We start from the raw sequence: 61,744 nt of genomic DNA, 5'->3' as shown, positions 1-61,744 counted from the left end.
CCCTCCTCCCCCTCCCCCTCCTCCTCTCAATTTGGGTCAGAGTCCTCTTCATTGCTGTCACATCCCTGGCTATTCATGTTCCTGGACAAGTTAGGGACCAGCTAAATTTCAGATCAGGAATGCAGTTTCTTCTCCCCACCCCTCCCAATTTTGCCAATTTTTCAAATGCATTAATCATTTTATCTTCTGCAGTCCTTGAGTATCTGTCAGGGAGATGACATTCTGTCACTCTATGCTATATGATTTCCAACTGGAGCCTCAACCCCTTGGCTTCTGAGCCCACACGGGCCAGATCAGGGGGTTAGGCTGGCACACAGCAGTGGAGGCATCAGGCTGACCCCGATATGGGCAAGTGCTGCCTGCCCACGATGCTCTGTTGAGTGGGGACACAAAGCATAGTGGCTGATGATTCCTATGCCATCCTTCTCTCCACTAGACTGAGGAACATTGGGGAGCAGGGAACATGTCCTGACCTGGCATTTGTTCTCTCATAGTTTCTTTTCTAATAATCTTCCTTACAGAGTCCTCAATAAGCATTTATTGCATGGAATAATTGATTCATATGCCCTATACGATCCTAAAATCTTTTCTGAGTCTCATCATGTAGAATTATACAGCTGGAAGGAACTTCAGAGACTTTAAAAATTCCCCATGATTTGGAAAATGACAAAATCGAGACCCAGAGCAGTTAAACATCTTCCCCCAGATCACACAGCTAGTGGGTCGCCAAGGCTGACATTGGGAGCTTGGCCTCCAGGCTCTTGGTTTGGCGCTCTTCATGAAGACTGAGCATTGTAGTTACCTGAGACTGCGTTCTGTGGAGTGCCAGCTGCCACAGAAACAGACTGAAGTGAGGCATGCCTAGTACAGATTCACCCAAAGAAGGCAGTTAGCCAGTATTTGCAGGCTTTTGAACAGTTATTGAACAACTTTGCAAATTCAACTAAAGTTTTTCGGGAGACTTGAAAATACTCCTGAATGCTGTTTAGGACTCCTCAAAGGGATTTGCCTCGGACGTTTTGCAGTTTATCCACCATGAGCGTTATCATGATGCTGTTAAAACTCAGAGTTTGGAGGATTATTCTTACAATTCTTTTGGTAGAGAAGCTTGGCACCACGAGAACTGTGAAATAGTTAACGGTATGAATCACACAGAGTCATCTGGAAAGTGTCCTTTGAAACACTCAGAAAACGTTTTAGGGACCTCTTTGCTGGAAAACCTGTGATTGCAGAGAAGAGTGAGGGTGTCTCTTTGTATGTTGTACAAGTGAGATAGAGAAGCAGGAAAATGGAAGCAGCCATGGGAGAAAGTCACCATCCTGTGAGTAATGAAGGAGAAGAAAACGAAAGTGGAGATAAAAGCCAAGAACTCCCATTGTATCAGCAGAGACTGAGTGGGAGATTCAAATCAGAAAGTTCACAGTCATTATCTCCTTTTCTCTCTAGCTAAAAATAAGATATGACAGAAGCACCTCTGCTCAGAGCTAGAGAAGTGAAAACTCTATAAAAGAAAGGACTGATTTTGTTCACTATCCTTTATCTAAATGTAAACGTAAGTCAGTCCCTGCAGATGACCCTGGATGGTGTCCCCAGTTGTGATAGGTCGGGCTGGGAGACGTGGCATTACAAAAGCTCTGTCAGTCTTGATAAGTCTCTGAAGCAACATGCTTTTGCTTTTGAAATACCAGTGTGCTCATATAGATGAGGTACTCACAGTTATTTCAGCAAGCCCTGTTTCTAAAATGTTGGTCTTTGGGCTCTTGATAAAATTTTGTCAGTGGCTAAATGAGATGGTGAAATGGAGCTGGGTTTTGACGAGGATTGTGAGGAACGATGGGGAGGGTCTCGGGTGGGGAAGCAGATGGACCTGAATTCTGCTCATGAGGCTTCTTCTTATGACGGTATGTTTTAGACAATTCATGTGACCTGCCTGTCGTATCCATTTTCTGATCATGGCATGAGGTGGAATAGATGACCTCGGAGGTCTCCTCTGGTTCTCATGTTCAATGATGCTTTCTTCTGTGCCTTTTCTGAGGATTGGGGGAATATCTGATCCACAAATAAAAACCAGGCTCCCTCTGTCTTGGACCTTTCTTTGGTTGTTTGGCAATTCAGCCGGTCTTGAAACTCCCTTTAACCTCACTAAACCACTCTGCCATCCATAAGTTGCTATTCTGTGTTCTCCTATTGTATTAACAGATAGGAAAAGGTTTAATTATATAAGCAAATCCCTTTTAATGAATTATCCAGTTAGTGTGTTACCTTCCTAAATGGGAAAAAAATTCCTTGTCTAGCATAAGCTATATTATTGCTGGAAACTTCAGGCAGTAGTATAGGGGCATGTGTGTGTGTCTGTGTGAGTGTGTTGCTTGTAAGGGAGAAGAAAATTACACAAGTCTGGGAAGTCAAATCAAGTGTTACTTTAACATGTGAGTAAAGTCCTTTTGCTAAGCCAAGTGTGAAGGTTAACCAGCAATCTTATTTATAAGATTCTTTGGTTGCAGAGACCCACTTGAATTAGGTCCTGTAAAGTAGGTTTAAGACTTTATGTTAAGCAGTGCTTCTAACCACTTCTAGTCTGGTCCTGACTGATTGGAATCAAATTTTGCTGAAATAAACTCTTAAAGCTCTTAATATGCCTCAGTTTATCTTTGAGTGGTTCTGGTGTCAGGAAAAAGAATCAGAGGAGACCCCAGTTGGCCCCCAGGAGTGACAGGCAACAGGTGTGGGTACCTGCTTAGTCCCTTGAGCTTGACACATGCTTGCTGCCCCTGGAGGTCATGGGTAAGTCCCTCTCGGATCCTGGATCCTAGCTCTACAGTTTTTGCATTATGAGCTTTCAGAGTGTTTGAGCATTTTCTTTCTGCACTGAGTCTGGAAACTAGCTGGAGTCAGACTGGCTCTGGATTGGACTGGTTGCAACTTAGAAACTGGACTGGGTGCAGGGTCAGACTGCATCTGACTTGAACTGGGTCCAGTGTGAGGCCTTAGGTGAATAAAATTTTGTTTTAAAGCTGAACAAGTAGGATAACCTTACCAAAGATAATCTTGAATTACAGTGGTCACAATGGAGAACTTGTTTGCCGGGAGTTTTATTTATTACAAATTCAATTTCACTACCAGTGATCAGTCTGTTCAGATTGTCTTTTTCTTCCTGATTCGGTCTTGGCAAGTTGTATGTTTCTAGAAATTTGCCCATTTTTTCTTAGGTTGTCCAGTTTGTTGGCATATAACAGTTCATGGTATTCTCTTAGGATTTTTTTGTATCTCTGTGGTATCAGTTGTTGTTTCTCCTCTTTCATTTGTTATTTCTTTTCTTAGTTCTCTTTCTTCTTGATGAGCCTGGCTAAGAGTTTATCAATTTTGTTTATCTTTTTAAAAAAAACAGCTCTTGGTTTCATTGTTTTTTTTCTATTTTTTTGTCTGTATTTTATTTATTTTCTCTCTAACTTTTATTATTTCCTTCCTTCTGCTGACTTTGGCCTTTGTTCTTTTTTCCTAATTCATTCAGATAATCAGTTACGTTGTTGGAGATTTTTCTAGTTTCTTTTTCTTTTTTATATATGATCCAATTTTTAAAAAATTTAATTAATTAATTTATTTTTGGCTGTGTTGGGTCTTCATTTCTGTGCATGGGCTTTCTCTAGTTGCAGCGAGCAGGGGCCACTCTTCATCACGGTGCGCAGGCCTCTCATTGTGTCGCGGCCTCTCTTGTTGCGGAGCACAAGCTCCAGATGCGCAGGCTCAGTAATTGTGGCTCACAGGTCTAGTTGCTCCGCGGCACGTGGGATCTTCCCAGACCAGGGCTCGAACCCGTGTCTCCTGCATTGACAGGCAGATTCTCAACCACTGCGCCACCAGGGAAGCCCTCTTGTTTCTTGAGGAAGGCATATATTGCTATCAACTTCTCTCTTAGAACTGCTTTTGCTGTATCCCACAGATATTAGAAAGTTGCGTTTACATATTCATTTGTCTCAAGGTATTTTTCTAATTTCTCCTTTGATTTCTTCATTGACTATGGCTTTTTAGTAGTCTGTTGTTTAGTCTCCATGTGTTTGTGCTTTTCCCATTCTTCTTCCTGTAATTGATTTCTGGTTTCATACTGAAAAAGTGCTTGCTGTAATTTTTATCCTTTTACATTTGTTGAGAATTGTTTTGTGGCCTAGCATGTGATCTATCCTGGAGGACATTCCATATGCACTTGGAAAGAACATGTATTCTGCTGTTTTGGGATGGAATGTTCCCTCTCTCTCTCTCTCTCTCTATGTATATATATATATATATATTTATATGTATATAAATCAGCTCCAGTTGGTCTAATGTGTCATTTAAGACCACTGTTGCCTTTTTGTCTGGATGATCTGTCCACTGATGTAAGTGAGGTGTTAAAGTCCCCTACTGTTATTATATTACTGTCAGTTTCTCCCTTTATATCTGTTAATATTTGCTTTATATATTTAGGTACTCCTGTATTGGGTGCATATATGTTGACAAGTGTGGTATACTCTTCTTGTATTGATCCCTTTATCATTATATAAGGCCCTTTTTTTTTTTTATAGACTTTATTTTAAAGTGTATTTTGTCTGATATGAGTATTGTTACCCCTGCCTTGTCGTTTCCATTTGCATGAAATATCTTTTTCCATCCTCTCATTTTTAGCCTGTGTATGTCTTTTTTTTTCTCTTTTTTATAAATTTATTTAATTTTATTTTCAGCTGCTTTGGGTCTTTGTTGCTGCACACAGGCTCTCTCAATTTGCGGTGAGCGGGGGCTCCTCTTCGTTGCGGGGTGTGGGCTTCTCATTGCAGTGGCTTCTCTTGTTGCGGAGCACGGGCTCTAGGCACATGGGCTTCAGTAGTTGCAGCATGTGGGCTCAGTAGTTGTGGCACATGGGCTCTAGAGCACAGGCTCAGTAGTTGTGGCTCATGGGCTTAGCTGCTCCATGGCATGTGGGATCTTTCCGGACCAGGCCTCAAACCCATGTCCCCTGCGTTGGCAGACGGATTCTTAACCACTGCCCCACCAGGGAAGTACCTAGCTTGGGTATGTCTTTAGGTATGAAGTGAGTGTCTTGTAGGAAGTATATAGTTCAGTCTGGTGTTTTTCTTTTGTTTTCTTTTTGAATTTTTTTTATTTTTATTTTTTTGTTTTTATCCAATCACCCATGCAGTGTCTTGACTGGAGCATTTAGTTCATTGACGTGTAAAGTGATTACTGATAGGTATGTACTTAGTGCCATTTTGTTGTTTTCTGGTTGTTTTTGTAGTTCTTCTCTGTTCTTCTTTTAGCTTCTTCCCCGTGGTTTTGTTTGTTTGTTTTTGTTTTTCTTTAGTGGTATGCTTTCTTTCTGCTTTTTGTGTATCTATTATAGTTTTTTGATTTGTGGTTACCGTGAGGTTCATATATGTTGACCTGTAAATATATCTACTTGTTTTAAACTAACATTTAAGTTCAAACACATTTTAAAAGATTTATATATCTTTTACTCTTTTTCCCCACATTTTGTGGTTTTGATCTCATTTTACATCTTCATGTTTATCTTTTAAGTGTTTATTGTAGTTATCGTTGATTTTACAATTTTTGACGTTTAATCTTAGTGCTAGCTTAAGTGGTTGATCCACAGCCTTTACTGTATATTTCCCTTAATTAGCGGGATTTTTCCTTTCTTAAGAATTATTCTTGTAGTAGCTTTTTCCTTTCCACTTAGAGATGACCCTCTAACATTTCTTTTAGGGTCTGTTTAGTGATGGTGAACTGTTAGTTTTTGATTGACTGAGAAGCTCTTCATCTCTCCTTCAATTCTAAATGATAGTCTTGCTGGGTAGAGTATCCTAGGTTACAGGTTTTCCCCTCTTAGCATTTTTTAATTTTGGCCGTGCCCTGAAGCTTGCGGGATCCTAGTTCCCCAAACAGGGATCGAATCGTGCCCCTTGCGTGGAAGTGCGGAGTCCTAAACACTGAACTGCCAGGGAATTCCCTTAGCATTTGAATTATATAATGCCACTCCTTTTTGGCCTGCAAAGCTTCTGCAGAAAAATCAGCTAAAAGCCTTATGGGGGTTCCTTTGTACTGATTCTTTGTTTTTCTCTCGATGCTTTTACAATAGAATTCTCTCTTTAAGTTTTGCTATTTTAATTATGGTTTGTCTTGGTGTGGGTCGGTTTGGGTCATCTTGCCTGGGACCGTCTGTGCTTCCTGTGCCTGGATATCTGTTTCCTTCATCAGGTTCAGGAAGTTTTCAGCCAGAATTTCATCAAATACATTTTTGACCCCTTTCTCGCTTCTCCTTTGGGGGTCCTTATGATGTGAATGTTAGTATGCTGATGTTGTCCTAGGGGTCCCTTAAACTGTTCTCATTTTAAAGAGCTTGTTTTTCCTCTTGCTGTTCTCATTGGGTGATTTCCATTATTCTATCTCCCAAATTATTTATGTGTTCTTCTGTATCACCTAGTCTGCCGTTAATGAAGTGAAAAACATACTAGGGGGAATTTATTGTATTCTTCAGTTTTGACTTGTTCTTAAAAAAATATTTTCTAGTTCCTTGTTAAAATTCTCAGGGTTCATCTATTCTTTTCCCTAGTTCAGTTATCATTCTTATTACTGATGCTTTGAACTCTTTATCTTCTAATTATTTATCTCCGTTTCATTTGTTGTTTTTTCAGTGTTTTTTTCCTGTTCTTTTATTTGAAACAAATGCATCTGTCTTTTCATTGTGTTTAACTTTCTCAGTTTCTATGAAATTAGGAGAAACAGTTACCTGTCCCAGTCTTAAAGGGGTGTCCTTGTGTGGGAGCAACCCTATGCAGTCTGTGTGTGCCCAGTGGCTTTGTTATGAGAGATAGATCTGAGGTGAGCATGGGTCATGTCTTCCCCCAGGGTGTGCTGGCAGCTGTCACCTTGGTGAGAGGTAGGCTGGAGATGGAGGGGCTAGAGCCAGAGCCAGGTGTGATGAGGCGTCTCCTATGCTCAATGGCTGACAGCAATATATTGGGGGCTGGTGGGGGGGTGTCCCAAGGTGCTGGAGCAGAGCACTGAGTTTGGGTCCACGATGTTTCCATCCCTTCTAAGTGTGTGCTCTCCCCCTCCCAATGTTGGCATTTTTCCCTCACTGGGGAGCAGTGCTGGAGCTAGAGGGTCCAGAGTATGTGTTCGGTGTGGTCCTGCTTGTGTGCTGTGTGGGTCCTGGCACACCATTCAGAGTTCCAGACCACCTTCAACCTGCTGCCTCTACAAATGCCAGTAATGGCCACCCTCACCCTGTTCAGTTGTAGTGCCAGGTCTAAGCCAGCTGCATCCCCCCAACTATGCACTCTTCTTAACAGTGGCACCCTTTGCCCTAGTGGGGAGCTGTGCTTGAGGGGCCAGAGTGGGCCCTTGGCGTGGGCTGGTATTCATGCTGGGGTGATCATGGGAAACTGATCTGAGTCCCAGGCAATTTGAATCTGCTTCCTCCACTTTGTTCCTGGGATTAGGCAAGCACTTGGGCACACTTCAGGAGTGGAGTCTAGGTTTCTAACAGCCGTCCTTTTAGTCCTGTTGGTTTTCAAAAGCAGCTAAGGGGACTTGTCTTCCCGAGGGCTGGGGTGCCTAACATGTGGTTTGAACTGCTCATTGCCCAGGGAGGCTCTCTAAGCTCATGTAATCCACCTTCTCTTGTGTGTCCCCTGCCAGGGGCACGGGTCTTGGCCTGACTGCTTCTCTTCCCCTCCTACGCGACACCGTGTGGATCTTTCTTTACAGCCTTGGCTGTACAGGAGTCTTTCTGCCCGTCTCCAGTTTGTTTCAGTGAAAACTGCTCCACATGTAGATGTATTTTTTAATAGTGTAGTGTATTTTATAAATGAACGTTACAAAAATCATCCCATGAAGTACATGCACAGTGTGTTGAAAGGAACAGGATCCTGGGAAGAGGATGACAAGAAACACTGCTGCTTGCTGACATCATTTTCTCTTTGGCCTCTGGCATTCAACCTGCTCAGTCATGCACATTGCTTAATTTGCCCACTTCTGCCTTCCAAATATGGGAGATTAATCTCAGTGCTAAGGTCTCATGTGGCCATAGGGCTCTGTCTCTAAAGAGACAGAACAGGAGCCTTTTGACAAGTCACCGGCAGCCATGGAGATTGTAGAGCCATCCTCAGATTGACTCATTTTTTCAAGACAAAATTGGAAATTCAAATATCGTATTACAGGCACTGTGTCTCCATGCCACCACACAGCCCAGCTGCTTCCTTGCTATCAGTCTCCGTGTGTATACCTATTTTAATGCATTCTTAGGGGGAGGTGAGCTCAGCACCCTCTACCGTCTACCATTTTGATCTCTTCTCCCTATTTTTCCAGATTTAAGGAAATCATTTTCTCCTAAGCTGTCTGTGGCTCCCAGGAATCTTGTAAAGTCCATTTCTGTAAACAGATTTGAAACATTTAGCTTTTCTCCCTACCTGATAGGTCCAGAATGCAGAAGCTTATTGAATATTCTTATTTTCACGGCAATATAGTTATTTGCATAAGTTCAATAAGAATCTGTTCTCCTTATAAAAGGAGACGATTGGAAACATTGGTTATATTACTAAGGCTTTGACTGGAATGTCACGTTTGAGAATACAATAGCCCAATAGCCCGGAGATGGAAACAACCTAAGTGCCCATCATCGGATGAATGGATAAAGAAAATGTGGCACATATATACCATGGAATATTACTCAGCCATTAAAAGAAACGAAATTGAGCTATTTGTGATGAGGTGGATAGACCTAGAGTCTGTCATACAGAGTGAAGTATGTCAGAAAGAAAAAGACAAATACCGTATGCTAACACATATATATGGAATTTAAGAAGAAAAAAATGTCATGAAGAACCCATGGCTAAGACAGGAATAAAGACACAGACCTATTGGAGAACGGATTTGAGGATATGGGGAGGGGGAAGGGTGAGCTGTGACAGGGCGAAAGAGAGTCATGGACATATACACACTAACAAACGTAAGGTAGATAGCTAGTGGGAAGCAGCCGCATGGCACAGGGATATCGGCTCGGTGCTTTGTGACCGCCTGGAGGGGTGGGATAGGGAGAGTGGGAGGGAGGGAGACGCAAGAGGGAAGAGATATGGGAGCATATGTATATGTATAACTGATTCACTTTGTTATAAAGCAGAAACTAACACACCATTGTAAAGCAATTATACCCCATAAAGATGTTAAAAAATATAAATCAGATATGACCAGATAGTTTTGAGGAACTAAGGTTGACTTTATGGAGCCAATAAAAGCCCCTTGGAAAAAATGGCCTGGTACCTTGTTTAGAGGGTGCCTGGCAGCCTTACCAGGTGACTAAGGAAGGTCATTTCCTGGTAAGCTCAGGAACTTCAGAATATCTTGGGGACTATAAGACAAGAGGAATTCACCCAAACCTGTAGGTGTTCCAGATGGAGTCTGATGGTGAGTGCTTGGCTTGGCGTCTTAGCCTGGGGAAGCCTTTTGAAAAGTCCAATCTATGATTCCTTATGAAAAGTTCTAGCAAAGCAGATTTTTAAAAGTTTATGTGGTCAATCACTATTGTTGCTACATTTAAGTGAATAATCAGGCCAAGTTTAATGAGACTAGACTTAGTTTGCAAACAAATTAGTCTTACTGTGATTATCCTTGATAGATATGAGGGTGATTGTAGAGGAAAAAATATGTTTCAGTAAAATATTATAGTACAATCTTGGGTATATCAGATTCTAGCCTTGTTCATTGTCTTTGAGGTTTTATTGTATATCCGTAAACTGAACTAGATCCTGAATTCTAGTTTCCTCAAATATCTGGCTACAGCTCTCCCAACTTACATTTCCAATATTCTTCCGCCCTTCTGATTTGGAATCACTGAGAACAAAGAGTGCCCCAGAATCTTTTTGGAAGTGACCATACCAGATCCTCCTCACTATCCAGCTGGCAGCCAAACAGCAGAGATTTGAACCTTGGGTCCACATCCCCCAATTAAAAAGGTGTCCTCCAGGGCTTCCCTGGTGGCACAGTGGTTGAGAGTCTGCCTGCTAATGCAGGGGACACGGGTTCGAGCCCTGGTCTGGGAGGATCCCACGTGCCGCGGAGCAACTAGGCCCGTGAGCCACAACTACTGAGCCTGCGTGTCTGGAGCCTGTGCTCCGCAATGAGAGGCCGCGATAGTGAGAGGCCCGTGCACCGCGATGAAGAGTGGCCTCCGCTTGCCACAACTAGAGAAAGCCCTTGCACAGAAATGAAGACCCAACACAGCCATAAATAAATAAATAGATAGATAGCCAAGCATTTGAAGCCCTTAAAAAGAAAAAAAAGGTGTCCTCCAGACTCTTGGAAGTGCACGCCAGCTGGAGATCTAAAATTTAAATGACTAGGAAGATTCCTCCCCAGAAGCAGATTGCATCTTGTGGTAGACAGCTCTCCCAAGATCATAGATCAAAATCTTCATCTGCAATTTACAACCCTTATTCTTTCTGCCTTTTTGCTACTTGCTTTTTCTCTCTTTTAACGCATGGGAAGATAATGTTCCTTAACTCCGGCAGCCGTTGCTGAGTTTACTGCTAAGGCCATAGCTGCACAACAAAAGTCCCTGTATTTTCTTTCTAAGATGATTTTAGACAATAGAATTGTCTTATTATTTACTGACTGAGCAAGGAGGAGTCTGTGCGTAGCAAATACAACCTGCTGGATCAGCACCTCTGGTATTGTAGCAAATACAAGAAATTAATGAAGAAACCACTTGACTAAAAGAGGTTGATGCCTCTTTGGGGACATTCTTTGATTTATTTGACACCAACTGATTTGGCTCACGGGGGCCCTGGCTAAGGGGTGTACTTCAGTTTTTAGTGTTATCCTCCTAATAGTTTTCATCGTAGTCTCCCTGGTGACCTGTGTTCTCTTAAAGGTCTTAAATGCGTGTTCATAGCCATCAGCAGTAAATCAGATGGTCTCACTGTGCTTGGAGAAACCAAAACCAGATGATCAGTGAGATAAACAGCAAAAACAATTTTTCCATGGATATGATAGCATAACCTATGTGTTTCGCAATGAGACAAGGGCAACTTAACTCTGATAGTGACTGAAAGTGGTGCTAATAGCACATTTTGGGCCAATCTCTCACATATGAGTGGATGATCCAAAGTGGGGAATTGTTAAATTAATTAAACAAGGAAGCCATTAGATTGAGGTGACTCTAATGCCTTGGCGGCCTTTGAAAGCAAACCAAAGTCTCAGCCTGTAACTGCCTCAAGGTTACAAATTGAAAACACCAAGGACAACCAGTCACAAATAGGCAGCCAGGCTTTAAGCTGTAGCCAATTGATAATTGCCTTGCTTTGCTTCTGCCTTTTCTCTATGGAAGTTTCTCTCCAAGCTCCTGTTGGTGGAGCCCTCCTAACAATTTCTGGTTTGGGGCTGCTCGATTTGAATCAATTTTTCCTCCAATAAACTCTTAAGATTAAAAAAATAATTCTTGATGTTGAATGATGGGGGGTTATTAACCAATTAATTGACTAATTTTATAACAATGGACCAAAGTGGCAGTGGAGGAGATACAGAGAACTATTTAGGAAGCGAGATAAAAAAGATTGGTGAATCTTGTTTCCAGCAAGCTTTGGGGAGACCTGGTGATGACAGCTCCTGGGTCTCTACTCCAGTGTTTCGCTCTCAGTGAAACTCAGTTACCCTCCTCGGGTCTCTTTTCTGTCCTGCCAGCAACTGACCCCTCCTTCCCCGTACTTTCTGCTTCTTGACCCACTCCGTCCATTTGGACCTTTTCACTATACTTCCCACTGCTCACACACTATTTTTTTTTTTTTAGCATGTGTCCTGGTTCAAATTTCTGATTGATCTAGTTTATTGTTGTGAGCAAGGCCACACAGGTGTTTGGCCAGGCATTGGAGCAGTGGTCCTTTGCATCAGCTGAATGGGCATGTGAAAGTCAGTAGGGTTACATGAAAAAACATGGCTACCTGTTTCATAGAGGCTGTGGATGGGGAAGTGTCCCATAGGAGGACAGAGAGGCAGGGCAAGCACAGTGGCTCTTACACCCAGGGTGAGTTTCACAATAAATCAAAATTTCCAATGACACCCTCATTTCATCCACATAATAACATTGCGAGGTATGCTTAGCTGGGATTATCTCCAGTTTGTGAATCAGAAGACAGAATTTCAGAGAGAATGTGGTTTGTAGAAGTAAGTATAGCATCTTATCTGTACTTTTGATATCCTTTCTCAGTCTTGAAATATTAGAGGGGGAGAATTAGATTCTAGTCCAGCCACCTGTCTCCTCACTTGCACCAAGCACTACTTTTACATGTATGCAGAGACCCAGAGAGATCACCATGTCCACTATGGAATCTATTATATTTATTTGAAACAAAATGAGAAACTTCAGATTTCATTTAGTGCAAACCTTGGGAGAGAAGCAGGAGTTCACTGTTTTAACAGTGCTGGCTGAATTATAATGCTATTCTATTTTTCTTTATCCCATTTTATCTCCCCTTTACAAAGGAATCACTTGAGATTGCAGGATGAAAATTTGAGACTATGCAATAGGATTTTCCTGATTTTTTTTTAAATCAGTATCTTTTGTGGATCCTATGTGAATTTCTCTGGTGGCCTCTCTCTTTCAGGCTCTTCTTAACACAGACTATGTGGGATACATACAGGAGCACATTGCTGGCAATGAACACGGAGCTGCTGGACTGTCAGCTAAAACAGGTAGGTACTCCCAGAACTTCCATAAAGTGTTTTCTTAATGGAAAATGTGAAGTTGCTTCTAAATGTGAATGAAATTAAGAACTTAGGTGAAGTGTACCAAAATAAGATTCATTTGGTTTTACAAAACAAGTCAGACCACCTGCAATAATCAGACAATTCAGCAGTTGGGAATGACTTGCTTGGTTAAGAGCGTTCCTAAGTTTTGCATGTAAAAAAGAAGTGAAGGAGAGGAAAGCGGTGTGTAGACTACAGTAGGAGCTATAGTCAGGGAGCTCAGATTCTAACCATGGTTCTGCTGGTATCTAGTTCCCTCACCTAAATTAGGGAGCTAAGTTAATTTCTCAAGGGAAGCGTTTTTGGTGATTAAATCAAGGGTTTGACTAGGCGATCACTAAACTCTTCTTCAATTCAGTGATGTTGTGAAATCTGTCACAGGAAAACCAATTCTTTACATTTTCTCCCTTTGGCCTAATTGCAATTTCTGAGACCATAAGTAAAACCTAATTAGCTGGTGTTGAGAAGGTTATTCACAGTATAGTCTAATCATCCTGGACATCTTGGATATCTCGTTGTGTTCTTTCAGTCCCCTCGCCTATTCTCTCCCCTGGGGAATTTGAGACATACCTGACACACTTCATAAACTGAGAAGTGATACATTTTTAAAAACTGGAATCACTTTAAACATTTTGCAAAAATGTATTTAATTCTAGGAGGTGAAAGACTAATCTGATTTATACTTTCCTTTGTATAATAATTTAAATGCAGCCAAGATTGCTTATTGGAACTCAAAAGAAAAGGTAGACAAGAGCTATATTTATGGGCTTATCTTGCTTTTAAATCACCTCCCTTCCCCTCATTTTTTGCCTGAGCCCTTTGGTTACCATAGAAACTGGCATGGCCTCCAACTGAGATTCCCGGGAGACTTAATTGCATTCCCAATTTCATAAACTCTCTATTAACCTTTGCTTGACAGATAGATATGTATATGATGTAAATAAGTTAGATTAATAGTTTAAAGTGATGCATATACTTTTAGGTTGTGCCCAATGCTCTCTTTCAGTCCATTAGACATACTTATAGTAACGGTGATAGTGTTACTGTCTCTTTTTAGAAAATGCTGGATTTAATATATACATACCTAAGAGATAAGACTGTTTCTCAGGGAGGTTTCAGAATGGAAGCTGAATGCGTCTGTGTGTTTGAATATATTTAGATATGCTGTCTGTATCTCTATAACGTGTGTGTTTGTGTTGGATACTGTACTTAGAATTTAATATGTGTTATTTTATTTAGTTGTCTTAACAGCTCTATGCAGCAGGTTCCAGGATGTCCACCATTTTACAGTTGAGGGACCTGAGCTTCAGGGAGTTACAGGTCCCACAGCTAGTAAGTGGCAGAGCTGGGATTAGAACCCAAACCTGTTTGACCCCAGAGCTCTGAAGCCTTCCATATGTATCCGTTTGTATGCTTCTAGAACCTGCCTGGGGATTGTGTGCAGGGTTCCAGAGAAAGTCTCCTTTTCTAAGTGAATCATTCATTCATAGAAGCAGGGCAAGTGGATAAAAGGCACAGTCCTTGTTCTCATGGAGAGGCTGGAGGAAGGGTTGGGGGCGGGTGAGAGGAGAAAACAGACATGAAAGTATAATTACAAGTTGCTGAGTCTTACAAGACAGATGTCACTAGCTTAAAGCTCCATCCTCACTGTGCGGTCATGTTTAAAGACATGATAGCTTGAATGTAGAATGACTGAAAAACTGTTATTTATTTATTATATAGGGGCTATTTTTTTTTTTTTTTTCCACGGTACGCGGGCCTCTCACTGTTGTGGCCTCTCCTGTTGCGGAGCACAGCCTCCGGAAGCGCAGGCCCAGCGGCCATGGCTCACGGGCCCAGTCGCTCCACAGCACGCGGGATCCTCCTGGACCGGGGCTCGAACCCGCGTCCCCTGCATCGGCGGGCGGACTCCCAACCACTGCGCCACCAGGGAAGCCCCGGGGCTATTTTGTTTGAAACATAAATTCTACTTATTATCTCTATTGTAATTCTTGGTATTTTTTACAAATTAATTTTTTTATTGGAGTATAGTTGCTTTACAGTGTTGTGTTTCTGCTGTACAGCAAAGTGAATTAGTCATACATATACATATATCCACTCTCTTCCTCCCCGTTTAGGTCACCGTAGAGCACTGAGTAGAGTTCCCTGTGCTCTACAGTAGGTTCTCATTAGTTATCTATTTTATATACAGTAGTGTGTGTCTGTCAATCCCAATCTCCCAGTTCATCCCACCCCCACCCCTTCCCTGAATGTAGAATGACTGACAAACAATTTAAACTCTATGGAAATATCTCTAAGAATGCCAAAGGCAATGCCTTTTGTACAGCCTAGCAACACATCTGCTTCCTCCCCTCCCCTACATATCTCATACCAACAATAGCAGCCATGGCACCAAGGTACCGTTTTGGCATGATTCAAGCACCGTTTGTTGAAAGCTCTCCCCTCGTTCACTGCAAGCTTCCCCAGACTGTCCCACAAACTTGGCCCATGCTGTCTTGTCTAGTTGCTCTCCAGTCCCCTTTCAGACTCATCTCTTTATTATACTGATTGCCTTAACCTCTCTGCTTTCATTTTTCTTGTTCTTCCATCACTTAAGTTTTGTATGATAAAGACTTGCTTGGGAAACGGCTAGAAGCTGGGTTTTGTCCTTAAAGGAGAGATGGGTTAGGAAGAAGACAGCAGACACAACTCACTACCTTTAAAAACAAAACCAAAACCAAAAGCCTGTGCCATGGAGGAATAAACTTTGTACAGTGGGAGTCAGAGAAGGGCAGGCAGAGTCATTCTTACCTGGGGAGTGAGAGAGAGGGATTCATGGAAGCTGATCTTTCCAAGGATGATGGGGTATTTTCCAGATGGCGAGTAGGAGAGAGGCATTTTAGCTTGCAGGGGCAACGTAGGCCAAAGTTCATTGGCGTGCACAGGCATGGTTTATTTGAGGAATACATAAATGACTCTTTTTGAGATAAGTCCCAAATATTTAGAAACAAGAGGAAAATATAAATTGGTTATTTTGAAAAAGACATTTGAGCTAAGAGGATCACAGAAAATTTAGTTCAGCCTTTTTTATTTTACTGTCTAGGAGATAGAGGGCCAACACATGCATTATTTTTAAAAAATTAATTTATTTTTCAAATTCTTTTTTATTGAGGTATAGTTAATGTACAATATATGTTTCAGTTATACAGTAGTGACTCACAATTTTTAAAGCTTATATTCCATTTATAGTTATTATAAAATATTGGCTATTTTCCCTGTGTTGTACTATATATCCTTGCAACTTATTCTGTACAGAGTATTTTGTACCTCTTAATCCCCTACCCCTATCTTGTCCCCACTTCCTTCTCCCCACCAGTTACCACTAGTTTGTTCTCTTTATCTGAGTCTGTTTCTTTTTTGTTATATTCACTAGTTTGTTATATTTTTTAATTTCACATATAAGTGCTATCATACAGCACATATTATCTTTCTCTTTCTGATTTATTTCACTTAGCTTAATACCCTCCAAGTCCATCCATGTTTTTGCAAATGGCAAAATTTCATTCTTTTTTATGGCTGAGTAGTATTCCATCATATGTATATACCACATCTTTATCCATTCATCTATTGATGGACGTATCTTGGCAATTGTAAATAATGCTGTTATGAGTACTGGGGTGCATGTATCTTTTCAAATTATTGTTTTTGGGTATTTTGGATAAATACCCAGGAGTGGAATTGCTGGGTCGTATGGTAGTTCTACCTTCAGTTTTTTGAGGAACCTCCATACTGTTTTCCACAATGGCTGCATCAATTTACATTCCCACAACCAAAGTACAAGGGTTCCCTTTTCTCCACATCTTTGCCAACATTTGCTATGTGTTCTTTTTTTTTTTTTTAACATCTTGATTGGAGTATAATTGCTTTACAATAGTGTGTTAGTTTCTGCTTTATAACAAAGTGAATCAGCTATACATATATATATATATATATATATATCCCCATATCTCCTCTCTCTTACATCTCCCTCCCACCTACCCTATCCCACCCTTGTAGGTGGACACAAAGCACCGAGCTGATCTCCCTGTGCTATGTGGCTGCTTCCCACTAGCTATCTGTTTTACATTTGGTAGCGTATATATGTCCATGCCCATCTCTCACTTCATCCCAGCTTACCCTTCCCCCTCCCCGTGTCCTCAAGTCCATTCTCTACGTCTGCGTCTTTATTCCTGTCCTGCCCCTAGGTTCTTCAGAACCAATTTTTTTTTTTTTTAGATTCCATATGTATGTGTTAGCATACAGTATTTGTTTCTCTCTTTCTGACTTACTTCACTCTGTGTGACAGATTCTAGGTCCATCCATCTCACTACAAATAATTCAATTTTGTTTCTTTTTATGGCTGAATAATATTCCATTGTATATATGTGCCACATCTTCTTTATCCATTCATCTGTCGATGGACACTTAGGTTGCTTCCATGTCCTGGCTATTGTGAATACAGCTGCAATGAACATTTTGGTATATGACTCTTTTTGAATTATGGTTTTCTCAGGGTATATGCCCAGTAGTGGGATTGCTGGGTCGTATGGTAGTTCTATTTTTAGTTTCTTAAGGAACCTCCATGTTCTCCATAGTGGCTGCACCAACTTACATTCCCCCCAACAGTGCAAGAGGGTTCCCTTTTCTCCACACCCTCTCCAGCATTTATTGTTTGCAGATTTTTTGGATGGCCATTCTGACCAGTGTGAGGTGATACCTCATTGTAGTTCTGATTTGCATTTCTCTAATGATTAGTGATGTTGAGCATCCTTTCATGTGTTTGTTGGCCATCTGTATATCTTCTTTGGAGAAATGTCTATTTAGGTCTTCTGCCCATTTTTGGATTGGGTTGTTTGTTTTTCTGATACTGAGCTGCATGAGCTGCTTGTAAATTTTGGAGATTAATCCTTTGTCAGTTGCTTCATTTGCAAATATTTTCTCCCATTCTGAGGGTTGTCTTTTCATCTTGTTTATGGTCTCCTTTGCTGTGCAAAAGCTTTTAAGTTTCATTAGGTCCCATTTGTTTATTTTTGTTTTTATTTCCATTTCTCTAGGAGGTGTGTCAAAAAGGATCTTGCTGTGATTTATGTCTTTAGAGTGTTCTGCCTACGTTTTCCTCTAAAAGTTTGATAGTTTCTGGCCTTAACATTTAGGTCTTTAATCCATTTTGAGCTTATTTTTGTGTATGGTGTTAGGGAGTGTTCTAATCTCATACTTTTACATGTACCTGTCCAGTTTTCCCAGCACCACGTACTGAAGAGGCTGTTCTTTCTCCACTGTACATTCCTTCCTCCTTTATCAAAGATAAGGTGACCATATGTGCGTGGGTTTATCTCTGGGCTTTCTATCCTGTTTCATTGATCTATCTTTCTGTTTTTGTGCCAGTACCATACTTTCTTGATTACTGTAGCTTTGTAGTATAGTCTGAAGTCAGGGAGCCTGATTCCTCCAGCTCCATTTTTCGTTCCCAAGATTGCTTTGGCTATTTGGGGTCTTTTGTGTTTCCATACAAATTGTGAAATTTTTTGTTTTAGTTCTGTGAAAAATGCCATTGGTAGTTTGATAGGGATTGCACTGAATCTGTAGAGTGCTTTGGGTAGTATAGTCATTTTCACAATGTTGATTCTTCTAATCCAAGAGCATGGTATATCTCTCCATTTGTTTGTATCATCGTTAACTTCTTTCATCAGTGTCTTATAGTTTTCTGCATACAGGTCTTTTGTCTCCTTAGGTAGGTTTATTCCTAGGTATTTTATTCTTTTTGATGCAGTGGTAAATGGGAGTGTTTCCTTAATTCCTCTTTCAGATTTTTCATCATTAGTGTATAGGAATGCATTAATTTTGTATCCTGCAACTTCACCAAATTCATTGATTAACACTTGTAGTTTTCTAGTGGCATCTTTAGGATTCTCTATGTATAGTATCATGTCATCTGCGAACAGTGACAGTTTTACGTCTTCTTTTCTGATTTGTATTCCTTTTATTTCTTTTTCTTCTGTGATTGCTGTGGCTAAAACTTCCAAAACTATGTTGAATAATAGTGGTGAGAGTGGCCAACCTTGACTTGTTCCTGATCTTAGAGGAAATGGTTTCACTTTTTAACCATTGAGAATGATGTTGGCTGTGGGTTTGTCATATATGGCCTTTATTATGTTGAGGTAAGTTCCCTGTATGCCTACTTTCTGGAGTGTTTTTATTATAAATGGGTGTTGAATTTTGTCGAAAACATTTTCTGCGTCTATTGAAATGATCATATGGTTTTTACTCTTCAATTTGTTAATATGGTGTATCACATTGATTGATTTACGTATATTGAAGAATCCTTGCATTCCTGGGGTAAACCCCACTTGATCATGGTGTATGATCCGTTTAATGTGTTGTTGGATTCTGTTTGCTAGTATTCTATTGAGGATTTTGCATCTGTGTTCATCAGATATTGGCCTGTAGTTTTATTTTTGTGTGACATCTTTGTCTGGTTTTGTTATCAGGGTGACAGTGGCCTCGTAGAGTTAGTTTGGGAGTGTTCCTCCCTCTGCTATATTTTGGAAGAGTTTGAGAAGGATAGGTGTTAGCTCTTCTCTAAATGCTTGTAGAAATCGCCTGTGAAACCATCTGGTCCTGGGCTTTTGTTTGTTGGAAGATTTTTAATCAGAATCTCAATTTCAGTGCTTGTGATTGGTCTGTTTATTTTTTCTATTTTTTCCTGGTTCAGTCTCAGAGGGTTGTGCTTTTCTAAGAATGTGTCCATTTCTTCCAGGTTGTTCATTTTATTGGCATATAGTTGCTTGTAGTAATCTCATGATCCTGTGTATTTCTGCAGTGTCAGTTGTTACTTCTGCTTTTTCATTTCTAATTCTGTTGATTTGAGTCTTCTCCCTTTTTTTCTTGATGAGTCTGGCTAATGGTTTATCAATTTTGTTTATCTTCTCAAAGAACCAGCTTTCAGTTTTATTGATCTTTGCTATTGTTTCCTTCATTTCTTTTTCATTTATTTCTGATCTGATCTTTATGATTTCTTTCCTTCTGCTAACTTTGGGTGTTTTTTATTCTTCTTTCTCTAATTTCTTTACATGTAAGGTTAGGTTGTTTATTTCAAATATTTCTTGAGGTAGGCTTGTATAGCTATAGGTTTCCCTCTTAGAACTCCTTTTGCTGCATCCCATAGGTTTTGGGTTGTCATGTTTTCATTGTCATTTGTTTTTAGGTACTTTTTTCGAATTCTTCTTTTATTTCTTAAGGGATCTCTTGGTTATTTAGTAGTGTGTTGTTTAGCCTCCGTGTGTTTCTGTTTTTTACAGATGTTTTCCAGTAATTGATATCTAGTTTCATAGCATTGTGGTTGGAAAAGATACTTGATACAATTTCAATTTTCTTAAATTTACCAAGGCTTGGTTTGTGACCCAAGATATGATCTGTCCTGGAGAATGTTCCATGAACACTTGAGAAGAAAGTGTATTCTGTTGTTTTTGGATGGAATGTTGTATAAATATCAATTAAGTCCATCTTGTTTAATGTATCATTTAAAGCTTGTGTTTCCTTATTTATTTTCATTTTGGATGATGTATCCATGATGAAAGTGGGGTGTTAAAGTCCCCTACTATGATTTTGTTACTGTCAATTTCCCCTTTTATGGCTCTTAGCATTTGCCTTATGCATTGAGGTGCTCCTGTGTTGGGTGCATAAATATTTACAATTGTTGTATCTTCTCCCTAGATTGATCCCTTGATCATTATGTAGTGTCCTTCTTTGTCTCTTGTAATAGCCTTTATTTTAAAGTCTATTTTGTCTGATATGAGAATTGCTACTCCAACTTTGTTTTGATTTCCATTTGCATGGAATATCTTTTTCCATCCCCTCACTTTCAGTCTGTATGTGTCCCTAGGTCTGAAGTGGGTCTCCTGTAGACAGCATATATATGGGTCTTGTTTTTGTATCCATTCAGCAAGTCTATGTCTTTTGGTTGGAGCATTTAATCCATTTACATTTAAGGTAGTTATTGATATGTATGTTCCTATTACCATTTTCTTAATTGTTTTGGGTTTGTTCTTGTAGGTCTTTTCCCACTCTTGTGTCTCCTGCCTAGAGAAGTTCCTTCAGTATTTGTTGTAAAGCTGGTTTGGTGGTGCTGAATTTTCTTAGCTTTTGCTTGTCTGTAAATGTTTTAATATCTCCGTCGAATCTGCATGAGATCCTTGCTGGGTAGAGTAATCTTGGTTGTAGGTTTTTCCCTTTCATCGCTTTAAATGTGTCCTGCCACTCCCTTCTGGCCGGTGGAGTTTCTGCTGAAAGATCAGCTGTTAACCTTATGGGGATTCCCTTGTATATTATTTGTTGTTTTTCCCTTGCTGCTTTTAATAATTTTTCTTTGTATTTAATTTTTGATAGTTTGATTAATATGTGTCTTGGAGGGTTTCTCTTTGGATTTATCCTGTATGGGACTCTGATCTTCCTGGAGTTGATTAACTATTTCCTCTCCCATATTAGGGAAGTTTTCAACTATAATCTCTTCAGATATTTTCTCAGTCCCTTTCTTTTTCTCCTCTTCTTCTGGGAACCCTATTATTCGAATGTTGGTGTGCTTAATGTTGTCCGAGAGGTCTCTGAGACTGTCCTCAATTCTTTTCATTGTTTTTTCTTTATTCTGCTCTGTGGTAGTTATTTCCACTATTTTATCTTCCCTGTCACTTATCTCTTCTTCTGCCTCAGTTATTCTGCTATTGATTCCTTTTAGAGAATTTTTAATTTCATTTATTGTGTTGTTCACCATTGTTTGTTTGCTCTTTAGTTCTTCTAGGTCCTTGTTAAACATTTCTTGTATTTTCTCCATTCTATTTCCAAGATTTTGGATCATCTTTATTCTCATTACTCTGAATTCTTTTTCAGGTAGAAATAGAATTTCTGCCTATTTCCTCTTCATTTGTTTGGTCTGGTAGGTTTTTACCTTGGTCCTCCATCTGCTGTGTGTTTTTCTGTCTTCTCATTTTGTTTATCTTACTGTGTTTGGGGTCTCCTTTTCACAGGCTACAGGTTTGTACTTCCTGTTGTTTTTTTTTTTTTTTTTTGCGGTATGCGGGCCTCTCATTGCCGTGGCCTCTCCCACCGCGGAGCACAGGCTCCGGACGCGCAGGCCCAGCGGCCATGGCTCACGGGCCCACAGACCAGGCCACGAACCCATGTCCCCCGCATCGGCAGGCGGACCCCCAACCACTGCGCCACCAGGGAAGCCCCTTCCCATTGTTTTTGGTGTCTGCCCCCAGTGGCTAAGTTTGGTTCAGTGGGTTGGGTAGGCTTCCTGGTGGAGGGGACTGGTCCCTGTGTTCTAGTGGATGAGTCTGGATCTTGTCTATCTGGTGGGCAGGACTGCGTCCGGTGGTGTGTTTTGGGGTGTCTGTGACCTTATTATGATTTTAGGCAGCCTCTCTGCTAATGGGTGGTGTTGTGTTCCTGTCTTGCTAGTTTTTTGGCATAGGGTGTCCAGCACTGTAGCTTGCTGGTCGTTGAGTGGAACTGGGTCTTAGCATTGAGATGGAGATCTCTGGGAGAGCTTTTTTCACTGTTTGATATTGCATGGAGCTGGGAGGTCTCTGGTGGACCAATGTCCTGAACTTGGCTCTCCTACCTCAGAGACACAGGCCTGATACCCAGCCGGAGCACCAAGACCCTGAGGGTGACGTGAGGGTCCTTAGCTTGAAACTCTGTCTGGGTCTCCCAGGTCTCCCAGCAAGGGCGGAGCAGCCCTCTGCGGTTCCTCTTTTCTGGAGTTACATTATTCTCAGTTCGTATAGGAGGTATTTGGAGAAATCGTGGCACTCAGTGAGAAGCAGGTTTGAGGGTGTGCCAGGGACCTGTGCTCATTTGTTGCTGGGTGCTGCTTAATTACCGGAGAGTTTCTCTTGAGGATTTTTAGACTTCTTTGAGTCCAGACCTGTCTGAAGCAAGGTCCTGGAATAACACTGAACCGTGTGTGGCAGATGGCAGGCAGGACATGGCGGCAGTCTTCACTCTATTTGTGTTCTTTTTGACGATAGACATTCTCACAGGTTTGGGTTGATACCTCATTGTGGTTTTGATTTTTATTTCTCTGATGGTTAATGATGTTGAGTGTCTTTTCATATGCCTCTTGGCCATCTGTATGTCTTCGTTGGAAAAATGTGTATTCAGGTCTGCCCCTTTTAAAATCAGATTATTTGGTCTTTTGATGTTGACTTGTATGAGGTGTTTATATATTTTACATATTAACCCCTTATCAGTCATATCATTTGCAAATATTTCCTCCCATTCAGTAGGTTATCTTTTTGTTTTGTTGATGTTTTCCTTTGCTGTGCAAGAGCTTTTGGGTTTAATTAGGTCCCATGTGTTTATTTTTGCTTTTATTTCCTTTGCTTTAGCAGACAGAGTCAAAAAACATGACTACATTTTATATCAAAGAGTGTTCTGCCCAACAAGTGCATTTTAAATGAATCTTCTCATTTGGTGAGACCACTCGCTTCAAGAGCTTGCAGGTGCTTCAGCCCAGTTCAACAGGTCCCAGGTCACGGGATCTGCTGGAACACTCGTGATGTTCTGGCATCACACAGGAAGGTCTTTCCAACAGGTTTTATCCAGATAAATTCATTATTTATATTGTCAACTAATTTATTAGATATCTTTAAACAATATATTTCTGATTTATTGACCTATCTCAGTTAGTGTGGTACAACATTGAATTGTTATTTTTCTGCTATCACACCCCTCAAGACCTATGTTAAATCTCCCTTCCCTCTTGTACAGCAGATCCCTTAATAGCATCTTAGGAAAAAATAATAATTTCCTGGTCGTTGGTTATTAGAAGACTGATTTGTTTGAAACTTCAATTTCATATCTGATTTCAAAATTTTCCTTTTATAGGGACTGTAGTGTGTGTGTGTGGGGGGGTGAGGGAGAGGGTTATGACGTGCTCTTTTCATTCTGTATCCCCCTTCCTCATACTGTATCCCCCTTCCCCCTTCCTCATCCCCCTTCCTCATACTGGGGGACTGAATGAGCTCATTTAGCCTTTTCCTCTCCCTTTGGGCTCTAACCCTTCATTGTGTTGGAACAGGGAGGAAAGAGAAAGAGGACAAGAGTCTCTTATCTAAGTGACTGGTTGTGTTGTTCTCTCTGTTGGTTGGTGATGCTTTTCTGGCCAACACTGCCTGTGGGGCCACTGAAGCCCACTGTGTGGCAAGTGTCTAAATGCTGGGTCTTGTGGGGTAACATGCCTAAAGGGGAAATCCACCCCAGTGTTGGTTCCTTGTTGTGGGAGATCTCACTATGATTGGACTTCTACCAGTCTCCCTGCTCCCAGCTCCTGCTCCAGGTCATTCACTGTCACCTCCCATCCTGTTGTCAGTGTGATTCCCTTCTGTAGCTAAGACTCCTGGGTGGCTCCTTGCAAGACGATTGAATCCTACCTACATTGAGTGAAGTCTGCTTGACCCACAAAACCTCATACATTTTAATCAATTCAAACATTGAGAGCAAAGCTGCTTGGAAAGTAATTAAAAGCAAATAAATTGGAAAGGAAGAAGTAAAGCTGTTATATATTTACAGATGACATTTTTGTGTATGTAGAAAATTCTATGAATTGACAAAAAAGCTGCTATGATAAATGAGTTTATCAAGGTTGCAGGATATAAGGTCAATATACAAAAGCTAACCGTATTTCTATAATCACCAATTGAAAATTGAAATATCATTTATAATAATATAAAAAAATAAGAAATACTTAGGAAGAAATTTGGCAAAAGATGTGCATGACCTGCACACTAAAAACTCCAAAACATTGCTGAGAGAAATTAAAGAGGACCTAATTAAATGGGGAAAATATATCATGTTCATGTATGGAAAGACTCAATGTTAAGTTGTCATTTCTCTCTAAAATGACCTGTAGATCCAACATACTCAATTGAAATCCCAGAAGGATTTTTTGCAGAAACTGTTAAATTGATTTTAAAATGTATATGAAGAAGCAAAAGACATCAAATAGAACAATTTTGAAAAATAAGAGCAAAGTTGAATGACTAACACTGCCTGATTTCAAGACTTACTATATAGCTACCATGATTAAGACAGTGTGGTATTTGGTATTATGATAAATAGATCAATGGAACAAAATAGAGTACAGAAATAATCAATACAGAGAAACTGATTTTTGGTAATGGTGCCATGACAATCAAATTGGGAAAGAATGATTTAAGAAATGATGCTCAAATAATTGATAATCATATGAAAAAAACCCACCTTCAACCCATATATAAAAAAGAAATCAGAATGGATTATAGACCTCAAATGTCAAACCTAAAACTGCAAAACTTCTAGAAGAAAACATAGGAGAAACTCTTAGCTTGAATTTACTAATATTTTGGAATATTTACTCCCAGTTCTTTATGAATGCATACATGTGTGTGGTGTAATTTTTTATGAAAATGGGATAATGGTATGCATAATATTTTTCCTTCTTTTAAAAACCTTTCCCCAGTTTCACTGAGATATAATTAACATATGATAAACTGTACATATTTATAGTATGCAATCTGATGAATTTTGACATATTTATATACCAGTGGAACCATAGCCACAATCAGTGCAATGAATATATCCATCACCCCAAAGCATTTCCCGAAGGTAGTCCTTCTCTAGTGGCCCTTAATATCTCTCCTTTTACAACCTCTCTGCCCTGTTCTGAGGCAATCACTGATCTCTTTCCTGTTACTATTGATTCATTTTCATTTTCCAAATTTTACATATATGGAAACACAAACTACTTCCAGAGAGGGAAATACGCTGAAAAACAAGGACTAGCCTAGTGGTCTTCACCTCTGTGTGTTCACAGCACAGTTTTGGGGTTCTTTTGTTTGTTTTTTTTTTTAAGTGAAGTATAGTTGATTTACAATGCCATGTTAGTTTTAGGTGTACAGCAAAGTGATTCAGTTATACATACATACATATATTCTTTTTCAGAATCTTTTCCATTATAGGTTATTACAAGATGTTGAATATAGTTCCCTGTGGTATACAGTAGGTCCTTGTTTATTTTATATATATAGTAGTATGTAACTGTTGATCCCAAACTCCTAATTTATCCCCCACCCCTTTCCTTTCCCCTTTGGTAACCATAAGTTTGTTTTCTATGTCTGTGAGTCTGTTTCTGTTTTGTAAATAAGTTAATTTGTATCATTTTTTTAAGATTTCACATGTAAGTGATATCATATGATATTTATCTTTCTCTTACTTCACTTAGTATGATAATCTCTAGGTCCATCCATGTTGCTGCAAATGGCATTATTTTGTTCTTTTTAATGGCTGAGTAATATTCCATTGTATATTTTTATCACATCTTTATCCATTCATCTGTTGATGGATACTTAGGTTGCTTTCATATCTTGTCTATTGTAAATAGTGCTGCTATGAACCACAGCACAGTTTTAATACTGTGATCCATGACACAAGATTTATTGAGATTAAATGTTGAAGAAATCAGCATTAACAATAATTTTATTTATATCATTATAATATATAATTAAACATATAAGATTATTATATCTAATGTATAATTAAATATCTAAAAAATATATACTGTTTTACAAAAGAGCTCTACTAGGTGAATTCTAACCCTTGAAAAATACACTTAAAAATACTTAGGCAACTAGAAAAGATTCTTGATGCTATTTGACAATCAAGAGCACATATTTATTAACTGGCTGTCCTTGTGTAATGCTACCAGAATATGCATAGGACATCATACAGGTTTTTATAGAGGATTTGTACCTTTGGAGAACAGGCTGAGAAGGAAAAAAAGACTTCTCTGCTCAACATCATTAATCATTGGGGAAATGTAAATAAAAACCACATTAAGATATCATTTCACACCCATGAGGTTGGCTACAATTTAAAAAGAAGAAAAAATCAGAAAACAAGCTTTGGGGAAGATGTGGAGAAATTGAAACCCTTATACATTGTGGAGGGAGTATAAAATTGTTCAGCTGCTATGAAAAACAGTTTGGTGACTCCTCTAAGTTAAACATAGAATTACCATGTGATTTAGCAATTCCACTTCTGGAGAAATGAAAGCATCCACTACCAATTCTACACAAAAAAATTGAAAACAAGTTCTCAAATACTTGTACATGTATATTTTTAGCCCCACCAGTCACATTAGCCAGAAGGTGGAAATAGCCCAAATGTTCATCAACAGATGGATGGATGAACAAAATGTGGTATATCCATATAATGGAGTATTATTCAGTCATGAAAAGGAATGAAGTACTGCTACATGTTACAACATGGATGGACCTCAAAAACATTATACTAAGTAAGAAATGCCAGATGCAAAAGGGCCACATATGCACGATTCCATTTATATGGAATATCCAGAATTGGTAAATCTACAGAGATAGAATGCAAATTGGTGTTTGCCAGGCCTGGAGAGAAGGAGGAATGGGGAGCATATGCTTAATGGGTATAGGGTTTTGTTTTGGGGAGATGATGTTTTGGAACTAGATAGGGGTGGTAGTTGCACAACACTGTGAATGTACTAAATGCCACTGAACTGTATACTTTAAAATGGTTGATTTTATCTTACATGAATTTAACCTCAATTGAAAAAATCTTTTGTTGGGTTATTGCAAAGATATAGAAAAGAAGAAAGATGTGATCTGTGACCTATAAGGAGTGCTGCAAATATTGTTCTCATACTTGTAAAAACATACCTGTCTAGGGCCCCATTCCCTCATGTCCCTACCTAGGCATAATCTAATATTATACATTTAACTGGGCAGATGTTGTGTTTTTGTTTTAAGTTTTCTCTTTCAGCAAGTGTTTGCATTTAACTCAAGAATTTGCAAACTTAAATCCAGTAGGATTATAATGGAGGAAATTCAGGAAAGGTGGAGGAACATACCTTGGTCATATTTGGGCTCCAGTGAGCCCCCCTTTGAGCTATGTAGGGAGTTGGCTTTGTTCTTTATCTTATGTATGGTTGGTCCTATCGTCTTTTACAGAGTATGAGAATTTGTTTGGTTGCTTGGGCAAAATTTCAAGCAATCATATATATTTTAAATTTAATATTTATTTATTATTATTATTATTTTTTGCAGTACGCGGGCCTCTCACTGTTGCAGCCTCTCCCGTTGCGGAGCACAGGCTCCGGACGCTCAGGCTCTGCAGCCATGGCTCACGGGCCTAGCCGCTCCACGGCATGTGGGATCTTCCCAGACTGGGGCACGAACCCGTGTCCCCGTGTCCCCTGCATCAGCAGGCGGACTCTCAACTACTGCGCCACCAGGGAAGCCCTAATATTTATTTTATACTGGGTTATAGTTGTGTTAGTTGTGTTAGTTTCAGCTAAGTGAATCATTTATACATATACATATATCCATTATTTTCAGATTCTTCTCCCATATAGGTTATTACAGAATATTGAGTAGAGTTCCTGTGCTATACAGTAGGTCCTTGTTGATTATCTATTTTATATATAGCAGTGTGTATGTGTTCATCCCAAACTCCTATTTTATCCCTCCTCTCCACATTTCCCCTTTGGTAACCGTAAGTTTGTTAGAAAAATCTGTTTATGTTTTGTAAATAAGTTCATTTGTACCATTTTTTTAGATTCTATATATAAGTAATATCATGTGATATTTGTTTCTCTGTCTAACTTACTTCACTTAGTATGATAATCTCCATGTCCACCCATGTTGCTGCAAATGGCACTATTTCATTCTTTTTGATGTCTGAGTAATATTCTGTTGTATATGTGTATCACATCTTCTTTATCCATTCCTCTGTCAGTGGACATTTAGGTTGCTTCCATGACTTGGCTCTTGTGAATAGCACTGCAGTGAACATTGGAGTGCACGTATCTTTTCGAATTATGTTTTTTTCCGGGTATATGCACAGGAGTAGGATTGCTGGATCACATGGTAGTTCCATTTTTAGTTTTGTGAGGAACCTCCATACTGTTCTCCATAGTGGTTGCACCAATTTACATTCCCACCAACAGTGTATGAGGATTTCCTTTTCTCCACACCCTCTCCAGCACTTACTGTTTGTAGACTTTTTTTTTTTGGCGGTACGCAGGCCTCTCACTGTTGTGGCCTCTCCCATTGCGGAGCACAGGCTCTGGACGCGCAGGCTCAGCGGCCATGGCTCACGGGCCTAGCCGCTCCGCGGCATGTGGGATCTTCCCAGACCGGGGCACGAACCCATGTCCCCTGCAGTGGCAGGCGGACTCTCAACCACTGCGCCACCAAGGAAGCCCTGTAGACTTTTTGATGATGGCCATTCTGACCAGTGTAAGGTGATACCTCATTGTAGTTTTGATTTGCATTTCTCTAATTAGTGATGTTGAACATCTTCTCGTGTGCTTTTTTGGCCATTTGTATGTCTTCTTTGGAGAAATGTCTATTAGATCTTCTGCCCATTTTAAAATTTTTTTTGATATAGAGCTGCATGAGCTGTTTGAATATTTTGGAGATTAATCCCTTATCAGTCGCTTCATTTGCAAATATTTTCTCCCATTCTGTGGGTTGTCTTTTCATTTTGTTTATTGGTTTCCTTTGCTGTGCAAAAGCCTTTAATTTGGTCCCATTTTTAAATTTTTGTTTTCGTTTTCATTACTCTGGGAGGTGGATGCAAAAAGATACTGCTGCAATTTATGTCAGAGAATGTTCCACCTATGTTTTCCTCTAGGAATTTTACAGTACCTGGACTTAAATTTAGGTATTTAATCCATTTTGAGTTTATTTTTCTGTATGGTGTTAAGGAATGTTCTAATTTCATTATTTTACATGTAGCTGTCCAGTTTTCCCAGCACCACTTACTGAAGAGACTGTTTTTTTTCCATCTTATGTTCTTGCTTCCTTTGTTGTAGATTAATTGACCATAGGTGCGTGGGCTTAACTTCTGGGCTTTCTATCCTGTTCCATTTATCTATATTTCTGTTTTTGTGACAGTACCATACTCTTTTGATGACTGTAGCTTTGTAGTGTAGTCTGAAGTCAGGCAGCCTGATTCCTCCAACTCTGTTGTTCTTTCTCAGGAGTGCTTTGGCTATTCAGGGTCTTTTGTGTTTCCGTACAAATTAAAAAATTTTTTGTTCTAGGTCTGTGAAAACTGCCATTGGTAATTTGATAGGAATTGCATTAAATCTGTAGATTGCCTTGGGTATTATACTCATTTTGACAATATTAATTCTTCCAATCCAAGAACATGGTATATCTTTCCATCTGTTTGTGTCATCTTAGATTTCTTTCATCAGTGTCTTAACAGTTTTCAGAGTACAGGTCTTTTGCCTCCTTAGGTAGGTTTATTTCTGGGTATTTTATTCTTTTTTTTTTTTGGCTGCACCACATGGCATGTGGGATCTTAGTTCCCTGACCAGATATTGAACCCACAGCCCCTGCAATGGAAGCATGGAGCCTTAACCACTAGACTGCCAGGGAAGTCCTGCTAGGTATTTTGTTCTTTTTGATGTGATGGTAAATGGGATTGTTTCCTTAATTTCTCTTTCTGATCTTTTGTTATTAGTATATTGGAATGCAAGAGATTTCTATGTATTAATTTTGTATACTACAACTTTACCGGATTCACTGATGAGCTCTAGTAGTTTTCTAGTGACATCTTTAGGATTTTCTTTGTACAGTATCATATCATCTGTAAACAGTGACAATTTTACTTCTTTTTTTCCAATTTGTATTCCTTTTATTTGTTTTTTCTTCTCTGATTGCCGTGGCTAGGACTTCCAAAACTATGTTGAGTAAAAGTGGCAAGAGTGGACATCCTTGTCTCATTCCTGATCTTAAAGGAAATGCTTTCAGTTTTTCCGCATTGAGAATGAGGTTAGTAGTGCGTTTGTCATATATGGCCTTTATTATGTTGAGGTAGGTTCCCTCTATGCCCATTTTCTGGAGAGTTTTTAATCATAAATGGGTGTTGAATTTTGTGAAAAGCTTTTTATGCATCTTTTGAGATCATATGTTTTTTATTCTTCAGTTTGTTACTGTAGAGTATCACACTGATTGATTTGCATATATTGAAGAATCCTTGTATTCCTGGGATAAATCCCACTTGATCATGGTGTTTGATACTTCAAATGTATTGTTGGATTCGGTTTGCTAGTATTTTGTTGAGGATTTTTGCATCTATGTGCATCAGTGATATTGGCCTGTAACTTCCCTTTTTTTTGTGGTATCTTTGTCTGGTTTTTGGTATCAGGGTGATGGTGGCCTCATAGAATGTCTGAGTGTATTCCTTCCTCCACAATTTTTTGGAAGAGTTTTAGAAGGATAGGTGTTAACTCTTCTCTAAATGTTTGGTAGAATTTGTGAAGCCATCTGGTTCTGGACCTTTGTTGGAAGATTTTTAATCACAGTTTCAATTTCAGTACTTGTGATTGGTCTGTTCATATTTTCTATTTCTTCCTGGTTCAGTTTTGGAAGGTTGTACCTTTCTCAGAATTTGCCCATTTCTTCTAGGTTGTCCATTTTATTGGCATATAGTTGCTTGTAGTAGTCTCTTGTGATCCTTTGTATTTCTGTGGTATCCATTGTTACTTCTCCTTTTTCATTTCTAATTTTACTGATTTGAGCCCTCTCCCTTTTTTTCTTGAGGAGTCTGGCTAAAGGTTTCTCAATTTTGTTTATCTTTTCAAAGAACCAGCTTTTAGTTTCATTGACCTTTGTTCTTTTATTGTTTTCTTCATCTCTATTCATTTATTTCTGTTCTGATCTTTACGATTTCTTCCCTTCTACTCACTTTGGGTTTTGTTTGTTCTTCTTTCTCTATTTGCTTTAGGTGTCAAGCAGTAATTTTAGTGGGGTGAAGAAAAACTGATTTAGAACTGTAGTGAGTTCAGAAAAAATAAAAATGACTTTTAGTTTTATCTGGTTTACATTAAAAATGAAAGCACCTTTTTTGAATCCTTTGGGTGAAATGTATATTCCTACAGCCAGGTTGCTTGTGGAACTAAATAGAAGACTGCCATGAGAAAAGAGTCGTTATTTTTTGAGCCACTAAAATCTTAGCATTTCAGCATCTTTGAGATATACCAACATTGGAGAGTTTTGGTAATTTTTTGTTTAAAAAGTGATTGATGACTGTAAGAGGAAACCAGGCAGGCTTCCTATATCCTACCCTTTGGATGTCATAGATAATAAAGGTAAACCTTATTATCTAACTTATATCTAATTGTGATTCTGATGCTTGATGAGCTCTACCCATATGGAATTTGAGGCCGTGAGAACAAAGTTACATAAATGACAGAGAGTGTACAAAGGAAATTAGAATAAACGTGGTCCCTGTTAATATCTACACTTGTGTAAACGAGAAATTTGAACTTGGTTTTTTTTCCTTCCTAGCTAAAGAACTGATAAATGGATGGTTCTGTGGGGAAGTGATTGTGTATTTTGGCAATCTGCCTCCCAGGAGGAATTTGCCAGGTCTAGCAGAATGTCATAGCACTGTTGTAGCTGAAAACAAATATTAAAGAAATGCGTTACTGTAGGTGGAATAAAATCTGAAAATCACCTTCAATCTCTTTCTAACTTTATTTTTAATCGAGTCTCCTGGATGAAACAACATGTCTATGATTAGTTATATGAAATTGCTAATTTCTTGTGGAAGAAGCACATTAGTCTCTTGACTTTAAAGCTTCCAAAATGATACAGCAAAACCTGCAGAATTTGAGGCTAAATATCTATGTTTTATCCTGTGATGAAATCTTTTCTTCTTACCTCTCCTCAGAGTACAGATTAAATTCATCATCATTTTCAGTTTCTGCTTTATCAAATATTTATTGACCATTGAGTCTGTGCAAGGGATGCAGAGCAATATTTTATAAGACACAATCTTTTTTTTTTTTTTTTTTGGCGGTACGCGGGACTCTCACTGTTGTGGCCTCTCCGGTTGCAGAGCACAGGCTCCGGACGCGCAGGCTCAGTGGCCATGGCCCACAGACCCAGCCGCCCCGCGGCATGTGGGATCCTCCCGGACCGGGGCACGAACCCGCGTCCCCTCCATCGGCAGGTGGACTCTCAACCACTGCGCCACCAGGGAAGCCCCAAGACACAATCTTTTAAATAAATGATTTTATAATTTGTCTGGGGAGATGGTTGTACTTTGTTGGGTAATGTTCCTCCCATCCGCACCCCCAAATTCAGGTCTTTCCTGAAACCTCTGAATGTGACTTTATTTGGAAATAGGTTGTTGCAGGTGTAATTTGTTCAGAAGAGGTCAGATTGGAATAGGATGGGCCCTTAATCCAATATGACTGATGTCCTTATAAGAAAAGGAAAAGAGACAAAGATGCTATGTGAAGATGGAGGTAGAAATTGGAGTGATGAGTCTATAAGCAAAGAACTCCATGGTTCGCTGGCCACAGCTGAAGCTCTGAGAAAGTCATGGCATAGATCCTGCTCTAGAGCCTTCAGAGAGAGTGTGACCCTCCATTCACCTTGATCTCAGACTTCTAGCCTCCAGACCTGTGAGACAATATATATCCTCTGTTTTAAGCCACCAAGTCTGTGGCACATTGTGATAGCAGCCTTAAGAAACGAATACAGTAGACATAAAAAATAAAGCTCCTATTATTAAGCACCGGTTACATTCCAGGTCCCCTGTCTTTGAGCTGTTTTCTGCCCTAAGGTATCTTCACCATCACCCCCGGAGGAGCAACCAGAGAGCAAGAGAGGCCTAGCAGCTTGCTCAATATCATTCAGCAAGTGGCTCTAACCCTTGTCAGTTTTACTCCAGTGACCATTCGCCTAACCATGGGAGGAAGCCCATATGGCAGGCAGGAGGCAAAATGACAGGCAAGCGGGGACAGACCCCGAAGCTCGCACTAGCCCAGGTGTCCATGAAGAGTTATACAGAGAAATTGCCTGAGGTCCGTCCATAGGATGGGCTGCTACAGGAGCACAGAAGAGCAGAGTGCGACAGCAGGCGGTTGTATGGACAAATCTCTAATGCGTTCTGCTGAGTGAAAGAGGCAACACGCAAGAGAGTACGTACTATATATTGATAGTTCCCTCTCTCCAAAGTTCTAGAATAGGAAAAACTAGTCTGTAGTGGAAAAAAATAAAAACAGTGGTTTCCACCTCTGTTGTAGATTCTCTATGGAGAACTTGACGCCGGGGTCCCTGACCTTTGGTGGTTCAGGGGGGCAGAGACAGATCCAAGCCCGGCTTCTCACACACTGGGTAGCCGTCTCTGTGTACGCAGCTGGGAGTGGAAGAGTATAAATACCACGAGGCCAGGGACCATGCCAGTTTTAGGACCATCATATTTCAGGGACTGCCACCGTTCCTGGCTCATAAATGTGTGTCCCTCAATAATTATTTGTGGCATAAGAGAATCCACTTGTGAGCAGGGTATCGTCTACGATGTTGATACTCATCATCCTTGAGTTCCCAAATTTGTGCCACATAAGTGAGCACTTGATTATATACTATAGGGCAGTGTTCTCTAACGTCTGTCATTTTATCACCCCAGTCATCTATACTAACACAGAGAGCGAGTGGGAGAGAGTAAGAGACGGAAAGGCTATGAGATTAAGAGGTTCCACTGTAATTCCGGAGATTGTGTAGCAAAGTTACATGACGGCCCTGCAGACGCTGTAGTGTTTCTAGAATTGCTGGAAGTTTGTGATAGTTTAAGTGAAGTAAATAAATGTACCTAGCTCTGGGCTGGGCACTGGGAGAGAATTGAGGAGAAGCAGAATCCACGCCGTTAGGCTGAAGGACTTCACTCTCCACTGGGAAGGGAAGGTCCACCTGACTGTAGGCAGCTTACTGCCTGCGGGGAAGCGTGGTAAGCACTCCCTGCTCTCACCTCCCGGCTGCGGGGCAGGCGTCAGCACGCAGCCAGGGCACTCTTTCCTGCTAAGCCCTGGACTGGCTCAGGATGTCTTCCCACTTGCACCCTCAGAGAGCCACACTAAACCGCCGGGAACAGTAGGTGAAGGCCGTCAGTCACGAGGAGATGGATGTGGGTTTCAGAGGTCATGCACGGCTTCGTGGAGGAGGCGCATTGATCTCAACATAAAGCACGGCTCACATGGTGGGGTCTGCACCTGCAATCGACCTGCCCTGCCTCATGCCGGCAGCTTGGAGCTTCCACAGGGACTTCAGCCTTGGCTCGTGTCAGGAGGGGCTGTGCTGTCGGTTGGCTCCATTCCTGCCCATCCTCTCCGGTGCCGAAGTCTCCAAACCAAGGCTGCCCCTTGGTGAGGTGTCACAGATCCTGCAGGGGAATAGGAGGTGGGTGGCCAGGAACCCTGTAGGATGGGTCTGGGTTACCACACAGCTAAGGTGTGTTTTTTGTCTTTTTGTTTGTTTGTTTTTTGTGAACAGCCTGCTTGCTGTTCTTGAGTGATGACTTTCTCAAGTGAAGCATCTCAGAAAGGATAACCCTGTAGGAGGCTGCTGCCCTCCCGCCACAGAATCCCAGGGCAACTGTGCCGTGAATCGGCACCTTAAGATGTGTGGCTCACGTCACATCTACACTTGAAGGCCTGAGCCTCCTAGTACACTGCTTGCAGGTTTCCAGACGTCGAGCCTGGACAGACGGTGCCTCTGCTTAAACACAGCTGTTGTGTTGGCTTGTTTAGAGGCGCATCTGCTAGGAAAGGTGGAGAAGAAATTCTCTCCCAAGGTTGGGCCTTAACAGGCGCTCGTAGCTACAGAGCCTTGTCTAATAAAGAAGGATGGGGCTTCCCTGGTGGCGCAGTGGTTGAGAGTCTACCTGCCGATGCAGGGGACGCGGGTTCGTGCCCCGGTCTGGGAGGATCCCACGTGCTGCGGAGCGGCTGGGCCCGTGAGCCATGGCCGCTGAGCCTGCGCGTCCGGAGCCTGTGCTCCGCAACGGGAGAGGCCACAGCAGTGAGAGGCCCGCGTACCGCAAAAAAAAAAAAAACAAGGATGAAGGCTTTTCCTTTCAACTTTTTAAAAAGAGCAGCAATCTTTCTGCTTCAGCCGGCACCAAACCCTAGTCAGTTGTTCTTTTTTGTGCTTTGCCTGCTTCCCAGAAGTATAGACTATGGCTTGAAATAAAAAAAACCCAAATGTCAAGATTGTTGAGTATTGTGGGGAGGTTTGTCTCAGGAGTTATTTTCTTTCCTGCTCTTTGGTGTCCTTGGGGGGATTTCCAGACACCCAGCTCCACAGCATCAGCCCTCCTGGCAATGACCTGAGCTCCCCACCTCCTCTCATTCTGCTCTCTGACATCCGAACAGGAAATTTGCGTTTTAAAATCGGTTGCTTGCTGATCTAAAGGAGATGTTTCTCATCTGAGGTCTGAGGTTAGGTGAGGATCAGAGAGAGGGAGATTTTATTGGGAGAGTCTCCATTAGACCAGTACTCACATCCCAGGGCCACAACTTATTCTGCTAATGGTTAAGACGACCTTGACTTTGATTTCTGAAACTGCTACATTCACACTTTTCCAGTAGGGTCAGTATTTGTATTGAAAAAGACTCATTCTCTGCAGTAAAACTTCCCCCAACTTTTTTTTTTTTTTTTTTTTTTTACTGACTTGATGGCTTTTTCTAGAACGCATGATGGATGAAGCCAGGACGCAGTCTAGCCATAAAAGACATATGGATTCAATCAGATTTGCCAGAACACAGCTGCAGGGTAAAATCTAAAAAGTGACTCGAGAAATCAAGATGCTGCCGAGGCAGTTTCTTGGCCAGGAATCTTTTGGCTGTTTCTTGTTTTAAATTCTTTCATTTTGCATTTTGGGAAATGACTCTCAAATGAAAGCCAAAATCCTAAGTGCAGAAAGATAAATCACATGTCTTTTGCTATGAATTCTGATTATTTCCCTTGAAGGAATAGCCAAGAGCTTGTTTCTCACATAAAAATACTTTTGCCTGTTAATGAGAAACAGAATTAATTGGGTTCTACAGAGGCCAATTTTAGCTGAGTTAAAAGACAAATACTTTAGAGTCAAAAAGGCCTTAGAGACACCTAATTTAATCCTTTCTTATGGGATCAGAGAGGTAAAGCGTGGCCCGAGAGCACACAGCAGGGTGGGTGCACAGGGAGGACTGCATTTCATCCCCTGCTCACTCAGGCGAGTCAATTCTCTGACCTTTCTGACTGTTACTAACGAGGCTCCCTGCCATTATTTACATAAGAATATCTCAAGGATGAGATTTCATTCCTTGGAACTAAGAGATGAAAATAGAGAAATCATGTCACACGTGTAGCATCAGCACCCAGAAGACCTCTTTGTTTAAATAAAATGCTAAAGCCAGTGTGCTATGTGAATGAGTTCACCTGGTGGCCCAGGCAGCCTTGTTTTTGAAGAGCGTTTTCTGTGATCTTTGCTTGCATGGTGTGGAATTCTAACCCAACAGACACAGAATACAGAACCCAGAGAAAGGCCCTTTCAGAATGAAACATGGAAACGATGTTGAGATCATATCAAGGAAACTGAAAAGTAACTATTAGCAGGGCTTGCTGCAACAGGATAGCGGGTGGGGATGGAACAGAGCGTTCCTCAGCTTGGCATGGCCCAGGGTACGGGAGGGACCAACCCCCAGAGCCTGCTGGGAAGCTCAGCCATGCCAGGCACTGAACTGAGCCACGGAGCCTTCCTGCCCCTGTCATTTGGGAATTGTATGTGGTCAGGATACAGATGATGGCCAGCCTTCTGGCCAGGGATGATTAGCATAATAATTCAGCCAGTGCATTAATTTCAGATTGCTGCAAGCGATCAGACTCATGTTTTCATTTGCAGTTTTGTAAAAGAGACCAGCTTGCTCCAAACACTTTTCTGTAATAATTCATATTGCAATATTGAATAAGGATATTTTGATTATTTTATTTTGAGGCTTATACTGAAAGAAGTCTAACATTGCTCTTCTCATCATTATTCAATGAGTGTTTTCCAGCTGGATGGAAAGACAGATCTATCTGTTCAGACAGATCTGTTTTCTGTCTGAGTCATTGTTGCTAACAGTTGTTAGGGAAGCAGAAACCTTCTCAGTCAATTGATGTGTTCCAGCTGTGCAACTTTGGAAATCATATTTCTACTGCAAAAAGGATTGGTGCCTTTTCTAATGTTCCTTCCATTAAAAAAGATAGTTTGTCATGGGATGCCACTTTTCAGATTTTCAGAAAGATTTAAAATTGACGATGAATTACTTTCTTGCAACCAGGACAGAGTTGTATTGAAAGGAGCTTCAGATCCTCAGGTATTTGCCTGGCTTCATGCAGAAGCTTTCATGGCTCCAAATACCCAACCTTCAAACCCAACACTGATACTTTATGCACCGAAAGCAGAAGCTGCTGCTTCCTATTCCTCCTCCTCTTCTTCCTCTTCCTCCTTCTCCTTTTCCTCCTCCTTCTCTTCTTCCTCTTCCTCCTCCTCCTCCTCTTCTTCCTCCTCCTCTTCTTCTTCCTCCTCCTCCTCTTCCTCCTCCTCTTCCTCCTCCTCCTCTTCCTCTTCTTCCTCCTCTTCCTCCTCCTCATCCTCCTCCTCCTCCTCTTCCTCCTCCTCCACCTCCTCCTCCTCTTCCTCCTCCTCCTCTTCCTTTTCTTCCTCCTCTTCCTCCTCGTCCTCTTCCTCTTCTTCCTCCTCTTCCTCTTCCTCCTCCTCCTCTTCCTCCTCCTCCTCCTCTTCTTCCTTTTTCTCCTTTTTAAAACAGCTTTATTGAGATATAATTCACATAGCATACAGTTTGCTCATTTGAAGTGTACAATTCAATGATTTTTTTAGTATATTTACTAGAGTAGTGCAACCATAACCACCATTAATTTTAGAACATTTTCATTACTCTGAAAGGAAGCCGTGCTCCCCTTAGCTACCCACCCCATGTAGTATCCATCTCTCCCCAGCCTTAGGTAACAAGGAGTCTACCCTCTGTCTCTGTAGACTTGCCTATTCTGGCATTTCCTATAAATGGAATCATACAATATGTGGTCCCTTAACATAATGTTTTCAACATTCACTCATGTCTTAGCTCTTCTCAGCACTCCCATTTGTTTTAATGGCTAATCATATTAATAATAATAATAATAATATTTAATGGAAAAATATTCCAGTGTATGGTTATACCACAATTTGTTTATCCATTCATCTGTGGATGGACATTTGAGTTATTTCCATTTTTGGCTCTTAGGTTATGTTTTCATTTTTCTTGGGTATCTACCTAGGACTGGAATTGCTCCATCATATGTTAGCTGTGTTTAACCTTTTGAGAAACTGCAAGACTGTTTTCCAAAGTGACTGCACCATTTTATGCTCCCACCAGCAGTGTGTGTGTTCCGATTTTTCCACATTCTCTCTAAAACTTATGTCTTTTTTTTTTTTTCCTATAGCCATCCTACTGGGTGTGTGGTGGTGCAACCTCCTTAAAACTATTTTGAAAGTATTTTACTGATGCCGTTCAGCCCAGATGGATTCTGTGTGAGTGAGAGAGGAAAACAGCACCAGCCCCACACGTTTCCAAACATGAGCTGTAGGAGGACAGTGACTTTTTTCACCACTGTGCCCCCAGAGTCTAAAAAAAGGCGTAGCACATAGTAGGCGTGGAAGCATTTGTAGAATGAATGCCTAAATGAGTTCATGAAGAGTCTCCTATGTGCTAGCGTTGGTGTGGATGCAGAGGTACACAAGACATCGCCCTGCTCCCAAAGAGCTTAACTTTTTGAAGGAAATAGAATGGAATTATTCCTGAAAGGAAGTTACTGATGGAGAAGGGTACATGTTAAAGGGAAGTGTACTCATTTCTAAACCACTGAAATGTAGATGATGAAAACCTGAGCTCTCTGGTCTTAGCCTGATTTGTAAAGTCTGGCTTCCAGGAAATGGTAGGGGAAAAAAAAGTATCAGTCACTCAAACTGCAATGAGCGAGGTGGCCTTCCACATAATACCTGAAACCTCTCCAGGCAGTACAACATTGTCCATGCCACCCTCTGTCTCTCAGTGTGACTGTGGGATCAGAATATAATATGATTCTTCTCCTTTTTTTAAAAAATTTTATTTATTTTTTTATACAGCATGTTCTTTTTAGTCATCCATTTTATACACATCAGTGTATACATGTCAATCCCAATTGCCCAATTCATCACACCACCATCCCCAACCCCGCTGCTTTCCCCCCTTGGTGTCTATACGTTTGTTCTCTGCATCTGTGGCTCATTTTCTGCCCTGCAAACTGGTTCATCTGTACCATTTTCTAGGTTCCACATATATGCGTTAATATACAATATTTATTTTTCTCTTTCTGACTTACTTCACTCTGTATGACAGTCTCTAGATCCATCCACTTCTCAACAAATGACCCAATTTCGTTCCTTTTTATGGCTGAGTAATATTCCATTGTATATATGTACCATATCATCTTTATCCGTTCGTCTGTCGATGGGCATTTAGGTTGCTTCCATGACCTGGCTATTGTAAATAGTGCTGCAGTAAACATTGGGGTGCATATGCCTTTTGAATTATGGTTTTCTCTGGGTATATGCCTGGTAGTGGGATTGCTGGATCATATGGTAATTCTATTTTTAGTTTTTTTAAGGAACCTCCATACTGTTCTCCATAGTGGCTATATCAATTTACATTCCCACCAACAGTGCAAGAGGGTTCCCTTTTCTCCACACCCTCTCCAGCATTTGTAGATTTTCTGATGATGCCCATTCTAACTGATGTGAGGTGATACCTCATTGTAGTTCTGATTTGCATTTCTCTAATAATTAGTGATGTTGAGCAGCTTTTCATGTGCTTCTTGGCCATCTGTATGTCTTCTTTGGAGAAATGTCTATTTAGGTTTTCTGTCCATTTTTGGATTGGGTTGTTTATTTCTTTAATATTGAGCTGCATGAGCTGTTTATATATTTTGGAGATTAATCCTTTGTCCGTTGATTCATTTGCAAATATTTTCTCCCATTCTGAGGGTTGTCTTTTCATCTTGTTTATGGTTTCCTTTGCTGTGCAAAAGCTTTGAAGTTTCATTAGGTCCCATTTCTTTATTTTTATTTCCATTACTCTAGGAGATGGATCAAAAATGATCTTGCTGTGATTTATGTCAAAGAGTGTTCTTCATATGTTTTTCTCTAAGAGTTTTATAGTGTCTGGTCTTACATTTAGGTCTCTAATCCATTTTGAGTTTATTTTTGTGTATGGTGTTAGGGAGTGTTCTAATTTCATTCTTTTCCATGTTACTGTCCAGTTTTCCCAGCACCACTTATTGAAGAGACTGTCTTTTCTCCATTGTATGTCCTTGCCTCCTCTGTCATTGATTAGTTGACCATAGGTGCAGGGGTTTATCACTGGGCTTTCTATCTTGTTCCATTGATCTATATTTCTCTTTTTGTGCCAGTACCATATTGTCTTGATTACTGTAGCTTTGTAGTGTAGTCTGAAGTCAGGGAGTCTTATTCCTCCTGCTCCATTTTTTCCCCTCAAGACTGCTTTGGCTATTCGGGGTCATTTGTGTCTCCATACAAATCTTATGATATTTTGTTCTAGTTCTGTAAAAAATGCCATTGGTAGTTTGATAGGGATTGCATTGAATCTGTAGATTGCTTTGGGTAGTATAGTCATTTTCACAATATTGATTCTTCCAATCCAAGAACATGGTATATCTCTCCATCTGTTGGTATCATCTTTAATTTCTTTCATCAGTGTCTTATACTTTTCTGCATACAGGTCTTTGGTCTCCCTAGGTAGGTTTATTCCTAGGTATTTTATTCTTTTTGTTACAGTGGTAAATGGGAGTGTTTCCTTAATTTCTCTTTCAGATTTTTCATGATTAGTGTATAGGAATGCAAGAGATTTCTGTGCATTAATTTTGTATCCTGCAACTTTACCAAATTCATTGATTAGCTCTAGTAGTTTTCTGGTGGCATCTTTAGGATTCTCTATATATAGTATCATGTCATCTGCAAACAGTGACAGTTTTACTTCTTCTTTTCTAATTTGTATTCCTTTTATTTCTTTTTCTTCTGTGATTGCTGTGGCTAAAACTTCCATAACTATGTTGAATAATAGTGGTGAGAGTGGACATCCTTGCCTTGTTCCTGATCTTAGAGGAAATGCTTTCAGTTTTTCACCATTGAGAATGATGTTGGCTGTGGGTTTGTCATATATGGCCTTTATGATGTTGAGGTAGGTTCCCTCTATGCCCACTTTCTGGAGAGTTTTTATCATAAATGGGTGTTGAATTTTGTCAGAAGCTTTTTCTGTATCTATTGAGATGATCATATGGTTTTGCTTCTTCAGTTTGTTAATATTGTGTATCACATTGATTGATTTGAGTATACTGAAGAATCGTTGCATTCCTGGAATAAACCCCACTTGATCATGGTGTATCATCCTTTTAATGTGTTGTTGGATTCTGTTTGCTAGTATTTTGTTGAGGATTTTTGCATCTATATTAATCAGTGATATTGGTCTGTAATTTTCTTTTTTTGTAGTATCTTTGTCTGGTTTTGGTATCATGGTGATGGTGGCCTCATAGAATGAGTTTGGGAGTGTTCCTTCCTCTGCAATTTTTTGGAAGAGTTTGAGAAGTATGGGTGTTAACTCTTCTCTAAATGTTTGATAGAATTCACCTGTGAAGCCATCTGGTCCTGGACTTTTCTTTGTTGGAAGATTTTTAATCACAATTTCAATTTCATTCCTTGTGATTGGTCTGTTCATATTTTCTGTTTCTTCCTGGTTCACTCTGGGAAGATTATACCTTTCTAAGAATTTGTCCATTTCTTCCAGGTTGTCCATTTTATTGGCAAAGAGTTGCTTGTAGTAGTCTGTTAGGATGCTTTGTATTTCTGCAGTGTCTGTTGTGACTTTTCCTTTTTCATTTCTAATTTTATTGATTTGAGTCCTCTCCCTCTTTTTCTTGATGAGTCTGGCTAATGGTTTATCAATTTTGTTTATCTTCTCAAACAACCAGCGTTTAGTTTTATTGATCTTTGCTATTGTTTTCTTTGGTTCTATTTCATTTATTTCTGCTTTGATCTTTATGATTTCTTTCCTTCTGCTAACTTTGGGTTTTGTTTGTTCTTCTTTCTCTAGTTCCTTTAGGTGTAAGGTTGGATAGTTTGAGATTTTTCCTGTTTCTTCAGGTAGGCTTGTATAGCTATAAACTTCCCTGCTATAGCTATAAACTTAGAACTGCTTTTGCTGCATCCCATAGGTTTTGGATCGTCATGTTTTCATTGTCATTTGTCTCTAGGTATTTTTTGATTTCCTCTTTGATTTCTTCAGTGATCTCTTGATTATTTAGTAACGTATTGTTCACCCTCCATGTGTTTGTGTTTATTACGTTTTTTCCCTGTAATTGATTTCTAATCTCATAGCATTGTGGTCAGAAAAGATGCTTGATATTATTTCAGTTTTCTTAAATTCACTGAGGCTTGATTTGTGACCCAATATGTGATTTATTCTGGAGAATGTTCTGTGCGCTCTTGAGAAGAAAGTGTAATCTGCTGTTTTTGGATGGAATGTCCTATAAATATCAATTAAATCTATCTGGTCTGTTGTGTCTTTTAAAGCTTCTGTTTCCTTGTTTTCATTTTGGATGATCTGTCCATTGGTGTAAGTGAGGTGTTAAAGTCCCCCACGATTACTGTGTTACTGTCGATTTCCTCTTTTATAGCTGTTAGCAGTTGCCTTAATGTATTGAGGTGCTCGTATGTTGGGTGCATATATATTTATAATTGCTACATCTTCTTGTTAGATTGATCCCCTGATCATTATGTAGTGTCCTTCCTTGTCTCTTGTAACATTCTTTATTTTAAAGTCTGTTTTATCTGATATGAGTATTGCTACTCCAGCTTTCTTTTGATTTCCATTTGCATGGAATATCTTTTTCCATCCCCTCACTTTCAGTCTGTATGTGTCCCTAGGTCTGAAGTGTGTCTCTTGTAGACAGCATATATATGAGTCTTGTTTTTGTATCTATTCAGCAAGCCTGTGTCTTTTGGTTGGAGCATTTAATCCATTTACATTCAAGGTAATTATTGATATGTATGTTACTATGACCATTTTCTTAATTGTTTTGGGTTTGTTATTGTAGGTCTTTTCCTTGTCTTGTGTTTCCTGCCTAGAGTTCCTTTAGTATTTGCTGTGGAGCTGGTTTGGTGGTGCTGAATTCTCTTAGCTTTTGCTTGTCTGTAAAGCTTTTGATTTCTCCATCGAATCTGAATGAGATCCTTGCTGGGTAGAGTAATCTTGGTTGTAGTTTCTTCCCTTTCATCACTTTAAGTATATCCTGCCACGCCCTTCTGGCTTGTAGAATTTCTGCTGAGAAATCAGCTGTTAACCTTATGGGCGTTCCCTTGTATGTTATTTGTCGTTTTTCCCTTGTGGCTTTCAGTAATTTTTCTTTGTCTTTAATTTTTGCCAATTTGATTACTATGTGTCTCAGCATGTTTCTCCTTGGATTTATCCTGTATGGGACTCGCTGCGCTTCCTGGACTTGGGTGGCTATTTCCTTTCCCATGTTAGGGAAGTTTTCGACTATAATCTCTTCAAATATTTTCTCTGGTCCTGTCTCTCTCTCCTCTCCTTCTAGGACCCCTATAATGCGAATGTTGTTGCATTTAATGTTGTCTCAGAGGTCTCTTAGGCTGTCTTCATTTCTTTTCATTCTTTTTTCTTTATTCTGTTTCACAGTAGTGAATTCCACCATTCTGTCTTCCAGGTCACTTATCCGCTCTTCTGCCTCAGTTATTCTGCTATTGAATCCTTCTAGTGTAGTTTTCATTTCAGTTACTATATCATTCTTCTCTGTTTGTTTGTTCTTTAATTCTTCTAGGTCTTTGTTAAGCATTTCTTGCATCTTCTGGATCTTTGCCTCCATTCTTTTTCCGTGGCCCTGGATCATCTTCACTATCATTATTCTGATTTCTTTTTCTGGAAGGTTGCCTATCTCCACTTCATTTAGTTGTTTTTCTGGGGTTTTATCTTGTTCCTTCATCTGGTATATAGCCTTTTGCCTTTTCATTTTGTCTGTCTTTCTGTGAATGTGGTTTTTGTTCCACAGGCTACAGGATTGTAGTTCTTCTTGCTTCTGCTGTGTGCCCTCTGGTGGATGAGGCTATCTAAGAGCCTCTGTAAGTTTCCTCGATTCTTCTCCTGAAGTTCAGATTTTTAGTGATGTGTCCATTTTGGCCATTTGCCTTCTACCTTTCTCCCACATCCCTCTTCTGTCTATCTATATCTATCTATCTATCTATCTACCTATCTATTTTCACCACCTGTCCAACAACAATCTCATCTCACCAGCTCTGAGATGTATTTTATATAAGTTTCTGCAGATTTAATGCATAATAACTAATCTAAGTGAATGTACCATCATTTCCTTAATTCTCTTGCTATTCAGGTTTATTTCCATTTTTGTTATAAATAATGCTTCATAGGAACCTATTCGTGACTTTTCTTTTCCAAATTTGGATTTTTCAGAAAAGATAACAGTCCAAATTAGTTCCTGGTCTTTAGGCTTTCCCCTCATGGTGATTCAGGAACCCAGGCCCCTTCCATCTGTGCTTGCCCATCCCCTATGGCCTCTGGGTCTGCTTCCAGTGGACAGAAGGGGCAAGAGCATGGAAGGCACCTGCTTCCTAACCACATGGCTGAGAGGTGGCCCCCAGCCTTTCTGTCTCCATTCCACTGACGACACCTTGCCACATGGTGCCACCTGGTTGCAGGAGGTTCTGGCAGTGTAGTCCCTGGCTGGGCAGACACTTTCCAGAAACAACTGTATACTCTCAAAGGAGGACCATGAATTTTGGGTGGACAGTTAGTCTTCTCTGCCATTATAGACTTTTAGTGGTCTGATCACTGTTCATTTTGATGACTTGGTACATTTTGCCCAGTAGTCCCCACCCCCATTCCCATCGAAATATTTTCATTTGTTTATTTCTGATTATGAAAGAAGACATACATTTGGTCTTAGTCAATTTCAGTAATCTGTTCATGAAACTTGTTTATTATATGTAGAACCAATGTGTCTACTACTACAATTTTTTCTTCTATTTGTTACTTTTTGTTTTAATGCTTATACAAGCATTTTCCTTTTTCCTGAGCTACTTATTTTGTATATATCTGCTGTTGCTTTCAAAAATGATTATAATTAACATGTCACTCTTTTTAGATGACTTTTTTGGGGGCTTCTTTTTCAAAGTGTCTGAGACTTAAGCTTTGGTTTAAAATACTTGCCCCCACCTCTTCCACCCATCCCCACCCCCCAAACATCTGAAATAACAATAAAGGAAAACACGTGTTTTAAATGTTAATATTACTGTTACAATGCAGGTAAAGGAATAGCAAGATTTTTGCTCAGCTAAAATGACTCTCAGTTTTAGTTGATCCAATCCTTATTTTTTTCTTTGGGAAATTAATGAGGTATAATAAAGCCTAATGAAGAAGAAATTTTGATGTCAGCTATAGATACTTAATTGGAATATCTCCTAAACTTCACAACATTAGGAAGGGAAATTGAGGAGGCAGAGTAAGGAAATTATGCAAGATTCATTCATTCATTCATTGAATATTGAATTCCCTTCATGTGCCCAACACTGTTCTAGTTGGAGTCTAGCTAGATGTGTCTAGGGGTCTAGATGCCTCTAGATGCATCTGAGAATGAAACAAAGTTTCCTCCCTTTGAGAGGCTTACACATTTTAGCAGGGTGTGGTAATAGAATAAGTAACAAGTAAACTACATAGTAAATTGAAAAGAGATGTGTCCTACTCTGCCTCATGAAGAGGATGTTATTAATAATTTGCAGTTATATTTTAAATGTATCATCTCAGAATAAAAATTAGCGTGGGGCTGAAAGTTTAAATGAGGTAGCCAGGTTGGAGGTTAGGCCTCGTTAAGAGGGACCTGAAGGAGGGAGCCAGCCAGGCATCCATCTAAGGGAGGAGGTTTCCAAGCAAAAGGAAGCAGTGCAAAGGCCCTGAGGCTGAGGTGTACCTATAATTTGAAGAACAGCAAGAAGTTCAGTGTGCTTGGATTGGATTTGGGGTCGGTGGGGAGATCAAGGGATGAAGTCAGAAAAGAAATGAGGGATGTTAGACAAACAGTGTAAAAAGTCTTGTGTGTAAGAAGTCTTGTGGACCATTGCCCATTTTAAGGACTTTGGCTTTGTTCTGAGAGAAATGGAGACCCATCAAGTGTTTCAAACAGAGGTGCCACATGACCTGAATTATATTTTTGCAGACTTATCCAGGGTGTTGTGTGGAGAATGGACAGTAAGGAGACAAGGGCAGCAGCACAGAGGTCAGCTGGGGGCTACTGCAATATTCCATGCACGAGATGGTGGTGTGTTGGACCAGGGAGATGGCAGTGAAGGTGGTGAGAAATGGTTGCATTCTGGATATATTTTGAAGATAGAACTAGGTTTTAAATGGAAGGTGAGGAGTTTAGTTTTGAACGCATCAAGTTTGAGGTGTCTGTCATAACACTCAGGTATGGCTATTGACTAAGCACTTGAGTATAAGAACCTAAAGTTCAGGGCAGAGGACCAGGATAGAGATAAAAATTGCGGGGTCATGGGTCATCAGCATAGAGTTAGTAGGGTTTAAAAAAAAATTATATTGTAGTTTATTTACAATGTTGTATTAATTTCTGCTGCACAGCAAAGTGACTCAGTTATATATACATACGTATATATATTATTTTTCATATTCTTTTCCATTATGGTATATCACAGGATACTGAATATAGTTCCCTGTGGTATACAGTAGGACCTTGTTGTTTTTCCATCCTATATGTAATAGTTTGCATCTTCTAATCACACACTCCCAATCCTTCCCTCTCCCACACCCCCTCCCATTTGGCAACTGCAAGTCTGTTCTCTCTGTGAGTCAATTTCTCTTTCATAGATTAGTTCATTTGTGTCATAGTTTAGATTCTACATATAAGTGATATATGTTATTTGTCTTTCTCTCTCTGACTTCACTTAGTGTGATAATCTCTAGGTCTATCCGTGTTGCTACAAATGGCTTATTTCATTCTTTTTAATGGCTGAGTAATAATATTCTATTGTAGATATGTACCACATCTTCTTTATCCATTCATCTATTGATGGACATTTAGGTTGCTTCCGTGTCTTGGCTATTGTGAATAGTGCTGCTATGAACATAGGGGTGCATGTATCTTTTCGAAGAGTAGTTTTGTTTGGGCATATGCCCAGGGGTGGGATTGCTGGATCATATGGCAAGAGTTGGTAGTTTATAAAATTATAGGGTTGGTTGAGATCATGAAGGGAGTGATTATATAGAGAAGGGGAAGATGCCACAAGAGGTCATGACTGACCTCATCGTGAGTCTTCTCTCAGTGGGGGAGCCTCATGACAGTGAGCTTGACAAGAAATGGGAGCAAAGGAATCGGTTACAGCAAAGATAGTTAATTCTTTTGGGTTTTTCTCTAAGGTGGAGCTGAGAAATGGGCAATCACTGGAGTTAGAAGTTGGATCAAGTGAGGGCTTTTCTAATAGGATAAAAACATCAGGCAGATGCTCTTCTTGAATATTTGAGCACAGCTGTTTTATTTCCCATGGTTCAAGATGCTGTACATAGGACTAAGCACATTCACATATTCATTTACTCCTTACAGCTACATTGGGAAGTAACTATGATTACTTTTCAGGGTCCCTGAAAGGTGAAGTGACTTAATGTCTCACAATTAGTATGTGATGGAGCTGAGATTCAGTCCTTCATCGTGTTTTTTTGACACACAGCCTGTGCTCTTTTCTCCATGGTAATTGCCTTCCAAAAAGTTTATGTGTTTTCTGAGGAGCAAATTTCATGAATGTTTCCTATATTGCTTCTCAACTAGCGGAGTATGGTATAAGATAAAATTGCTAGTAGCTGGTGAATTTGTGTTTTCCACACCATTGTCCAGTGTTTACCATTGAGCTATGTTCTGCTACCATTGACTCTAAATTACAAGTTCTTACCCAACCTGAAGTATGACTTTAAACTCACCCTTGGTGCCATTTAGAAAGCTCGAAACTCACCAAATACTAGGTGAAGAAGCCAGTCTCTCATTTGATCAGGGCCAGGCAACCAGTTACCAAACTAACAGGTTGCTTTGAAGTTTGGTAGAAATTTCATAAATTCATAATGATGATTAAATACATGTGATGTAAAGCTTCAAAGTGGCGTCCTAGTACAGAAGCCACTTCTGCTTCTGTTGGTTTATTTAATTCCCACCGCCCATAATAAGCAGATGGATCAAGTAGCCATGGCTGGGTTCTCATGATGCTAGCTTCTGTGATGCTAGCTTCTGTGATAGATATCTTAAAAACAAAGTCTCTCAATGAATTGTATAGCTGGAGGCCTAAAAACTCGCATTGTCTTATTTTAAAAGATACAGCAGAACCCAGTTTTTGTTGAAATATAAAGAAATATATAAGGATATAAATTTGCACATTTTTGAAGGCTACAGTAACTCCTGCTACTTTAACATAAACAGTGATCTATATAGAAGGATATACATGTATACATTTTTGAAGGTTACAGTAACTCCTGCTACTTTAATATAAACAGTGATCTATATAGAAGGATATACATGTATACATTTTTGAAGGCTACAGTAACTCCTGCTACTTTAACATAAACAGTGGCAGTTAGTGCATGGACAGGATGTCCAGGGTTTGTTAAAGTGGTGTGGCTCATTGCAGAGCCTGAATTTACAATGGGAACATTGTATAAAGGCTGGCGAGTTATCAGAAAATGTGGGCATTTACTTAAGATTCTTCACGCCTAAAATTATGTGATATACCTAGCCTGCATAGGGGGAACAAAGCAAACCTTCCATTTGTAGTTGACTGTGATGGCTAACTGGACCTGTGCATCAGGCCCCTGGGAAAGATTCTGGCCACAGAGATGGCCATGTGACACAAGCATGGACAATTAGAGGGCTTCCTTGGGTTTACATTGATTTCTGATGGCTGGAAAAAACATTCTTTCTTTCTGGTAGGGTTGCCAAACTCTCAGTGGCCATGTCTCTGCCACCCACCCAGGGAAGTCCTGTCTGTGGTAGGAGGTAAGGAGATTGATCAACATGTGAAAGCAAGTTAAGATGAGATGAGATAAGAGAGAGCTGTTGAGTTCAGTCCCCAGTTCTCATTCCAGAGGCCAGGCTTCTGAAACTCATCCTCTGTAAGCAGTAACTTTTCAAAAATTGATCTGCTGTTCACTAATTTTTATACTTCAGCTATGATCCAGTGAAAATATCAACTGCTCAAATTACTACGATAAAGAAACCTGGTTTAGTTTGGCGACTTAACTCATACTGCCATAACAAAATACCATGGACTGGGTGGCTTAAGCAACAGACTTTGATTTCTCACAACTCTGGAGGCTGGGAAGTCCAAGATCAAGATGCCAGAAGGGTTGGTGTCTGGTGAGGTATCTCTCCTTGGGTTGCAGATGGGCACCCTCTCGCTGTGTACTCACATGGCGGAGAGAGACAAAGATCTGATCTCTCTTCCTCTTCTTATAAGGACACAAATTCCATGATAGAGGTGCCACCCTCATGATCTCATCTAACCCTAATCACCTCGCCAAGGCCTCACCTCCAAATACTGTCACATTCTGGGTTAGGGCTTCAACATGTGAACTTTGGGGAGACACAAACATTCTTCCTTAACACTTGGGAAGGGATTCTGTAGTAAAATAGAGGAAGGCAGGAAGAGAGAGGAAGAAAGGAAGGAATAAACAAGGAAAAGAAGGAAGTAAAGAGATGAAAATTTCTATTGCCCTCAGAAATTTTCCCTCCCAATTCCATGGGTCAGTAAATTGTCTCTTATTCTCTTTTGTTTCACCTATTTTAAATTGTGTTTCTGTCCCTTGCAAGTGGTTAATTCACCATTCCTTTGAAGGTGTTACAAAGATTATTCCACTGCATGGAATTGTATAATTAAAGAATTAGGGATACATTTCTAATGAGAATTTCTCCAACTCACATGTTTAAATAGTGTCCTCATCCAGAGATTCCCTCTCATCACATGTCATAAATGCCAACTGTGACTCTGCCCTTGCTTGGGTAAACACGAGGAAGGCATCATATTGTAAACTCCCAGAAAAGAGCTGATGAAAATTCAAAGTGAAATAAAAGGAAATATTAAAACTATTAAATCACTAAATGAAAACATGGGCCAATATAGGTTCTAGGAGATGCTGATTAAAGATGAAAGTGATGTAAATGTAGAAAGATGTAAACTTTTAGGGAAGAATCATCGTTTTCTAACAAGTAAATTTAATTTTACATTCCATTTCAGTACAACCAGACTGTTCCTCCTATATTTCTCTCATTAATTATTTTTTCATGTTAACGTCCTACTCTGTTTCACGAAGAGGATGTTATTAATAATTTGTTGTTGCGTTATACATGTATCTTCTCAAAGTTTGGGGTTTGATTAATGTTCTCTCCCAGGGTTAAGATCCTGCCATCTGGTTTCCTGCTTAGGCAAAAGGAAAGTGAACTAAGAAAGTGATGAATGAAGCAATATAACTTTAAAAATGACTGCATCTTTCTGGTTTTAATTTGAGTCAAATAAGAGAAAGAAAATTGAAAGTGTTATTAGAATATTTAGGAAAAAATAAGCAGTAGGTAAAATTCCAAACAAAATTAAAATGTGTAATCTAAGTTGATGGGTGCAATTACAGAAAAAATTTTAAAGATTATTCCTAGTTCGGAGAACACTTACTAGAGTAGATGCTGATTTTTCAAAGCATTACATTTTCCTGATCCTGTAAAAAAAAAAAAAAAAAAAAAAAAAGAATGTCCTACTTGTTTATCATTTCTCTCCTTGTTGAGATGAAGTTAGCTGTCCTTTGGTTGCAAATAAGTTCCAACGTGCCCTACCCCCTTAAAGAAGGATGAATCAAACAACCAATGCACCCCAGAGACCAAACTGCTTGACAGGGGGTTCTTTTCTTTCTGAAATATTACTGAGTGTCAGATTATATAATAGATTGCTGACCCTAGCATCCTAAGGTAGGATGATATGGTGGGAAAGGGTTTTGTATCTCACCAGACCAGGATGTGAATTCTAGCCTTTCCCCCTCGCTAGTTATGTGAGCTTTGCAAATGCCTTAACCTCTCTGAACCTGTATTACCTTTTTATAAAAACAAGGATGACATTTCCCCCACCCCTACCCCAAGCTATGCAGATGTAAACAGCTGTGAGCTGCTGCATGATGCTAAACGTGAAGACGACTTCTTTATTTTGTAAGTCAGATCTAGCTCTGAGCTCTGCTTCCCAAGGTCTCTGAAAGTCCAAATGTTAAGACAATGAGAGTAGAGGCCATGGGTTATAAGTCTCTTATCATCGTTAGTGGAGTTTATGCAGGTAACTGGCTCTAATCCTAGTAGAGACCTCTGCTCTGTGCTGGGTAGTCAGAGGGGCCCTCAGTAATGCTCCCCTGGGATCCTTGAAGCTCGCATTCCAGAGGGTTTGCCCCTCGGTAGGACTTGCAGCCCTCCCATTCCTGTCCCCCAAAGTCTGGGGCGAACCGCATTCAAGGATTAGGCTCCTTTTCCTGTAGCCCTTCAATATCATAGCCTCCTTCCTATCTACTCAGGCTAATCAAAGGTCTTTTTTAAAAAAGAAAGATCTGGTCATTCTTCACAGGAGGTGAGAGAATCACAGATCCCCAGGTCTCCAACACCTCCCTCTAATTTGTGATTGCAACAGAGAGAACAAGATAGTTACTATTTGAAGCAGGTCATTCAGTTACATTAACTTTAAGGAAAATTGCTCCTGTGTAAGCTACAAATTTTTCCATGCTTTTTCATCTACAATTCAGTGAGCATTGGTGTCGCTTAAATCATACTTTAGGAAGGCGTTTTGCAGTGAGACAGAGGAAAGGAGGAAGAAAGCGAGGGAGGGAGGGAAGGATAAAGAGAGAAAAAGAAGAACCAAAAGGAAAGAAAAACAGGATATAACAAAAAGGTGAAATTTCTATTCCCCTTAGAAATGTTCCATAACCTTAGGAAAATTAGATCTTAAAAGTAAACGAAACTTCATACATTGCTGGTGGGAATGTAAAGTGGTATAGCAGTAGAGGAAAACAGTTTGAAAAAGTTAAACATAGTTATCATATAATGCAGTATTTCCACTCGTAGGTATAATCCCCAAAGAGATGGAAACATATATCCACATGTACACGAATTTTCTTGGCAACATTATTCCTAACAGGTGAAAAGTAGAAACCAAATGTCTATCAGCTGATGAATGGATAAACAAAAAATGTGGTATGTCCATACAATGGAATATTATTCATCCATAAAAAGGAGTGAAGTACAGATACATGATACAGCAGAGATGAACCTTGAAATCATTATGCTGCATGAAAGAGCTGTATGCAAAAGCCAAATATTATGATTCCGTTTATATGAAATGTCCAGAATAGGCAAATCCGTAGAGACAGAAAGTAAATTACTAGTTGTCTCGGGCTGAGGGGATAGAAGGAAAGAGGAGTGGCTGCTAACGAGTATGAGGTTTCTTTTTAAATGTACTATAATTAAAAAGTGTAAAATGTACTAGAATTATAATAATAATGGTGATGGTTGCATAACCTCGTGAACATACTAAAAACCAATGAATCAAACGCTTGACAATGGTGAATTTTATGGTATGTGAATTATAGTTCAATTTAAAAAAAGAACTATATAGAACAGAGTAGCATCATTTTTTGAGGTCCCATTAAATTTACAGCAGCCACATTTAGCAGGGACCTCAGCTAATAACAATTCTTCATTACTAACCTTCATGTTCTGTTGCGATTCTCTTAACAAAACACAAGGTTCTGTTAACTGTCTCCATTTTATAGATGAGAAATGAAGGTGTCTCAGAGAGGATAAGGGACTGGCCTGAGATTTCTCATCTGGGAACTAACTCTAGACCTGAGATTAATGAACTGTCCTTGGGAACACAGGCCTTATGAATTCTACCCAGGGCCTCCCCTGCTCCTTGTTTCCCTGTCTTTGAGCTCAGTAGGATCTCACTCACCATGCCAAGAAGAGAGAACTAGAAAGCTGCTTTTACATCCCTTCCCTACCTCATGGACCAAGGCCACCTGCCTTTCAGGGTCCCCCCACTGCACACCCCCAAGCCCAACTGCCTGCCAGACTTTTTGCTTTTAGGAAGTGACTTGTAGGAGGATTCTCAGGTTGTATTGCTATTTGGAGGGTGAAGTGCTGAGCAGACTAATTGTCAAGATAGATTTGGAAATTAGCATCAAGGTTTTGTTGAAGGTAATGGTGGAGCCAGCACAAGGCCTGCGGAAATTGCCTTTCTCTAATGAAAAGCAATATATGCTTCTGGGTTGCTCGGAAGACTGCAAATTATTCCTTCCCTTTGAGGTGCCTGACAAGTTAAAATACTCTTCCTGGTTTGCTGCATGTTAATAAAGTGCATTAACTGGGTGATGGGCCTCTAAGTAATGAAGGATAATTTGAGCTATGAGAAAAGCCAACGAGATGGAAATAGACTTGTATCGGTTGGACACGAATGAGGTGGAGATAAGTATATATGAGGTCAGGAGAGCCAAAGGCATACTTTTACAATAGGAAAAGTCCTGTGCTCTTAGATATCTGGTCATGGTATTGAACTTCGCATTTCTTTAATAACAGTCAGCTTCCCAGTATTAGCTGCCGTCTGTCTGCACAATGCTAAGATTCCCAAGGCTTCCCCAGGGAAAGGAAGGGGCAGGGCAGAAAGGAGAAGGGTGGGTCATGGAAAACATCCATGATGATGGCTTAGAAAAAAGGAAATATAAAGTATGTTCTTTTTGTAACACTTACGGGGCAAAACAGAGTAGAGTAAAGTAACAGGACAGAGTAAAGCATGGGTCTTAAATCATTCATTCATCAAGCACTTATTGAACTATGCATCAGATGCCTTTCTAGGCACTGGAGATGCAATTAACAAGACAGAACAAGACGCTGCCCTCAAGATCTTACAGTCTCCAGCTACATATTTAGAATTGATTTGTTTTTAGAATAGTCCTAAAATTAGACCTATATTTGTGTCTTCAATTAAATGGATTTTTTTAAAAATGAGAATTCAGCTTTTATCAATAATCTGGACAGGGACAGAAGTACTTAACAAGTGCTCTGGGAGAACCAAGAAGGGAAAGATTGTGTAGGCAGATGGAACAAATAGAACATTCTGCACAGAGACACAGAGGATTGGTATGTCTGTGAGAAATGTTAAGCAGGTCCTTTTGGCTGATAAATGATGGATGATGGGGAGTAATGGGTGACACAGTTGGAAAGGTAAGAGCTGTAAACTATAAATAAATACATAAACTCTCCTTTGGTGGAAAGGACAAAAATGATGACTTTGCCTCCTGTGGGAAGAAAATTTTCTGTTAAAAAGCACATCTGAAGACATTACTAAAATTTACTTCCAAATTCACATTTATCCACCCACTTTTGGTTTTCAGTGGCTGCAAGCTGGCTGTGAAGTAGGTTTTTGCAGGAGTAGATGAGTTGTGATTATAGAAATCCGTCACTATAATATAGCAAAGGAATCGCTTATGGTCACAAGGTTATGTATATGTATGTGTGTGTGTGTGTGTGTGTGTATGTGTATATGTATATATATATTTTCCAACATAACATAACATAGCTTTTATACTACAGTCTTAAACAAAAAAGCCCACCTTGGAGCTCAGGATAAAGTACAAATTACAAATAGAACTTAACATAGAGGACATGCTCAGGGTGCCTAGTGGTCCATTGAGCATCCTTTGGTTGTTGCAGACTCTATCCCTGGTATTCTGCGCATCTCATCCTAAGTGTCAGAGAGTGGCTGTCATTCTGGGTTGTCTGAATTACTTGGTTTTCTTCTGCTCTTGCTGACCCCTCCTGCCCCCCCCCCCGCCCCCCTGCCACTCACACATAACTGGAGGCTTGAGACACTGGTCTTCTGAGTCCTGATCACACACTTACTTACTTAGTCTCCTTTTTGACTCATTTCTGTGTCTTAATTGTGAGTATGAATCTCAGTCCACAAACCCAGCTTTGAATGAAATTTTAAATCAAGATGGTGTTAATTCTGAGCCGATAAGCCTGCAGTCAAGGGGGAATTAAACTTCAGTCCCCACTGGGGAACTCGCCTCAAGGAATCGCCCTCTGACCCAGGGCCCTCCTCTGCTGCTTGCTGGCTGCATTCCAGGGAACATGCCCATTCCCTGTTGCGAGCCCCAGGGCACTGCCAGCGTGGGGCTCCACCTCTCCCCAGACCCAGAGTCTCTCTCCATTTGGTCCTCCTCCTATGTGGAAATGGAGACTTGCCTTCCTCTTTCTTGTGCTTGCTTCTCTCCCCTTGGAATACATAGCACCTCTGATAGGGGAGATTAGGCTTTTGAAAACAACAGGAAAGGAAAAGATCTTAAAGGCCATAAACCTCCTCTGGGCAGAAGGCACAGAGAGCCTGCTTGTCTGCAGTGACTCCCCTTCTCCTAAGCTGATCTCTCAAGGCAGCTGTGACAGCAAATGGGGAAGGGACAGCATGGAGCCATGAACGCTTGCTCCATTTCCCAAAGCGGGAAACCACCCACGTGTCCATCAGCTGATGAATGGCTAAACAAAACATGTTACCTCTGTACAATGTCAGTGGTATATTTGTCCAGGAGAAGGAATGGAGTACTGAGACGTGCTCCAACATGGAGGAGCCTTGAATACATTATGTAAAGTGAAGGAAAGAAGCCAGTCACAAAGATCTTATATCGAATGGTTACATTTAAATGAAATGCCCAGAATACGCAAATCTGTACAGACAGGAAGTGGATCAGTGGTGGCCTAGGGCTGAGGGGGTTGGGGATGACTGCTGCAAGGTACAGGGTTTTCTTATGGGGTGATGAAAATGTTCTAAAATGGGCTGTGGTGATGGTTTCACAACTCTTTGAAGGAACTAAAAAGATCACTGAATTGTACACTTCAAATAGGTGAATTGTATGATATGTGAATTCTATCTCAATAAAGCTATTACCAAAAAATTTAAAAAGGGCGTTGGGTTGTAATTTGCTGACTCCTACTCTGTGCACTATCATCAAAGACATGAATGTTATCGTGTTTCATTAATGTTAATGTTCCCTTGTCACGAATTCCTGGTAACTGGCTGCTCTTCCCATAAATCACTTTTCTAGGATGCAAAACAATCTTTTTTGCAAGTATCTCTCAGAACACGTTGGGCCACTAGCTTTCTCCCCAGGCTCTTGAAAGAAGGGAGGGAGAGACCTTTCCAAGTTACACCTGTAGTGCCTGCTTACTCCGAACACTGAAGAGCCAACTTTAATTTACTAAAGTTGCGAATCTTGCACTTGGAAGACATCCTAGAAACAATCCAGCCCACTGGTTTTCAAATGTGTTTAGTATAATCTAGAGGTGCAGATCAGGGACCTCAGGAGCAACCACAGGAGGAAAATGGGTGGGGGGTGGGTATGTGTTCTAAACTGGGCTGAGTGGGCCCCCACCTCAGCTTCAGTCAGGGCAGCCCTCACTTCATCTGATGTGTACACTGGGCTTCAGCAAGACTTTGTTTGAAGAATTCAGCAGCTAACAAATGTTGAAGGTTCCCCTGATTTCTAGTTCCATAGAAAATGGAAACGAGATACAGAGAAAAGACTCCAAGTCCTCATGTCCATCTGGTGACAGAGCAGGGCCTGGAATCGTGGACTCCTAAGGATGGGCAGGGCAGTTGGGGTCGCTTAATCAAGCATGTGAAGCTTGACTTCTCACGACTTTACCACTCCTGCCCAGTGCAGGCAAGAGAGCGTGATGGACAAGCATGTGGACTCTGGAGCCAAGTGGCCTGAACTTGAACCCTGCCCCGGCACATAGCAGCTGTGTGAACTTGACCAAGAAACTCATCCCTGCCCATCCTTGGCTTCCTCATGTGTAAAATGGGGCTAATGGCAGTACCTATTCCAGAGGATTTATTGAGATGATTTATTGAGATGTCAAGTGTCTGGCCCATAATTGGGGCCAAATAAATAGTAGCCATGATTATGACTTGTCAGTAGAGACTCTTCATATGCTTTGGTCTCCGTAAGTTCACTGGCTAAGAGGCAGAACCCCTGTGAAGTTTTCATCTCCATCTGCCTTGACTGAAAATCAGAGTTGGTTCCCATGGCCTGTTTTTCCCGTTCTCTACTCCCATTTGTAAGATTTTTCATTTGTTTCAGTTCAATTTTACCTACCTTTTTGGGTCATTTATCTCAGACTGTGGTGTTATTTTCCAGTCCCCAGTGAAAAGACCATGGCCGAGTCTGTCTGACAGCTTGGTCCCATTAGGAATCTATACTTGGTCTTGGAGTTTCTGCTGGCCTATGCATAAGGATGCTGTTTGGTAGATGGTACTAAGTAACCCTTTTTGGGGGTCCATGCTTCAAATTGTGGCTTGCTGCTGACCCTTTAAAAAAATTTTCATTCCTGCTTTGCTCCTCTCATCTGAGGCCCAATTTCAAGTACTTTCCTTCTCTTTCTGCTTTATTTTCCAAAAAAAGTCTGGCATCCCCCCATCCCTTCCTCCCTTCTCCCTGAACCCCCAGCGTGTAGCCACCTCTTTATGGACTCCCTTCTAAGCCTGACTCCCTTTAAGCTTAACACCTGTGAACTTCCTTAGTAAGGCAACTCCTCCAGACCTCACCTGCTGGCCAGATGCTGTTCACTTAACTCTAAACATGTTTACTTTTTTTTTTTTTTTTTTTGCGGTACGTGGGCCTCTCACTGCTGTGGCCTCTCCCGTTGTGGAGCACAGGCTCCGGACGCGCAGGCTCAGCGGCCATGGCCCACGGGCCCAGCCGCTCCGTGGCATGTGGGATCTTCCCGGACCGGGGCACGAACCCGTGTCCCCCGCATCGGCAGGCGGACTCTCAACCACTGCGCCACCAGGGAAGCCCTAAATATGTTTACTTTTTATTTAATATCCAAAATTAAGCCATTGAGCTACTAAAAAGTATCCACTATTTCTCAGCTCTGAGGACACTTTAGTGCTAATATTTAAAAATTTCCTGATTTACAAGATAACTCATATACCTTTGTGAAAGTAAAAGATGATCCATTCCAATAAGACAAATGTACAGCCAGAGTCGTAATGCAAATTCCATAGACTCACATACCCACAGTTCAATTTAAGTTTTTTAATAAAAATGCAGATGAATCCGTCTTGACCCATTATCCTAACAATTTTAGTTAGTTCCCTGTGCCGTTGAAAATGTCTTCATTAAATGACTTAATGCATTGCTTTTTTAAAGGGCAGCAGTCGATGTTCTTAGCATCCTGATTATTGACTCTTTTAGCTTTAGAGAAAGTTAGATTTGGAGCAATCATAAAGGGCAGGTTGTTCACATCTCTTAGTTTATAGATGGGAAAAGTGACTCCCAGAGAATATAAAACTGAGCCAGGGTCACACAGCATTAAGCACCAGGGCTGAGACAGAGTCTTCTGTGTGTCAGTCAAGTCCCAGCAGATCCCATGTCTACATTCTAACCACCTAGGGAGCTGTTTAAAAGTGGCAGCAGCAACAAGAAGAAGCAAACAGATGCCCTGGCAAACTTGACATGTTCTGAATTAGAGCAGGTCAGGAGTGGGGTTAGGAAACCTGTATTGTAGAATAGCTCCCCAGGGGGCTGCGATGCACTCCCAGGTTTAGTATTCATTCAGGGATGCTATCTAGAGCACAACTCAGTACAAGTATTAACCACAAATGTAAGAAAAACATAGATTGTGTAAAACTTCCCCACCACAGATTTCCAGAGGAGAGGAAAAGTATAGCCTTAGTCAGTTGACCCAAATTCAGCCCAGGTCCCCAAACTGGACGACCAGGAAAACTGCTTGAGTAGTATGAATGCAAAAAAAGATACGAAGAAACAGACTGCAGGAAGTTTTGCTGGAGAAATCCAAGACAAATCAGCATAGAAAACAGCACAGGAGGCTTGTAAAAGCGTTAGTTTTGTGAGCAGTAAGCATTGCACACGGTGTGGATCCAGTAACACAGTCCAGATCTCAGCAGCTTGCCCTGATTTTCATACTGTGAGTTGTAGCTGCTGAGTTACCTACCCCTGACCCTTTCCTTCACTTTTTCTTTCTTGTCAATTCTTTCCAGTGAAATGAGCACCAAAGCAGAGTGAGTGCTCTGTTACTGCCTAATCTTAGGTCTCGATGACCTGTTTGGACCACGTTTATCCAGAGTACAGCTTAGAAACTGTAAATCATGTTATGAATGCCGGCTGGCGTGATGTTTCACTGTTGTCCATCTAATTTCTGACAAGGGTCAAATATTGTCAATTGCTACCACTGCGAATTCTCACCATCAGTCTTGCAGAGCACAGTATCTCAAACCACAGGAGAAATTGGGAGGTATTTGTTGAAATGGGTGATTCTTAAAACATCAAAAAGATAATTTAGATCATTTCACCATCTTATCAGAGTCATTTAAAAGAGAAATGGAAGAGTGTGCAAGGAGGATTTGGGAGTTGTCTTAGCTCATATGGGCTGCTATAATAAATTACCATGGACTGGGTGGCTTATAACCAAACAAACAAAAAAACACATCTATTTCTAACAGTTCTGGGGATTGAGAAGTACAAGATCAAGGTGCCAGCGGATTTGATGTCTAGTGAGAGCCTTCTTCCTTGTTTATAGATGGCCATGTTTTTGCTGTGTGCTCACACGGCAGCGGCAGCAGCAGCGGGAACGGGAACTCTGTGGAGCCTGTTTTGCAAGGGCACTACCCTCATGACCTAATCACTTTCCAAAGACCCCACTCCACATAACACTACACTGGAGATTAGGTTTCAACGTGAATTTCGGGGAGACCCAAACAGTGTCTATAACAGAAGTGCTTAGTGTTATTTTTTAAAAGTATTCATTAGATTAAACCCCAAACAGTGAGTGAATTGGTGGGAAAACTTCAATGCATTTACATTTTTGCCTCTTAAATGTAATTGCCATTAACATGTGATTGTCCTTGTAGCAGAAAGGTGAATGCATATCATGATGAAATTCTGCATATGTTGGTCATAAGACATTTTTTTTTAAAGGTTGAAAAGCTTTATTTTTTGTCTTTTTATTATTAAAGCTGAAAGTAACTTTGAAAAATTTAATCACTCCCTAATTTTACAATTCAAGAAAGGAATCTGAGCCCCTGAGAAGTTAAGTGTCTCTCTCAAGGAATATGAATTTCTGGCTTATTCATAATTTATCATTTGTTTCCTTCTACTGATGAAGTCTGTGTAAGAAAAAGGAAAGAACTTAAAGTTTTGAAATTCTGTCAAATGTTTGTTTACAAGACAGTGTGGGATATTTTTTGGCAGCACCTGCAAGCTATTTATGTTCCTATCATTATTTTTAAAGTAATATATTAAACATTTCTTTATTTTGCAACTGGGCCAGCTACAGTTTAGAATGAATAGGTGTTTAGCAGTCTTTGAATATTACAGTATAGTCCCTAATCAGCTTCAAAGGTGAGACTCTGTTGACTTCACTATTTTCTCTTGATGAAAGTATTAAAATGACAGATTATAAATAATTAATATTGGTATAGATTGAGAACTGTCAGTAGAGACCTAGAGTATAAAATTCACAGTGACAACCTGCTGTTCCCTCTGAAGAAAATTACACGTGTGCCAAGTGAAACTCAAGTTCGTTTGAGCTTTGATATGCATTTACACACAAAGGAATGGTGGTAGTGAGAGAGGAGGCCTGACCCATCCACAAGGACCCAAGGTATCAATTTCTATCCATTTCAAGTAAGCCACTGTTGGGGAGAGAGTGTTGGTGTTTGGGACCACATGTAATCTAATCATAAGGTTCTGCAGAGGTCAAATTTTACATATTGTGCAGCTTTGGCTGGGTATGAAATTGGATGCAGTCTGGTTATTGGATCATACTATCAAAGGCTTTTAGTTACTTTTCCTTCCTTAGTTTTTTTTTTTTTTTTTTTTTTTTTTTTTTTTTTT

The 61,744-nt window shown here is 40.2% G+C and overlaps 1 long non-coding RNA gene across 1 annotated transcript; it reads left to right on the top strand.

The window, feature by feature from the left end:
- The first annotated feature begins 12,129 nt into the window (after positions 1-12,129).
- Positions 12,130-32,757, top strand: LOC113612208 (uncharacterized). The gene is made up of 3 exons (XR_003429774.1): positions 12,130-12,189; positions 12,630-12,717; positions 32,716-32,757. It is a non-coding gene; the product is annotated as an uncharacterized LOC113612208 (long non-coding RNA).
- The last annotated feature ends 28,987 nt before the right edge of the window (positions 32,758-61,744 follow it).

The sequence above is a fragment of the Aethalodelphis obliquidens genome, unplaced genomic scaffold (genome assembly GCF_003676395.1).
Source record: "Aethalodelphis obliquidens isolate GAN/ISIS:26980383/991018 unplaced genomic scaffold, ASM367639v1 scaffold73, whole genome shotgun sequence".
Taxonomy (NCBI): Eukaryota; Metazoa; Chordata; class Mammalia; order Artiodactyla; family Delphinidae; genus Aethalodelphis; species Aethalodelphis obliquidens.
This window is presented reverse-complemented; position numbering and strand designations above follow the sequence as displayed.